This window comes from Pteropus medius, unplaced genomic scaffold (genome assembly GCF_902729225.1).
Source record: "Pteropus medius unplaced genomic scaffold, Ma_sr-lr_union100, whole genome shotgun sequence".
NCBI lineage: Eukaryota > Metazoa > Chordata > Mammalia > Chiroptera > Pteropodidae > Pteropus > Pteropus medius.
The window spans coordinates 17,919,862-17,980,809 of NW_024349802.1; the positions used below are offsets into that span (position 1 = coordinate 17,919,862).

Sequence of the window (60,948 nt, forward strand, 5' to 3'; positions counted from 1 at the left end):
CTCCGAGAAGGCAGCCAGCTCCAGGCCTGGGAGTATGTGGGGGCAAGAGGCATCTGGAGCCAGAGATTGAGTCCTCCCTCCGGCAGCTGGGAGAGTACGGGAGTGAGGGCAGCACAGGCTGGATGTAGTAGAGAGCGTGGCCACTGTGGCCTTATCCCAAGCGGGCTGAGATGTAGGTGGGATCTCGCATCACGGGAGCGAGGCAAGAAAGCAGAGTCCGTTGGGCAGGGAGATGGTTATAGGTGAGGTACAAACCTGGGAAGAGGTTGAGGATATGAGGCTCCTACCTGCCCCCCTCAATCCTGTGCCCCACACTTCTATCTGTTGGGAAAGGCTCAGCATTCCACCGTGACGAAATGAATCTCCCCACAAGCCTCAGGATCACACTGAGGCCAGAGAGGGAAGTGGGTGAGGAACTTGGTCCAAAGAGATACAGCTTGATCGCCCGAGCTTGACTCTCTGCTGTGCTGCCTCTAGAAGCAGAGGACCTTCATGTTTTCAAGGTATCTGTGAGCACCCCCCCCACCCCCAAACAAAATAACAGAAATTGACTAAGTTAGGGCCTGGCACAGGCTCTGGCTGTTCTAGAAGTCCAAATGGGTAGGAGAACAGTGCCACTTCCATGGACCATCATTCTGATCCACCCACCTCTGCCACTCCCGCACAAGCTCGGTCACCTCTAGCTGCCCCTCTGTACCCTTCCTCACATCGCCTCACCAATGGTCTGTCCTCCCAGCTGTTCTCATACCCCAAACTCTCTGAAATACCTGTCTGACAACGCTCTTCTGCGGCTCTTCATCCACCATCCCTAGGTACAGTAGTCCCCCCTCGTCTCAGTTTTGCTTTTGCTTTCCATGGTTTGTTACCCCCAGTCTGAAAATATTAAATGGAAAATTCCAGCAATAAACAATTCATAAGTTTTAAATTGTGCACTGTTCTAAATAGCGTGATAAAATCTTGCAAAATCCCCCTCCATCCCACCCAAGACATGAATCACCCCTCTGTCCAGTGTATCTACTACTAGTCCGTTAGTCACTTAGTAGTTGTCTCAGTTATCAGATCTGTTATCAGAGAGAGACCACAGTCACATAACTTTTATTAACAGTATATTGTTATAATTGTTCTGTTTTATTATCAGTTATTGTTGCTAATCTCTTATTGTGCCTAATTTATAAATTAAGCTTTATCATAGATACGTATGTATAGGAAAAGATATAGGATATATAGGGTTCGGTACCATCTAAAGTTTCAAGCATCCACTTGAAGGCTTGGAATGCACCTCCCTCAGATGGCAGGGGGAGGCTACTATAGAGACCCGCTTCTTAGCCTGGCCTTTAAGAACCTTCAAGAGCCTTCATGCCCTGGCCCTGCAGACAGCTCATCATAACTGAGGGAGGGAGGTTGCTGCCCTCCCTGATCCCCAGGGCCCGTGTGAGGCCCCCACACTCGTCACTCACTCTGTGCTCCTCTCCCCAGGAGGCCTCCCCAGGGATACAATGGAAAGAAATGACCTATTTTCTGGAAGTTCAAAATAAAACGAAACATCTGTCTGGATCGGAGCCAGGCTGATAAAGAACGAGCTGATCCCCGCTCCTGCCGCACGCCCCCTCACCCGCCAGAGTGTGAGCACTTGGGGGTAGGGGGCCCTGCAGGCCTAGCTACTTGGAACGATTCGTGGGAAAGCACTCAGTGTGTGCCTCAGGCCGCTGGGGGCCCAGAGGAGGGGACCCGGGTCCCCGCACAGGCTGGGAACCGGCCTGAGAAGGAGGTCAGTGAGGGAGGGAGGCCAGCTGCATGCCCTTGTTCACCCGCCTGTGGAGCAAGCACTTCCTGCCTCCTCAGGCACCTCGCTGGCCTCCCTGCTCGTCCCCACATCACCTTCCAGGCCATATGGCCTGTCAGTGGATTCCCAGACCAGAGTCCTCTGAATCCCATCTGGGCCCCTAACAGCCCCTTCCAAAAAGAACAAGGACTTAAAAGGCCTTGAAAATGACCACAAGAATGATAATAGCTACCTGTGATTTAGTTCATATCGCCCACCGCCTGGGCTAAGCTCTTTATGTGCATGATCTCAGAGCAATCCATGAGGTCAGTGTTGCTTCTCCATTTTGCAGTGAAGAAAGCGAGGCATTGAGAGGTTAAATCATTTGTCTAAGGTCATGGAGCTTGCCAGTGATGGAGCCAGTGCTTAAACCTGGGCAGACTGACCCCAGACCTGAGTAGACTGATCCCAAAGCACACAGGCTCAATACTCAGGTGACAGCTTCTCTAAGGCAGGAGGCAAAGATGACAAGTCTGTGCCTGGCACACAATACAAGCTCAATACATAACTCACCAGCCTTGTTCTTTCACTCTGTTGCCTGACCTCCCCTTTTGGTCCATGCTCTCCTTTCAGCTGGATGAACCTGACTTTCATAGAGCCCTACAGTCTTAGGAGATATTCTCTATTCATATTTCCCCCACCTTCTCTGCAAACAAAAGCTACAATTGCACACCTCCCATGACAGAGATCTCACCACCTCACCAGCGGCCCATCCCATTCTTGGCCAGCTCGGGGTCCTCAGAGGTTAGGCTATTTGAAAACTTTTATTACATTGAGTGTAATCTGTCCCAATGTATCCTCTACTCATTGGTCCTGCTTCTTTCCACCAACCATCCCCCATCCCAGGACATTCTTCTTCTCATTCATTGCTCTGATGCCCCATAATCTGAAAACAAACAAAAGCCCCTCCTAATTTGGAACCAGGCACTCTGCTAAATGAGATGACCTGGGGGGTTTGTTTTATCTTCACCACAATCCTGTGAGGTGGGTATAATCATTATTCTCATTTCACAGAAAAGGAAACTGAGTCTCAGAGAGGTTTGGTAACTTGTCCAAGCTCACACAACTAATAAGCAATGAAGCTGGGATGCAAACTCAAGCCTGTCTGACTCCAAATTTGTATTCTTAACCTCCATGCCAGACTGCTTATCTCCTGCCCAGAAGTAGGTCTGTTCAGAGAAACACTCCCACATGGGTTCACCCTACTGGGGTCCATGCAGAATCCAGGCTCTCAGGGATAGAAGGATCCTCAGAAGTCAGAGTCCTGTCCCTCCCCTCACTGAGGTGCAGAGTGACCAAGGGGCCACCTAGTAATTTGAAAATCAAGCTAGGGTTAGAACTCAAAACCATTCTGCAACTTTGCTGTAGAACCTGAAGGTTGGCACACAGTTTGAGGAGAGAAGTCCTTACAGAGGACAACCTGTGTCTGGTAGGGGCAGTGTCCAAGCAGGGGCTCTGGCCTGCCTGGAGGCCTGTCCCAGGGCCTCTGAGATGGAGAATCCAGGCAGTTGGGCTAGCCGTGTGACCAGCTCTGCCATAGGTCTACTGTGCTCAGGGTCCAGGCCAGCCCCTGATGGGGCCCCAGCACCCCCTTCCACTGTTCACAGAGGGCCTGGGCCTCTGCAGCTACAGAGTTCCAGGCCTCCACCATCCCTCTACTGCCCTGCCTCACACCCCACCCCCCAGAGCCTCATCTCCGGCGGTGCCATGGCAACGAAGAACACCAGGCCCTGGCAGCCAAAGGAGCCCCCGAGAGGGGTCCCGGGCTGAGGCTGGGGAGGTGGGGGTGCAATAGGCGTAGACAAGCAAACCTTCTGTTCCCCAGGCTGCTGCCAGCCCCAGATCAGCCCTGGGCTGGTCCACAAATAGAATGGGTTCTCAGAGCCAAGTGGGCAGGGGCAGGCAGGCCTCAGGCCGTTGGTACTGACCCACCAGCACACGGCCTTCCCCCACCAGGCCAGAGCAGGCGAACCAAGCTGGGGTTGCTAGCTATTAATTGGTGCCAATTACGGAGCATTGAGATTCCCCTCAGAGCCCTCCTGGGCAGCAGAGCAGAAGGGGAGAAAGCTCCCGTGTTTCGTTTCTCTCTCGCTCTCTCATCATCTGCTCCTGCACCCAGTTCTTCAGCCATCCACCTCCTCCCTCAACCCCCGATTGTCCCATATATTATAACTCACCTTCTCTGTGGCTTGGTTTTCCCATTTGTAAGTCAGGGTTCATCAAGGCCTTCAAATGAGTTAATACAAGTAAAATGCTTAGAGCAGGGGCTGGCACACAGCCCTCTGCTAAGTCAGTAGTCACGTTATTATTATTCTTCATTCACTCATGGGAGAGTAAGTCACTCACTCACTCACTCACTTGGCTTGGAGTACACAGCTGAGACCCTGCTAGGCTCGGCTTGTCAGCAAAGGGATGCGTGTGATAAATGAGATGGCGGGAAAGCCCCTCCCCAGAAGGGCTCCTCAGGAAGGGGTGCTGCTATTGTCATTGGTGTTATCATCAGGCTCAGCTGGGGTGGGGGCAGGGTGTCTCCCTCTAGCATATTAAGGGAGATAGAGGCCCACCCAGGACCAGAACCTAAGTCTAATGACCCTCGGTCCACTCTGTCAACGAACTCTTTCCTGTACTTTTGTCTTAATCTCTTAATTTCATTTCCCACAAATGAGGAAACCCACCTAACAATTTTTTGGGATATCTCCAAGTGCCTAATAGGAGATTAGGTTTACAGTAGGTGCTCAATAGATGCTTACACAGCATGAGGGGTCAAACGGTATGTAGGGTCAGCTCTCCTGGTCCTCAGCCCTGGGGCATCCACTGCCCCCTAATAACTCACCAGGCTGGGGAACTGGGATGGATAGGCAATGGTGACCCTTCCCTTCCAGGGAGGTGATGGGACAGGCTGATGAGGGGGCAAAATGGACAAATAAAATCCTGATGCCAGCACATTGTGCCTAATGCCGCCCAGGGCACTAAAAGTGCATAGGATCCCAGCCAGGTCTGGGGCAGCAGTGCCAGCTTGAAGCCACTTAATCCAGGTCCAAGTACCATTTCTTACTCTCTCACAATTGTGTGAGCTCTGAGTTTAATTTCTCTGAGTCTCAGTTTCCCAGAAAATGGCATAAAAAGCCCTTTTCCTTTGCTGCAAAGGTTAGAGATGATGATAAAATGCACCCGACACATAGCAGATGCTCAGTAAATGGTAACTCTTATGATTATGTGATTATTCCAAAGGTGGGGGCGGGTGGCCTTGAGCTAGGCCTTCAGGTTTAGTTGGATCCTCTGGTGGATGGTGCCAAGGAAAGGTATTCCACAGGGGCTCTGTGTGAGCAGTCAGGGAAGCGGGAGATCTCAAGGTGTCTGGGAGAAATGGTAGAGACTTGTTAGTGCTCTAGAAATTAGGGCTCTTCAGCAAATAGGTAGGTGCTGGGCAGGGAAGTGGAGCAGAGGTCACTTTGGGAAAGATTTGGGGTGCTGGGTAAGAATTTGGGCTTGCCTTGAGGCACCAGGAAGCCAATTTCAGGGCACTGATAGTGAAGGTAGGGGCAGTGATAATAGTGCAACTCTAAGCACTTATGCGGTGGGGGGCCTCCACTAAGGAGAGTGACAGGAGCAGGCTGGCATTTTGTGGGAGAGTGTGGATTAGAATGGGGACTGTGGAAGCAGCAAGATCAGTTTTGGGATGAAGCCATCTCAAACCCAGCCTGAACTCCCCGGCAGCCAGCTATACAATTTGTGAAGCCAAGTGCAAAGTGAAAACACAGGGCCCCCTGTTAAAAAATAATTAAGGATTTCAAGCGCAGGGCCCTTCTGAACATGGAGGCCTCTGTGACTGCATGGGTTAAATGTTCATGAAGTCACCCTGGCTCCCTAGACTAAAGGGGAGGCCATCTATCCATCTGTCCATCCATCCGTCCATCTATCCATCCATCCATCCACCAGTATGTTTATCTATCTCTCTGTGCCTGGCAGGGGCTCTCAGAGGCTAAGGACAGAGCATAATGGGACCTCTGGGGTCCCTGGCTCTTCCCTTGTCTGCCCAACTTTACATAAAAGGAAATTATGGCCAGAATGGAGAAGCAACACGACCAAAGGCTCCGTGGTCCATAAAACTACCCAGGAGAGTTCCCATCCCTTAGTGGGATGGCATAGCACCTCTCCAGCCCACCTGTGGCCTCACCTCAGGGAGAGATGGAGCTGAACCCTGGACGACATAGGTGGGTAAAGATGTAGCACACGTGGTGCATACAGGAAAGGCCAGGCCCGTAGGCTGGGTCCCAGGCTCAGTGCCATCGCTGGTGATCTGTACAACCTGAGGTACATCCTCCCCCTCTCTGGGCCGCAATTTCCCACCCACACAATAAGGAAGTTGAACCCAGTGGCCCCCAAAGTCCTTTCGTCTCTGACCTTCGGGAACTGTCTGACCCCCTGACCATGCTGCCCCCACTTCCTAAGGGACAACACTTTCCATCACAGGACGGCGAAGCTGGTCCTTCTGGCAGATGAAAGGTTTTGGGCACCCGAGACATCAAATAGCCCTGATCTGAAGCAAGGAGAAGAGAGGGTATTAATGTAGCTAAAGCGATACACTTTGATTTTCAACCTCCTGCATTATGCTGGGGGCGGGGTGCCCAGAAAGCATCTGAGAACGGGGTGTCCTGGGGCCAGCGGCTTTTGCCTAAGGGCTCTGGGCCTGAAATCTTGGGAGGGGTTTGAGGTGGGCTGCTACCCTGGCAGCAACAGAGTGTGAGTTCCACGCCCCTCCCACTAGAGGAGGGTCTCTGCACCCACTCCCTCACCTCTGGACCACATCTTTCGTCGGTCTACCTTCGACCAAAGCCTTGCTTCCTCTTGAATCAGAGCATATGAGGTTTAAAAAGTCAGCATTGGAAGAGACTTCGAGGATCACAGTATCTACACACACTTCCTGACAGGCACAGCTCCCGACTCTTCTTCCTCAGTATCCCAGGAAAATGGGCACATGGGCTGTGTGGGAACAAGCCCTTGGTGCTTCCTGAGAAACTGGGTGCATTAACAGGCCACTCTAATTGTCAGAAAGTTCCTCCTCGTTATTGCAGGTAAGTTTTCCATTAGTGGTCATCGATCCTGACCGCTTTGTGTAGCATGTAGAAAAAGGGTAAGAAAAAAACCCTTTCGCTGTGAAGTTAAATATGCATGATCCCTGAGTACACAACAGGGCTTGTGCGGCTGCCAATCTGGGCTGGTGTGGCCTGGAATCCTGGAATTGTTTTAGGGCTGGAAGGAGCTCAGAGATGATCTCGTTCAACCTCCCTGTTTTACTAATGGGAAAACTGAGGCCCAGAGACAGACTGACTCACCCACAGGCACACAAGATGGGTTCCAGGGTCTAATGACCACCTCTGGAACTTTGAGGGGACCCCACAGCTGAGGCACATTCTCAGAGCTTATGCTGGATCCCCAGAGGTGGCCCCGGCCCCACCCAGCCTTTCATCAGGGTGCTGGGGTCAGAAACACCCAGGTGCAAGTGTCCGCTCCACCATTTCCTTTCTGTGAGACTTTGGGCAACTGACTTAACCTCTCTGGGCATTTCTTCATCTGTAAAACAGAGACAGTTTATAACTACTGCTGGAGTTTGTTGCGATGATTAAATTAGTTCAGCAAATATTTGAGCGCTTACTGAATGCCAGGCCTGTTCTAAGCGCTGAGGAATACAGCAGTGAACTTTGCAGTAATGGATGTAAAGCACAATGGAAGTGCTGAGAAAGGGCTGGTCCCTGTTATATCATCCCGCATGCACTGCTTTCCAGCTGAGGCGCTACAGCTCTGACCCTGGGGGCGCGGGGGCATGGGGGACTGTGGAAAACAGTGGAAGACGATCTCTCTCCATTCCAAGGGTCCACTGCCTGCAGGGTTCAGAACCATGTGAAAATAAAAAAAATGGGATAGGCAGGGGGCACATTTCAGGGATGTCTGGGGACCCTCTCATTCCTTCCTCCCTCTGTACCACACTCAACAGCCTGTCCTGAGCAAAACGCCCGGGGCATCCTCTTTCAGCCTGAAGGCAGCTGGCCTCAGAGCCAGACTATGTCTAGAGGATGGAAGTGGGCCTTTAGAATACTCATGGTGGCCAGGTCTCTTCCGTGGTCATGGTCCTTTGTGGGATGCAGACCAATTTCACAGCCAAGTCCACCTGTGCAGGAGGCGGGAGAACAGTGGCCCTCTGAGCCAATGGCATTAGTTGCAGCCCAAGAAATGCGGGGACTGTGCTAAGCGTCTTACCTACACTGTTACTTCACGGAGCCCACATCCTACCCTGCCACTCGCAGAATCGGGGACTGACACCCAATAGAAGCAGAGCACTGGCTTAGGGTCACGCAGTCGGCCAGAAGTCAAATTGGGGGTTAATGCACGGCCGACCGATCCCAGACCTGACGTGGTTTACCCATGGTACCCACTGCCTTCCAGATGCTGACACAGTTCTGAAAGATGTGGGGGCCTGAGGTTGGCCACACAGTGGATCTGAGACGAGCCAGGGCAAGAGCCAGGTCTCCTGACTCTGAATCCACGGTGCTTTCCGCTGCCCCACATCTGTGGGCAATTACAAGTCTCGACTCTTCTTCCCACAGAGGAGGCAGGTCTGCCTGAGCACCGCTGAGGGGAGGGTGCTGACCAGGTGGCCTTCTTCTTTACTCAGGACTGACCTGAGCCAGGGCCAGGCAGACCTAGAAGCAAGCAGGTCAGGCCTGGTGCTGAACTTTCTGCTTCAGAAGATGCTGGAGCCAGGCGTAGGCTCTGCAGGACATCTCTCCTCTCTGACCAGGGTTTCCCTGAGTAGCGAGGGGGTTAATTCTTTGGATTCAGGCAGAGCGTGGCCTAAATACCAACTCTGCTAACTGCGTGACCCTAGGAAAGTCACTTAGTTTCTCTGAGCCTCGGTTCTCTTGTCTGCAAAGCAGGGGGAACAAAGACTTGCTGTGGGGTTACAAGGCGCGTGAGGTCCCGTGCTCTGTGCCTGGCACGGGGTCAGCACTCAGTGACGGTGACCGACATGGTCCTCCTGTCCCTGAGCACTGTAGACTCAGGGACCCTCCAGTGTGGAGACAGGAGAGGACCGCATGACTTCAGAAGATCTCACTAGAGACCTCTGTGCACTTTGGGATCGCAGAGACAGAAAGGGGCACTCCTCCCCATTCGACACAGAAAAACACAGTCTGGAAGAACGGGTGATCTTCTGGAAGGAACCCTGAGGGGAGACGGAAGGCCTGGGTTCTGGTCTCACACTTGAAACAGAAGATCTTCAGCGAGTCCCTTCCCCCCTTTCACCAGAACATTTTCTCAGCCCCGCTGCCCACCTGGGGACATTAGGGACAGAATATACGATGGGGAAGCAAACCCGGGGCCCAAATGGTCTCCGATATGCAAACAGAACACAGGAAGAAAGCCAAGCAACAAGGTTCTAGCGAAGGGAATGGCTAGCACTTGAGAGACTGGAAGAACCTGGGGAGGCTGCCTGGAGGAGGTGAGGTAGGGAGGATCCTTGAAGGGAAAGTGGAGGTGCTGAGGAAGGGCACATCCATAGTCAAGCTCTTGCAAATTCTTTCCGGGAATCCTAGGATCTGACCGGAAAGAACGGGAACACAAGTTTGGAGTGACGGGGCAAGGCGCTTACTACTTCCCAGCACTCTGCCACTCGCTAGCTCTGTGGTAGTTTTGTGGCGGCTGTGAGCCTCAGTTTCCCCACATATAAGGTGGGTGTAAAATCAGTCCTGTCCCTGGAGTTGCCGTTGAGCCTTACATGGGAGCAAGCTTACAAAGCTCTCCACACAGCCCTGGCATGCAGGGGCAATCGGCGGCAGCCGGTCAGGAGTCTGGGCTTTCTATAGGCTCTTTCTGTGCGGGATTGTCACAGAAAGAATCACGATCCGATTCATGTTTTAGGATAGAGTGGAGAAGGGGCAGTGTCTGACAGGAGGGAGACAGCCAAGAAGCCTGAGCAGCTGCCGGGGACCAGGGGAAAGGGCCCAGCAGCCGACCCCCCTTCTCCACAGAGGGGCCCCAGATCTGACCAGCCTATTCTCAGACCCCCAGCCCTGGGCCGTGGCCTGCCAAGCCCCAGCCCCCTCGCCTTCGCACTTTCCCAGCCTCTGGGGGTTTGGAAGGACATCTTAGGAATCTGGAAAATTTGCAAATCCATTTAAATCTCCAGAGGTTGCCTGGCGGCAGACTGGCCTAGAGCCAGACAGATTCTTAGGGACAAGGCTTGGGCCCAGGGACAGGGGCTATGGCTCTGAGGGTCCCTGTCCCCTACTAGGTCCCCTTCCCACGTTCCCTGTTTGCCATCTCCCAATTTCCTTCTCACAACCCCCACCGGCACTGCTGTGCTTTGGAGGCCCCCACTCGGCACCCAGAAACCTCTGGGGTTTGTTTGATGAGGGTAGGGGGCAGCCGCGTTGAGGAGGCCGGGGCCACCCTCCCCAGAAGCAGCCCGAGCAGAAGACAGGAAAAAACTAGTTCCTCCAGCCCTGATGTCGCCCATAGACTCCGGCCTCCTCCCATCTGGTTTTGTTAAAAATATTTTCAATTTTTCGACCTACTCGAGAAGGCACAGGCTGGGCCCAGGGGACAGGACAAGGAGTTGGGGTTCCCCCCTCTAAGAGCACTTACCTTGCTGCTAATGCCTTCTGATGTGGGCAAGGTCCCGGGCTCTGGGCTGTCACCCCCTCCAGGAAGTCCTCCTCACTGCCCTCTCCCTTTCTCAGAAAGTCTTTGCTGGCCCGAAATGGGGCAGCAGCTGGGTAGGAGGGTAGAATGGACCGTTGTAAGGCTCCGGGAGTCTCAGGAGAAGGGAGGGAGTTAGGGGATTGCAGTGGTGAGGAGTGGCCTCACACCCAAAGCATCCTTCGGGAGAAGCAGGGTTGCCAGGAGGGGCCGCCCTGGGTCTGGCTGTCTGTGTCTCCGCACAGGCTGCTGCCCGGAGGCGCTGGTCAGAGAGGCCCCAGCTCTCTCCTTGTCCTCCTCCTCTCTCGCTCCAAGTTGCTCACAGAGCGATCCTGGGTCCTAGATGGGGGCGGGTAGGGACTGCGGGCTGCTGGCAGCCCCCAGAGCTCACACCACTGTGGGCTTCCCTGCCCTCTCCTCCCCCCGCCCCCCCCCCACTTTGGGGGAAAGGCTGCAGGGCGGCCTCTGATTGGTCCAGCTGGGAGAAGGCGGTAGGGTGGACGCGTGCGTCTGTTTTCAATTTCAGTTTTTCTTTCCCCCCTTTCTTTCTTTCCCCCCAAGTTTCTTGTTTTTCTTCCTCTGTTCCCTCTGCTTGCTCCCTCCCGTCGCCTGCTCTCTCAGGATGTGAGGGGATGTTTAGAAATTCCACAGCCCACGCCAGCCGCTGAGTCACTTTTATTAAAGAGTGCCCCAGCCCCACTCGCCCGACGCCTGTCTTGGGGGGCAGCCTCCCCTTGCCGTGGCACCTGGGAGCCGTTCTCTTCTCTGTGTCTCAGTTTCTCCATCTGTAAAGGGAGCTCTGATAAGGTATACAGTTGACTCAGTCCACATTCATTCATAGAACAAGCATGTTGAGCACCTACTATGTGCCAGATACTGTGTTGCATGGTGGGGATGCAACAGTGGAGAGGACACAGTCCCTGACCCCAGGGGCACCCAGGCTGGTGGGAGAGACAGACAATGCACAGGTAGGTACTTCGAGGGAGGGCAGGAGTCTGAGAGTATAGAGGGTCACCTAACTGGGGTTGGAAGGAATCAGAGAGGGTTTCTGAGGTGACCTGAAGAGATGGAGAGACTCTCAGAAGAAGAAACCAAGGCCTAGGGGTAAATTGGCACAGAGAGGGAAAGAGACTTTCCCAAGGTCACCTAGCGTACTTCAGATTTTCAGACATATTCCTTTCTATCATCTCAAAGACCCTGGCATCCCAGGAAAGGGTTATTTCCCCGTTGTACAAACGACAAAATACTGAAGCCCAGAGGAGTGAAATGAGCTTCCCAAACTCACACAGCAATGGCAGAACTGGAGCAGAATCAGGTCTCGCGAGTGACACGATGGAACAGACGCAGGTGCTCTGATCCCAGAGGGAGACCCGCGTTGCAGTGTGGACTGACCCTGCTGTCCTGCCTTCTTCCTAGGTCACCCCTTTCCCTGTCTCTCATTCAGTCACCTAACAGGTATTTCCGAGTATCTGTTCTGTTATGTTCTATTTCCATCCTCCTACCCTCCCTCTCCTCCAGGACCCCAACTGGGCCCTCATCGCCTCACTTCTCCCAACATCATTTCCTCAGATCAGAATATGTCTCTAGTCACAGCCTCCTGGCCCTTGGATGCCAAAGGACATCATTTTAAAAGGACTTAGAGGGGTGAGTTACCCCCCCCCGCCCCCACTACTGTACACATGGGAAACCGAGTTCCCGAGAGGGGAGGAAAGGTGTCCCGGGTCACACAGGCTGAGCCTGACTCTCCTCAGGGCTCCTTCCATCTGCCCCCTGTTCCTCTGCTACCTCCTGGGTTTCTCCTGGACCCTGTTCACAGGGCAGGGGGTTGCTTGAGCTGGGATTTCGTGCCAGCCACGGTAACCTATCTTGTGGTCATTCCTTGGTCTTATCCCAGTGGGGACTGCAGAGCACAGCATCTGGGGCTGGACCACACAGAGGGAGAAGGGTTCTCAGACTGGCCCCAGGCCACAGGGTAGAGGCCATAACAGCAAGGGAGGGGGCCTGGCCCAGCTTGGTGGAAGTAGGGTCATAGGGGAATATGGGGGACTCCAAAGACCACAGAGTCAGGTCGTACAGGGATTTCTTGTGCCCAAAACTCCATCAGTCTTTACCACTCCTTTCCTAGCATTTTCCTTGGCCATTCACCTCCAAAGTCTCGACCCCACTGCTGGGACCAGGATAGCTTGGTGGCAGCGAGGAGGAGTTTCAATCTCAATCCCCCTCCCCCCAAAAGCTAGTCTGGGAGTCAGGAGATCCAGCTGCGGACTTTTTGTGTGGCCTTGGAGAGGTACCTTGTTCTTCCTGAGCTTTGGTTGCCATGCATACATAATGGGGGACTCACTGTGCTGGAAGGCTCTTGGGATGCTCTATCTGCAAGTTCCTTAGAATTGGATTCTGGCTATGGAGAGGAGGCTAGTGGGCCCCAGGGCAAGGGGACAGCTGGGGGCCAGAGATGCAGCACAGAGGGGAGGGGGCGGCTGGTGGTGGCTCCCCCGGGAAGCTGGCAGCCGCCAGTTTCCGGCCAGCCCAGCCGTCCGGCTGGCCCATCTGGAATCACTTAGCCCCTACTCCCATTAACCCTTGGCAGACACCAGGGCTGTTACACCTCCTTTCAGCTGAAATGGGGGTGGGAAATGCAGAGCCACATAGAACACCACAGGGCACTCTCCGAGGGCTGGACAGTTGAGGCAGAAGGGTCATGATTTGATGGGGGAGGTTCTGGAACCAGAGACAGAGCTGGATTCAAACCCCAGCTTATGCAGTTCCCAGCTGCATGATCTTGAGCAAGTCATTCAAGCACCTGAGCCTCAGTTTCCTCTTCTAGAAAATGGAGATAATTTGAGGAATGATGCATAAGACTATCGTGACATGTAATTCACTTAAAGGGCTTAGTATAGTGTCTGGAAGTTACAGTTGAAACAACGGGTTTCTCTCATTCCAGCTGCAGTCCATCACTGTGCCCCTGGGCTAAGCGCTCCTTCTCTGGGCCTCAGTTTCCCCTGTGCACTCTGAACTGGTGGGCAGTGCACATGAGCAGTGCAGCACCACTATTCTGGGGTAGTCAGCATAGCCCCCAGCCCCACTGTGGGCAGGAGCAGTCTCCCACCTGTCTACTCACTCAGCCCAGCCTCAAGTACTGTTTGCTCAGTACTTCCCCTGCCCTCAGCATGGTAGTCGTAAGTTCAAGGTGAGCTCTATCTCTTCCTAGCTGTGGGACCCTGAACACATTGCATGATCTGAGCTCTCTCAGCCTCAGTGTCTTCAGGTGCATGGGGATACATGCACCTACCTCATGGAGTTGTTGAGAGGCCTGAATAAGTGATGCATGGAAGGCATTTTATATAAGGAGTAGAGCAGAGCAAGAAAGATCCACAATAGGTGACAGATTCTCAGGTGTCTCTGGGAGCTGCTGTCATAGAAGTCCTCTGTCAGGATGCCAGGATGGGAGGGAGGCTCGGCCAACCCCTTGTTTTACAGCCAGGATGACCAAGGCCCAGTGATAGAAAGTGACTACGCAAGACCAGGACTGGAACCAAGGTTTTCGTCTAGACTTTCAGGCTCATGCTCTTCCCTGAAGGAGGGAACCAGGCTGAACCGAGCCCCCCTTCCGCAGACCCCCACCCACGCCTGTCAGCCGGAAGCCACAGTTCTCAGTGAGGCCAGAGGGGAGAAGGGATCCAGAAAAAGCGCCTGAGTGGGAAAATTCCCAGGAGGCCGGCTCAGCACTCACTCAGGCAGGACCAGCAGCCACCACATCTGGCTCTCCCACGCTCCCAGGGCTGCCCCCTCCCAGGCTCTCCAGGCTTGGGCCGAGGAAGCAGCACACATGTCCCAGGCATCAACAGTCATCTCAGATGTCTTAGGCTGGAAGCATCCTAAGAGTGAGTTCATTGTACAGGCACAGAAACTGAGGCCCAGAGAATGGAGAAGACTTGCCTGTTGTTAGTTAGCAGAGAAAAAGGGCTTGGAATGTCAGACTCCTGACCCCCATCTCAATGTCTTTCCACCCTGCATACCGTGAGCAGGTAAGTCCATGTACCTGCGGCTGGGGAGCCAAAAGAGGCACCTTCTCCTCCTAGACACTCAGCAAAGTGGCTGTCTAGTTGGGCAGAAGGACCAGTGAAGCTGCAGGACACATTCCCACCCTAGATACCTAGGACTGCTCTTAGTGGGCCAGATAGTAGCCACCAAGTCCTGATAGGTTCCTAGGAGATAAGAGCTTCAAGACCCTGCCTACCTCAGCCTCTCCCCAGCCTCCAGCTAGCCTCAGCCTCAGTGCCCCCAGGGAACAAGGGTGTGTCCTCCTGGTACAGAGATGGCTCAAGGATCATCAAAACAGCAGGACCCTCAGAAAGCCACAAATCTCCTGCCTCTGGACACAGTAGGTCCCAGAGAAGGCCAGAACCTGCTCACGGGCAGACGGCAAGTCTGGAATGGGGCCTCCGACTCAGACTCCCTGTTCCTTGCATCATTTCTCCATGCAACAGAGGTTAATTGAGTACCTACTATGTGCCCTGCCCTCCAAGAGCTGACAAGCAAACACCAAGGAAACCACAAAATAATATCCAATTGTGATGTATGATGAAAAAGAGAGAATAATAGGCTGTGTAGGTGGGGGTTCCTGTTTAGGTAGATTAAGGCTTCTCAGGAGAAGAAATATTTCAAAATTGGGACCTGATGTTAGGAGGCCACACACAATGCAGGGACAGCAACAGTGTTCTAGGTAAAAGAAAGAGCATGTGCCAAAGCCTGGAGGCCAGAAAGAGCTTGGTGTGCTTGGACAGAACGATTGAGGCTCAGAGAGGGGACATGGTATGGTATAGGCTAGAGAGGTACCCAGGGGCCAGGTGTCAGGGCCTTGCGGGTCTGAAAGGAGTCTGGCTTTTATTCTGACAGTCGGGAGGGGCCGCTGCAGCATTTTAAGCAGAGGACTAATGAGATCAGGTCATTGAGGTGCACTGTTGAGAATGGGCTAATGGGGGCCAGAGGTGAGGCTGGGAGGGAGGTGGAGGGGGTTAGAACGGAGGCTGTTGTAGTTGACCATAGGCTGAATGCCTGCTCCTATCCATCTAAGAGGCTGCAGGAATGACAGGAAGTTGGGACTTCTGGGCCCCAGTCCATGCTTGACCACTGACTCATGGTGTGACTTTCCTTTCCTTCTCTGGCTTCTCTATCTTCTCTGAGCAACAGGTCGGAGCAGTGTTTCTTCAGAGGAGGACATTCTGTCCCCTCTAATCCATAAGTGGCATTGTACTGGGGAACTTCCTCCCTCCTCCAGGCCTCTGTTTCCCCACAGAGATGGGGAGGAGAATCAGCACCTTTGAGTGTATAATTGAGATCAGGCAGCCTGTGAGCCCTGCAGTAGTACCTGGCCGCACCAGCAGGTGGTGTCCCCAGCCTCTGGCGGGCCAGGAGGAGAAGAAAGGTGTTTGGAGGGGAGAAGGGCGGGGAGAGAGGTCTGGAAGACAAAGACACCTGACAGGAGCCCCAGCAGCCACCTGAGAGACTCATATCTGCCCCCTGGAGGTAAAAAGGGCAGGAATTACCATCCCTGCTTCTACCTAAGAAACAGCTCAGAGAGTGAGGTTGAGGCTTGGCTGGGACTGGCCCCCAGTCAAAGCCCTTTGGTAATGCTGGTCCTGGAGCCCATCAGCTTCTCTTAAGCAAACCACTTCCAACAGAAAGCTGAGCCCAGAACCTTTTCTCTAGTAGGGCCATAAAACTGATTTTAAAACCAAGTTATCACGAAGATCTTTATGAGGCCATCGTCTCTGCACCCCACCCCAGGAGGCCCTGGTAGGGGTGTGTGAGAGCAGCCCAGAGGGAGGACTTCCAGAGGGAAGAGGGGCCCACCCGAGGAGCCAGAGGGAAAGAGGGATCCAATAAACAGCCGCTCCCAGAGATAAGGGGCTGTCAGAGAGGAAGAGGCTGCGACTGACTTGGGGGGTGGCTGGAAGCGGGTGGTGCTTCTACACCCACACATTGTCACAGAGCCAAGGCTGGACCACTGTCTGAGACACCCAGTCCTTAGTGGTCACATGGGGACACTGAGGCCCAGGGAGGCAAGGGCAAGTCAAAGGCCAAGGTGGGGGAGGACCCGCAATTTCAGACGCCCAGTTTGGGACTTTTAAAGAAGGTTACAGTGACCTCAAAAGGGGGAAGGTCACATCAAGGCTGGCTCAGGTCTCTGATTGCTGGGTGGTCCATCGAGGGGTGAATTTGAGGGGCGAGCTGAGGCTCTTTTGCATGATGAAGCCAAGGGAGGAAGAAGAACCAGGTATTCTGTTTCAGCAAAACCCCGGGGGTGGGGTGGAGGTGAGGGCAGAGGCACTCACAGGCTCACTGCCTTCCTAGGAGGTCTCAGCTGGAAAAGAAAGAACTTCCAGATAGGCCACTGACTTGCTGGGTGGCCTCAGGCAGGTGATTCCACTTCTCTGAGCTCCAGGTGCTTCACCTACAAAATAGAGATAACAATCAACCCTACCTCACTGGGCTATTTGAGGATGAACTGAGATAGTACAGGTCTCCTCACGATCTAAAAGTAGAGCATTCCTATGAAACATTACATAAGCAGAAATGGCATAAAGCAAAGAAGCAATTATCTTGGGACACATCTTGCTAATGGATGCACAAAATAAGTTGAGATGGAGCACAGATGCACATGGACACAGTTCAAAGCTATGGCGGCTTGATGCTGAGATGCTGAGTGTGGTTCCAGAGGAAGGAGCTTGGTGGGGCCACTCACTGAGGTATGCTCTGCTCACTGCAAACAAACTGAATTGCTATTTTTGCCTTTTGCCTTTCTTTGCAAAAGCGAAAATCCTCTTCAGATTTCTTTTGATTAGCAAAAACAGGTACTAATGTAGGTCTATCATAAAAGCCAAGTGGCATAAAGTGAACTTCCAAAAACCCTATATATGCAAATGACTTGGCATGATGCCTGACACTTAGTAAGTGCTCATTAAATAATGATGCTATTATTATTACTCCAGCAGAGGTAAAGAGTCAAACCCTGAAATCTCAGAGAGATGCAGTCAAAGGCCATGGAGCTGGGAGTCAGCAGACCTGGGTCTATTTCCAGTACAGTACTGACCTGCCGTGGGAACTTAGGGGGAAAAAAAATACTTTCTTTAGGCTTCTGGGCCTCAGTTTCCCTATCTGCAAAGTGAGTGGGTTGGCTCTCTAAGTATCTTCCATGGCTAGGATGCTACAAAACCTATGATGCACCTGCTCTCCTACCCTAGGTGGGTTGGAGGATCAGCAGGACTGGGCCGAGTTCCCATAGGGCACTTTGGCTGGACAGAGAGAAAGGCCAGTGGGATCAGGAGACCCAGCTTCTGTGCCCGGTCCTGTTACCTGTGTGACCTTGGCCAGGTACCTGGCCGTCTCTGTGCTTCCTTTCCTCACTCAGCAAATGGGACTAGTTTGCCCCACCCTTCCCAACACCAAGAGCTCAGGGAAGAGCAGGCCCAAGGCGAGGGGTGTGGTGGGATGGGCGTGGAGGAATGGGGGAGGCCCACTCCAGGAAGTGTCTGTGGAGTGGGAGGCACACCCAGCCTCCACCCTAGGAAAAGACAGCACTGAAGGGACCACGGAGCGGCTGGCATGGCTCCCCCAGGCCTCAGGGCTCTCTGGCTCTGCGGTCTCCCTGATCGGGGAAATCGTCCCTGCTTTGCCTGGAAAGTCCCCCATCTCTCGGCCACCACCCAAGTCCTAGACACAGTCTTCCTTGCTCCCGGAGCCCTGCCCAGCTTTTGTGCTGCTCTCCCTGCAGCTGCCCCTCCTCTGGCTCATTCTTCACCAGCCACAGCTATCCTCCCGCTCTAACCTTTGATAACAACTTCCCGCACCCCTCATCAGGCCTGGCCCACTGGGCCTTACTCTGCCCCTCTCCAGACTCACGTCCCTCTCCCCCGCTCATTCCCCCATCACTGAACTCCAAACTAGTCTTTCAGTTCTAGGGGACCACACGTTCCCACAGGCCACTGTTGCTTGGCCCACAATGCCCTTCCCCACTCCCGGGGCCTCGATTCACATGTCATTTCCTCTTGTAAGACTTCCATGTCTCTTCCCTTTGGGTGAAATCTCGGGATTCCTAGGCCTCACCAAGATGCAATATTACCTTTGTGATTATTTGATTCAAATCTGCTTCTCCACCTTCTCATTCTATAAGCATTCTGAGGGCAGGGTCTCACCCAGTACCTAACACAGTATCAGCACAAAAGGGAAATACTAATACATACTTGTCAAATGAACGAAAACACTGAACAAATGAATTCCTATACCTATTCCCAACCTTTAAGCCTTCCATCTACATCTGATTTAGCATATTCTTGGAATAAGAGGTCACCAACCTTCCCACTCCCACTTTCCCCAGGATAAGCATCCTTTCTACAGCAGCCCTGACAGAGGACTTCCAGCGGTCGTTTGCATGCCTCCTGTGATGGTGAGCTCATTCTCTTTCATTTCCTGATAGACGCCCCTTTAGAGAGCTCTTTATTATGAGTGTCTGTGTCTGTGTCTGCAATTTTCTTTCTCTCAGGTTCCACCTCTGCCCTGTCCCCTTCCCCAAACTCAGACATTCAAGCCTCACTCCAGGTCTCCTCTTTCTCCAGTCTGAACAGTCCCAGTTACGTCACTTCAGAGAGTAAAGCCAGGTCTTCCTTTCTCTGTATACCTCCCAGTTTCTCACTGACCCCTTGAAAGCTTGGGTCCTGAGTGGAGCCCAGCACCCTACATAACTTCTGAGTAAAATTTCACCAACACGTCCACTTCCGGACACAGGAAAGGGTGCCTTCCCTGCAGAGGGAGCCACGTGCTCGTCCATGTCAGCCACAACCCAAGCGGCCCCTCTCCCCTCTTCAAGAGCAGCCTTCATATTGCCATACAAACTTTGGCACAGCTTCTTTTCTTTCTGGGCCTCAGAGCTTCCACCTGTACAATAGAAAGAACTCCTCTGAGCAGGAACGAGAGCCCTGGGCTTACTGTCCCTGGCTCTGTATGAGAACAAAATTCATACCAGGGTCAGCTTGATGGGTGGGTCACCTGTACAGTTATACAGGGCCCAGTGTTTAGAAGGGCCCCATGCTTGGTTGAACACTCTGCTGTTGCCACCTTGAAATTCTTAATAATTTTTGGAATCTCACACTGCTATTTTGGGCTGAGTCCTGTAAATCATGTCCTGATCCTGACATATCTGTCTAGCCCTGAGATGATGCTGACCTCTCCGGCCAGTGTGGTGACTCAAGAGAGAGACAGGTTACATAGCTAAGACCCTGATTCTGTCCACCTCTGGGGGCCACATGTCCCTGCACATTGAGGGGCCCCCCAAGACATATCAGAGGCTCAACTCCCTTAAGGGGCTTCTGAGAAGCTCTTTGACACTGAACCCCTTGTAGAGAAAGAACCCTTCTCTTCCAGGCTTTATGCCCCAGATCCCTGACCTTCATGAATTCTTGCCCAAATCCCTCAACCTTGCTCCCCACTCCCAGTTTACTCATGGCCCCTCAACTGTTTACCCCACTCCCCACTTGGGTAGCTGTAGAATGTGTGCTAGTCTTTAATTGAGTTGGGGGAGGGGGGAATGCAGGATGCATTTAAAATACTCAGGGAGCCCCAGCTGTAGTAAATAGACCAGGGCTTTAGGGTCCTAGTTCACACTAACCAGCTGTTAAAAAGGACAGTTTTGAACCAACTGGAGTACTTCGAATATGAACTGGGTGCTAGATAATACCCAGGAATTTGCGTTAATTTTGTTGGATGTGATAATGATATATTATGTAAGAAAAATGTCCTTGTGTTTTAGAGATGCATGCTGAAGTATGTAGGGTAAAATGACATGATGTTTGATATTTGTTTTAAAATACTTAGCCAAAAAAGGACGGGAGGAGATGAAATAAGTGACAAAATCTTCGGTGATACTTCCATAGCAGTTCACTATACAATTCTACTTTTGTGTACATTTGAAAGTTTTTGTTAAAATAAAGAGGAGATGTAAGAAATCGTCAACAGAATTTTGAAAAGTTCCTTAGATTGGCCCCCCCTGCCCCCGCGAATGCCCCTACCCCATCTCCTTCAAACTTTCTCCAGCCAACGCAGGCCAACTCTCCAATTGTATGCAGACTTCGTTAGGCGTATATGTGCATCTTCTCAGTAAAAACATCCACAGCTTTCATCGGAGACTCAGAGGGGTCGTGACCCCTGCCCCAAAAGATTAAGGACCCTGCTACCTTACAGACAGGAACCCTGTTTGAAGTCAAGTTGGCCCCTCACCTCAAGCTGTCACTTTGCGGAGTGTACTACAGGCCTGGTGTGGCTGTGTGACGCTGGCCTGAAGTCCCCCCTGCAGCCCCTGCGATCTCTTTTATCCTGGGGGAAGACGAGGTGTCCAAGCAGCTAGGCCGCCGACCTCGTAGGAGACTCCCATACCTAAAGTGCCTCGACGCTCGCCCAGGATGAGCCCTCCACGCCCCCATCCCTCCAGGCCCCGGCCCGTCCGCCTCCCGCTTGGGGCGGCAATTTGTCTCCTTTTGAACCCCCCGCCCCCGACGGGTTTCCCCCTTTGATTCGAGACCCGGAGGCTCCCCCCGCTTTGAAATGCAAACCCGCCTCGGCTGGGGCCGCAGGCGGCCCGGGGCTATAAAAGGCCTGGGTGGGGCGGCCCGGCGGCAGGGCCGGCGAGTTCAGGTGAGCTGTTGCTCGTCGGGGCGGCCGGCAGCGGCGGCTCCAGGGCCCAGCATGCGCGGGGGGCCCTGCGGCCACCATGTACGTGGGCTATGTGCTGGACAAGGACTCTCCCGTGTACCCTGGCCCCGCCAGGCCCCCGAGTCTCAGCCTGGGCCCTCAAGGCTACGGGCCTCCGCCCCCGCCCCCCGGGCCCCCGCAGTACCCCGACTTCACCAGCTATTCTCACGTGGAGCCGACCCCCGCGCCCCCTACGGCGTGGAGCGCGCCCTTCTCTGCACCCAAGGACGACTGGGCCGCCGCCTACGGCCCGGGCCCCGCGGCCCCCGCTGCCAGCCCAGTCCCGCTGGCATTCGGGCCCCCTCAGGACTTTAGCCCGGTGCCCGCGCCCCCTGGACCTGGCCCGGGCCTCCTGGCGCAGCCCCTTGGCGGCCCGGGCGCGCCATCCTCGCCAGGAGTGCAAAGGCGGACTCCCTACGAGTGGATGCGGCGGAGCGTGGCGGCCGGAGGCGGCGGTGGCAGCGGTAAGGACCCCTCCCTGGCTCTGCGCCTCCGGACGGTTCCCCTGGGCACCGGCAGGTGCTAGGACAAGGCCCTGGCCGCCCCGTGTCTGACCTCTGCCCTGGCCCTGCTTGGATTCTCCGGAGTGCGGCCTCCCTGACCACTCTCGCCCTAGGGGTCTGTTCTCTTGGCTTCCCCTTCGGAATCCCAGCCCGAGTAAGCACAACCTGTCTTTCTGTCTAGATAGGGCAAGTCGGAGACCCGGAGAAGTGAAGATACCTTGCTCTGTGGTTGCGTGGCAAGGCCGGAACCAGAGCTCCAGGTTTCAGGCTTTTAACCCAGGGCTCTTTTAGCGACACTGGCCCTAATCATCATCCGTTTTTTCCACTCCTACTCCAACTCCAAGCAGAGGCTGCAAACCCGCCCCAGAAGGGATGGTGCACTGATTGTGAGAATGTGGTCAGGTCACTTTCCAGGTCTCAGTTTCCCCATCCATACGGTGAAGATATTGGTGGGTCATATCTTTTGGACTAAATAAGAGCCTTTTTTGGTTAAATTAGCGGGTGGGGGGCTCCCTACCTTTTCATTCCAGGGCCCTTCCTGAACTCTTGACCCTGGGGGAGGGGAAAGCAGGAGCAGTTGGGAAGGTGGCTGCTGTTTGGCTCCTAAGCCTGTGAACCTCCTGCCCCCAGGCAGGCCTCTCTGATCCACCCTCTTCAAAGGCAGGGAAGGGGGCAGGACAAAGGCCCAGCTTTAATGAGGGGCGGCCTGACCTCCTTTATAGATCCCCCCTTTGTCATGTAACAGGCTGAGTCTTGGCTCGGTAGTGACTCCTGTTGGCCGGAAAGTGAACATGATACCCTATTGTCCTGACTGTGTCCGGCTTGTCCTGACAAAGGCCACCTGGCCTGGGGGGCGGGAAGTCGGCCTGCCCACCCTTTGATGTCCAGCCCCTCCTCCCCTTTCCCCAGCTGGGAGTGAGCCTGGGACTTCCCCACCTCCTCTCTCTCTTCACCCCCACGTCTCCACACATGCCCAGCTCACCCAGGGGACAGATGCTGAGGAGGACTTCGTCAGCAGCTACAGGTCTGGCTGTAATCGTACCACCTTCTGAGGAGTCCTGTCTGCCTCCAGAGGCCGCAGAGAACTGGGGCTTATGCCCCTGCTCTGCCCCTCGTTTCTGTGACCTTGGCTAAATTATGACAGCTAACCTTTATATTACACTTATTAGTGGACCAGGCACTGACCTAAAATCTTGCCTGTATTAACTCATTTAATTCTTATAACATCATAGGTACTATTATCATCCCCAGTTATAAGATGAAGAAACTGTGGCATGGAGAAGTTAAATACTTTAGCAAAGCCATATAACCAGTAAATGGTGAGGCTGGGGCTTGAACCCCTTGGCAGATTGACCAGCAAGCCTGTGCACTAATCTCCTAAACAACAGCTTTTCTTAAATCATTTATCTTTCCTGAGTCTCAGTTTTACCAACTGTGACATTAAAAGGGAGAGTCTTATACCTTTGTTTGAAAAATCTGGTAGAAAATACAAATATTCTCCCTAGAAAAGAGTGTTGCCTAATATGACAGACAATTTCAGGGGTTCTAGAGGCTCCCAGAAGCTTTATCCATAAACTCCTGTTGAAAACCCTACATGAGAGATGTCTGGGGCCACTGACCCTCAGCGTTTTGCAATTCTGCGTCTGTTCCCTGGAGCAGGAAGCCCACTTTCCTGCTCCCCTGTTCCAGTTGTTGCTTCCTGCTGATCAGGCGACTTTGGAAATGGATGGGGAGGTTCCACACGGGCAAGACTTGGAGAGAGGCCATCACTGTGTGAGAGGGAGACAGTGGGCACACGGGGGTCAGAGGACTGGCCGAGACCTGGAAGAGCTTCCAGGCCATATGATGTCAGGCAAATCACCTCTTTTCTCTGGGCACAGAAGCTGCCAGCCCAACTCAGCATCTGGTCTCAAAAGTTATTTGGAACCTGTTGTCCCCAGGTAGGTAAAGGGACTGGGAGTAACTCTGCCCAAAGGCAAAAGGCCTTTCCCCACTTTACTCCCAGACAGTGGAAGGAAGGGCCAAGAGGAGGTATGTGGGGTCCCGAGGGAAATGGCTGCCCAGGAGCCAAGTTAGACCCATTCTGCCAAGGAGGCAGGAGCCTTGGCCTTCTGGAAGGTAGAAGCTGCTACCTGTCTGCACAGGGGGCATCTGACTCTGACCAGTGCTTCTGAGGTGAGGGCAGAATTGGGATGGGGTCACAGACCCTACCTGAGAGAGAGGCCAAGCGCCCCTCCTCTTTGGCTTCAGTTCCTCCTTCTGGGCCATGAAGATACAGGGTTTCTCAGGGGTGTTTCCTGTGTCAGTGCTGTCTCGGATGGCAGAGAGGTCAGTCCCTTCCTTCTTGGCCAGCCCATTCTTCCTCTCTTCTGAGCCTCTAGCATTCTACAATATCTGATCTAGATAGTTAGAGACCAGACATACAGATGGGGAACTGAAGCCCAGAGACTATAAAGAATGTTCTAGTTTTACCCAAGTGGAGGCTGGACTAGAATAGATGTTGGATGAGTCAGTTAAAAAATTTCCAAAGGTTTCCCATCATATTTAGAGAAAAATCTACACTCCTTCCTGAGGTCTACAAGACTGTAGAACATCAGTATCTGGCCCCTGCCTGCCTCCCTGACCTCACCCCAGGCCACTCTCCCCTTGGTCACCAAGCTCTAGCCATTCCAGCCTCCTTTTAGTTTCTCAGACATGCTATGTTCTACTGCAAGTCTTGTGTATATATTGTTTCCTCTTCCCGGAAACCACTTTCCCTTGATTCTTTGCAGGCCTCAATCTTTTTACCCTCAGGTCTCAGCTTTATGTCACCTCCTCAGAGATGTCCTCCATGATTTCACAAGGAAGGCTTCCCCCTATATCCACTGATAATCTTTGCCATGTTTCCTTCGGAGCACTAATCCCGATTTCAATTACTCACTTATTGGTATGTTTGTATGTTGTCTGTTCCCCCACCCACCCACTAAGGTAAATGCCCGTGAGGTCCAGAGCCACTATATTTCAAGCACCTAGCTCAGTGCATGGCATTTAGTAGGTGCTCAATACATTTTGTTGAATGAATAAACAGGGCAAGTATGATGAATAGTAAGACGACTCTGAGAGAACAGGGGAGAGATGAGATCTTGGCTTTGACACAAGTTTCCGTGGTCCCAACCCTGGAGAAGGGACCCTGGAGATGGGACTATTCAATTGGGCAGTTCATGCCAATGGTAGAAGCCTGGTTGCTCCCCTCTCCCCACTGGGACAACAAGGTGCCATCTTCACCTAGGGAACTGGTATAGCTGAGGCTGGGACTAAGACCCCCAGCTTTATTCTAAGGATGGGGCGTGAAAATGAGTAAGATGAAGGAGAGGCTCTCGGCCTTCATCCCACGATCAAAATATTAACCAATTTCAAGTGATCACTGTCATTTGAGGCCAGGCTTGGAAATGACTACAAGGGGTTCTATCTTTTTGCCTTCCCCCTTTGCATCTATAAATACCAGCATTTTCCTTAAGAGGGTTCTACATCATCCTTTTATCAAAGGCTCAGAAGCCATTCCTTGTGAATAAACAGTGCTTTACAGGTTAATGGTCCACTGAGGTAGCTGAGGCCCCACACACCTAGGGAGATGTTTGCTCAGGTGACGACACTGTTACAACAGGGTTTACGTCTTCAGCTTTCAGATGGAGAAACTGAAGCCCATGGAACCCTGCTGCATCCCAGATGCTCTCCCTTGGCCCATTGCCACAGCCACCAACCTGGCCTCTCACCTTCAGCCTCTCTGATGCTCTAGCTGTCTCCTAAACGCTTACCAGATTTACCTGTTCAAGGCACATTTCCCTGCTCGAGAGCATTCCATGGCTCCCCACTGTCATGGAAATGCCCTTTCATTTTATGCCATTTTATTGCTGTAAAATCCAGCACCATTTCTATGGTGCTTAGAGCCCTCTTGAGAACTAACCCCCAACCCACTTTTGAATCCACTCTCCCACTAGTTTGCCTAGATATACAGAGATCCTTACTGGGGACAGTTAAGAGCCGGGCCTTAACTAGGATTGCATTTCTGTTAGAACCAGGCAAGTTAACTTGGATCATTTCTCTGAGCCTCAGCTTCTTCCACTGTAACTTTAGGTTAATAATAGGATTCCACCTTGAAGCAATGGTACCTATGAAGCACAGCCTTGAGCCTGGCACAGAGTAGGTGGTCAGTGCATTGGCGCCTATGACCATCACTGCCAGTCTTTGGCAGGTGCACTCAAGCATACACCTTACACTCCCTGCCTCTCTAGTCTGGGTCCCTCAGCCTGAACTACTCTCCTTTCCTCTTCTCCATCTTCATCAGTTCAAATGCCGCTCCTTCTCCAAGATCACCTCCTCTTGGAAGTCCCCCATGGTTCCTCCATCCCCAGCACTGTATCAGGCCCTTGTTTTAACAACATTTGCCACTGACTTGCCATCTACCATCTGTTATCCCCTCAAGTCCCAGTCTTAATCAGTTCCATCTTTCTCGTCATGCCTTGCCCATAGGAGGAGCTCATGGTAAAGCTGATAACTGAGGCCTTGGCTATGTCCTTACTGTGTGCCTGGCACTGTGTCAAGAACTTTGCATGGGTGATCTCACTTAAGCCTTATAACAACCCTAAGAGGTGTGAGCATCTATTAGTAGCCTTGTTTTACAAATAAAGAATGTTAATAAGGCTCAGAGAGGGTAAGGTAGCTTGCCCAAGGCAGCACATGGTTCAAACCCGGACACTACAGCCTAAGGAGCATCTATCAAATAAAGCAACCCCCTTGGCATGGGAACCCACGCCCCCTCCCCGTGTGTGTCCCAGCCCTGGTAGGGGGAAAGGAGGCCAGTCGGAGAAGAGCTGTAAGGGGCTGAAGGGGTGAGGAGCACAGCAGGGGCCAGGCTGTTTAAAAGTGGTTCTCAAGGCAGAAGCTCCATGTGACACCTCGTCTCTCACATGTAGCCGGGAAGGGGAATGACCCAGATAGAAGGTGGCAGAAGGCTGTTTTGGGTTGAGTATTCTCTCCCTCTGCTTTGGCAGATATCGCTGCTGAGAGCCGAGGGAGTCTTTCCAAAACGGCTTTGTTGGCGGCGGTGTCTGGCTTCTCAGGAGGGAGCTAGCTCAGTGGACGGACCCTCACGTTTCTGTCCTGGAACTCCTGGGATTTGAAAACAACAATTGTGTCAGGGCCATCCTCACGTTAACGTGCTAAACCCTCCCCACGCCACGCTCACTCCTCGAGTTTGTAAGGGATCCCCATGAGTCCCTCTGCACCAACAGACAGGGAGCAGGCATGAGTGAAAGCCGAGACCGATGCTCTAGGCTTCACATCCTCCCATGACTTCCTGTTGCTCTTGAACTCAAATCCAAACCCCTTACCCAGGGCTCAGAGCTCTGCTAGCCTCTCCAGCCTCATTATGTGCCTCTATCATTCATTCAGGCAGGCAGGCAGGCAGTAATATTTCAAGTGTCTCTTCTGTACCAAACATTTCTCTGGGTGCTGGGGATTTCAGCCAGAATAGGCAGATAGGGTCCCCTCAGGGAGCTGGCACTGTCTGCCCCTGCCTCTGCTAGCTCTGCCTTAGGGCCTTTGCATGTGCTGTTCTCTCTTCCTAGAATACTTTTCCCCACTGGCGGCAAGGAAACCTTCTCAACCTTAAGTCTTAGCTTAAATGCCGCCTCCTCCAGACCCTCCCCCAAGCTAAATAAAGTAGGCCTCTCCACCCTCTACCTTCTGCCACTTAATTTAGCTCTCAGCTCTATGTTGCTTTCCTTCATAATAATCACAGTTTGTAACTATTTCATTTGTTCCTTTGTTTGTTTTTAATCTGCCCCCCCCCATCAAAGAGGGAATGAACTGTTTAACAAATAAGTTAGTAGTATGTAATTGTTAATAGTAATCATAATATGAACAAGCATCTATTGAGTACTCAGCATTTTTTCAAATGTAGACATTTCTGACTAGAGCAGCACATTTCTGTATTAAATGAATGGCTTTGACTAAGGCTGTGGGAGCAGTGGGGCTAGACAGAACGATTTCCTTTGGAGGCTGAGCTGACCACCTGATGGATTGGATGTGGGGAGCCAGGAGGTGCCACCGAGGGTTTTGGCCTGAGTGGATGTAAGATGGAGGCCATTGATTGGAGTCAGGAAGACCAGGAAGGAGTTGGTTTGTGTTATGTATTTAACAAGATCCGTCCCTGTGTGCCAGACACTATTGTAGAATGGGGTGAGCAAAGTGGCATGGTGCCTACCCTCACAAAGCATACAGAGAGCCAGGCACCGAGGGGAGGGGATTTGCCAAGGTCACACAGTGAGCTAGGAAAGGGCTGGAGTCCAGAGCCTCTCCCCACACCTCCACCCAGAATGGGAGGCTTCAGGACCTGACACCTGCAGACCGCTGGGCGGGTACTTGACTTCCCGACCAGGGGAGGATGGCCAAGGCAGGGCAGAGCCCTGGAAACTCCACCAGGAAACAGCTCAGAGAGGCCTCAAGTCGTACCGCCTGGGAGAAGACTTGATAGGACAAAGCTGCTGTTTGCAAATTTTTGAAGGGCTGTTCTGGACCAAGAATGTCCCTTATTTTTGATGCTTCTGTGGAAAAACCTAGGAAGAATAAATGGATGCAAAAATAGGCTGCTTTGCAGACAGTATAATCACGGACTGGGTTAGGTGTGCTATGCAGACATGGACATCTGGCCCTTGGTAGGAGTTTGGTCTAGCAAAGTCATCCAATAGAACTTCTTGTGATAATGGAAATGTTCTATATCTGTGCTGTCTAGTATGCTAGCTACTAGCTGCATATATCTTTCGGGTACTTGAACTATGGTTAGTGTGACTAAAGGCCTGAATTTTAATTCTATGTAATTAATTTAATGTTAAGTAGCCACATGTGGCTCGTAGCTGTCATATAGGACAGTGCAGGAAAGTCCTTTTCAGAAGGGCCAGACATCCCTCACCCACTCCCTGTCTACCACCTGGGCAGCACCCACAAGGAGGGCATCCTCTAGCCAAGTCCCTCAGACATGTGTGGGGCAGGAGGCGCCGGGGAGCTCACCCACCCACATCTGTAGTGCCGGTCTGGGGAGGGCTAAGAGAAGTGCAAGCTCTGGGGCCTTTTAGCAGGAGGGAGCACAGGGGAGTGGGAGGGAACGTGGGAAAGGAAAAAGATATATACTTGAGTGAAAGGATGTTGGGCATGTTTCAGTATATCGATGAAGAGGAAAGAATTGGTTCTAACTATGATGAACATGCAAATAACTTTAATATAAAACGTGTGACATTATCTAGATAACATATATAAGAAGGCTGCAAAGGTGGCAGGGCGTCGGGCAGCCCTGAGGTGGTGGTGCTTCTGGAGAGGGGCCTTATCCTAGCAGCTTTCCACTGAACTGAGATTTGAGGAAGTCCCTATGCATGGGGGAGGGGAAAGTCCCAGACCTTGCTGGAGTCAGAGACCTGGCCTAGGTCTGATTATACTTAGCTGAAGGAGTTGACAAGTGACTGAATTTTTTGGGCTTTCCTTCCCCTAGGGGACAGAACAGACGTGAAAGGTCCTATAGTGTGTGTGTGTGTGTGTGTGTGTGTGTGTGTGTAAGGGAATTTTGATGGATAGCCAGCTAGAGCTAGACCACACAGTGAGGGATTACAGAAGATCTGGGGCTGGATTTGTGTTCCAGGTTGAAGCTGGCAGTGTCATCCCCTGGGCCACAAAAGCAGGAAGAGGGCGAAGGAGGTGCTAACCCAGTGTCCACTTGATTTTCCTAGAGCACCGACCCGCGCCCTGGAGGCAGAGGCTGAACTCTGTCCTTGCCTGGCCCAGGCGAGATGGGGAGGCCCCACTGAAGGCTGCCCTGGCTCCTGGCCCCTGTCCTACAGCTGGGCAGGCCCCATATCTGGACTCTCAGACAGGGGAATCAGTCTTAGCATTCTTTTAGCAACAATAACAAACACGATCAGAGAATCAATAAACATTGGGAGCTTTGCGTTTCCAAGTTGGAAGGGACCTTATAAATAAACAGTCTCGTCCAACACACCACCACCCATTGCACAGATCATTTCCCAGCATTCCTGCCATATGGTTATCCTGTCACTATTGGAAATGAATGAGATCGGCCTTTTCCCACGCACCTACTACATGCCAGGTCCTGTGCTAAGTGTCGTCCATCCCTCTCAAGTGATCCCTGTGCACCCCAGGGGTAGAGATAATTACTGGAGACCTTACACTGTGAGATAGGTTCTAATGCTGTTTCTGAGGCTGGACAGACCTGGGTTAAATCTCACCTGCCAGATGTGTGGGCCTCTCTGAGCCTCAGTTTCCCCACCTTTAAAATAGGGATAACAGTTGCACAACTTCACAGGTTGTTGAGAGGTGTACACAGAGTGCCTGATACATGGCCATGGCCATTATTAGAGTAATAATTATCCCCATTTCATAGATACAGAAATGAGGCTCAGAGGTGATTGTCCTGGATCACTCAGCCAGTGAGAAGTTGTACTGCACAACCCCAGAGGTCCGCTTGCCCAAACAACCACATGCAGTGTCGCCTGAGAGTTATTCAGATATCAAATCCCTGAGCCCCATTTCAGCCACACTGAATCTGAATTTCTGGGCTAGAATCTGTTCTTTTAAAAAGCTCCCCCGGGCAGTTGTGAGGCTGCTGGAACCATTAGACTGTAACTTCCCAGGACCTCCACTGTGTACACTTTCGGGGACCGGGAACTCACTACCTCCACGGCAGTCTGGTGCACATGGATGAAACATTCCTGAAGTCTCAATGCCAGAGCAGAGAGAACCCCTCTCATTCGGGTCACTCATCCAAGGCTCTCCCCCCTATGCTCACTCTTAAAAAGCCGGGGCTCCCCACCCTCCCACCACCGACTGGCACTAGCATCTAGCCCAGAGAGTTATTCATTAGGTAGCTGGGGGCGGTGGCCCCCATCAGACACCTGTTACAGGAGCCTGGACTTCCCCTTTAGCTCCAGAGTCCCAGGGGCCTGTAAATCATTGATCCCAGGCTCTCTCCCTGCCCAGACACTCTCACCGCCTCCCTGCTTCCTCCCTCCTAGGCTCCTGGTTGGCACAGGTGCTCCCAGGAGGGGGAAGGGAGGGTGGCTTGGGCATTCAGGAGTTCTGGCCCAGAGCTGGGACTGGAGCCCAGGGCTCCTGACTGTCATCAAAAATACAGATCCACATCTGCACATGGTAAAAATTAAAACATTTCTAAGACTCCCTTCTATCTGTGCGCGCCTCCCCCGCCCCGCCTCCAGTCCCCTCCTCAGAAGCAGCCCCTGCTTGCTGATGGTTTCTTGTACATCCTTTCAGAAAGAACTCTGTAGGTTCCCATATGGTTGTGTGTGTGTGGATCCCCCCATTTTATACTACTCTAACATTCAATGTCTTGCTTTCTTTTTCCTTAACAACATATCTTAGAAATTGCTCCGTACTGGTACATGCGGAGCTTTCTAATCGCTTTTGAATGACTGCATAACGCTCCTCTCCATGGATGTACAGCTCTTATTTAACACATTCCCTGCTCGTAGGCGTGTCCAGTGTTTTTATTTCTGTGTTATTCCAAACAGCTACAGCTTTGGGCATTTATCTGTGGGATCGATTTCAGGAAATGGGATCAATGGATAAGGGGTATATGCATGTTAAACAAGGCTGGACATCACCAATTATCACTCCCTGGACAATATATAGGATTCCTTGGTTCCTGGACTACAAGGTATGATAGCAAACATTGTGTTCTTTAGCAGAGTGATTTTCTTGCGGGGGGCGGCGGGGGCGGGCAGGAACTATGATTTTGAGCAGTTCCGTCAGATAGATGTTAGCCAGTAGGTTCCTGAGTCCACCAGCCCCTCTCCTGGGTCCAGAGTTGGGGGCGGAGGTCAGGGCCTTTGGGCTGAGTCTTCACTGGCAGCTTTGCTAGAACAGAGAGAGTGATTATGCATCTAGAGCCTTATCTCCATTCTAGTGCCACCCTACCCCCTTGCCCCCACTCTGGGAAGAGCTGGGCTGGAGGTCAGGATACCTGAGCCCAGATTCATACCATTACCAGGCAGGATGGCTTTCAGCAAGGGCCGCTTTCGGAGCCTCAATTTCCCCCATTTATGACATGGGTGTGACGGATCCCCACGTGCTCATGAGAAAGGATGGGAGTAAGAGCTGGGTGCCTGAGGGAACAGGTGACTTCATAATCACTGCTTGTCATCTCTCAGGCTGAGCTTTGGGTAGACAGGAAGCCTCATCCCCCACCTCAGGCTGTGAGTCTTCTGGACAATGTCAAGGGCCCCCAGCCTGCAGACCCTCTATCCACAGCCCAGGGCTCCCGGGGGCCTGCTCTCACCATGGGCTGCCCCTCACCCGCCGCTTCCTCAGAAATACGAGCAGATGGGTGGTCTGCTTTGTGAACTTCTGCTGCCAATGCTTAGCAGGCTTCATGGCAGACTCTGCAGACCCTAAACCTGATGGGTGAGGAGTCTTGAAGGGAGAGTGGGAAAGGAGAGCTCTAGGCCAGGTGACATGGCCTCGAGCAAGTCCAGGCCTGCCTGGGGCATCGGTGACCTTGAGTGCACAGAGAGGCTAGACTAGAAGGACTCACCAGGCCTCTCTTATTTGATTCTCTGGCAGCTTTGTAACCATCCTGAGTCTCGGTCTCTTCATCTATAAAATAGGAAGAGACTAAACTCTCACGACCATTTCTGGCTCTAGTCCAGTGAACCCGGAAGGGCTGTGGATTCAGAGCTCTGCTGGGCTCTGGTGCTGGTGGCGTTAAGCAGAACTGTTTTTGAGCTGGCGTAGAATTTTCTAGGCCAAGGAGGGGCTCCATCTGGACCCAGGCCTTAGCAGCCACTCCCTTGTCCCCTTCCTGGGCCAGGCCTGGCTGAAGGCCGAGGTTGTCCCGTGCTGCATTGGGCAGTAGATGTGGAAGTGTCCAGTATGGTTCCGCTGCTCTGGCAGGAAACCCAAGGAACATCTGCTGTCTCCCATTCTCCACAAAACCATTTGGCTCTTGAGAAGCCCAGTGCTGTCCTGCCAAGCTACGTGGGTTTGGTGGAGTAGGCGGAGTTGGGGGGGAGGGGATGGCCTGGAACTGGTGGGGAGGGGGAGTTAGGACACAAGTGCTGAGGGATAGGCAAGGCCAAAGCTCTGACCCAGAGGTGACAGCCCGGCTGTTGTGGGGGCACTTGGATGAGGTGGGAAGGAATCAGTGGTTATCCAGAGACCCACCATGCCCTGGTGGGATGCATGTGTGGGTCCAAAAGTGCTTGCGTGTGCCTCCTATTTATAGCCATGTGCTCAGCTTCTTGCAGAGGAAACTGGTGTTTAGTCAGGCCCCCACACCGACCAGGCCAAGCATGACTCTTAATATTCTCTCCAGACGGACCTCTGATCCCAGACCCAAAGAAGCCCTGACATTAACCCCAGTTGGTCCTTGAATCCAGTTTCTGGTCCCAGGCTGAGCCCCATGTAGAAGCCAAGATACCACCTTCTCTCTCTCGGGTTAGCGCAGGTCTCTCTGCGCTTCCCACTTCCTCTCGTCAATCTGTTCTTCATGCAACAACCGGAGTCATATTAAAACCTACATCAGACCTCATGTCTCCTCTGCTCAGAGCCCTGCAGTGGCTCCCATCCCAGACACAGTAAAACCCAGAGTCCTTTCCATGGCCTGCAAGGCCCTGGGTAACCTGCCCTGCTCCCTTTTCTCACTGCACCCCGCTGCACCTCACTGCTTCTCACACATGCCAGATGTCAGGCACACTTCCGCCTCAGGGCCTTACTTGCTGTTCCCTCTACCCTGAGCCCTGGATTTTTTTCGTTTTGCTCACCTGTGTACCCCAGTGCTTGGCTCAGAGCAGGAGCTCAGTAAATATTTGTGGACTAAGCAAAGTCACCCCTTCTCTGTGCCCAGGCACAGGCAGGAATGTGGATGGCTCCAGGCAGGCCAATCCCCAGCCCCTGGTGCAATCCCGTAGCTCAGGGCTTGGTGTCCAGGGCTAGGACCTCTCGAGGTACCTGCCGGGTCCTCGAAGGCCACCAGCAGCTGCATTCGACAGGAATCGCGGTGCCATATACCCCAGGATTGTCCAGCAAGCTTCTGCCTCTGCTGCAATGGCTCGCCTCTGCAACCTTCTGCGGAGGAGAAAGGAGCAGTTACCATTTCATTCATCTCAACCTGCCCTTACCTACCATGTCATAGTGTTCATACTTGTGGCCTAAGGACCCTGAATCAGAACCACCTGGGGAACTTATTAAAAATGCAGATTCTACCCCCAGGCTTTCTGACTCACATGGTCAGGAATGCCCTGGAAGCAGTGTTTTCCACAAGCTCCCAGAGTGTCTGTTGTGCAGCCACATCCGGAAGCTGCTGGGTTAAAGCTGGAGGAGCGGGCGATCAGAGTAAAGCTCTGGGTCAGGAGACCGGCGTGAAACCCCAACTCCACCAGCAGCTGACTGTGCAACCCTGAGCAGGTTGCATCCCCTCTCTGAGCCTCAGCACCTCCCATGTGGGCCTGAAGTAGTGCTTGCCTCTCAGGTTGGGAGCCTGTGTGCCCGAGCCTGGGGGAATGGTTGTCACCCCCAGGACTGGGGTAGACCTCCCTCCTCATCACAGGTCCTCCTTGGGGGTGCTGGGGGGGCCCTGCCTGGCTCTTTTGCAGACTCCTCCTCGCTACTCACCTCCCCTCCTGGCCCCTCTGATTCTCAGGGAAGACCCGGACCAAGGACAAGTACCGCGTGGTCTACACAGACCACCAGCGCCTGGAGCTAGAGAAGGAGTTCCACTACAGCCGTTATATCACCATCCGGCGGAAGTCAGAGCTGGCTGCCAATCTGGGGCTCACTGAACGGCAGGTGTGTGGGGAGTCCCTCAACCTTAGCCACAGGAGCAGTACTGGGAGTCTGGCTTCCAGGCTGAGGATAAATTATGCAGCTCAGTCAAGGGAGGAGAACAGAGAGATTGAATCTCCTTGCCATGGTCACATAGCACAGGAAAAACTGAGCTACTGCCAAATCCTCTTCCTTCCCAACAAAATCCAATATCCCTGACCCCCAGTGGGAAAATAGGGTATCTAATTAGCTATAGGCTACAGCAAGCTATAATTAGTACAGTTTAAATCCAGAGGAGGGAGCAGTCAGAGGGAGAACGTGGAAGGCTTCCTGGAGGAGGGGTGTTAGAGCGTGGCTTTGGAAAATGGGGAGGAAGAAGGTTACGGAGGAAGTCGTCTTTAGAGCAAGGGAACAAGTTCTAGAGGGGGAGAATGTGTTCGGGGTTCATGAATGGTCTGGGTGGCTGGTGCAGGAGGGAGGCCACAGAGGCCACATCAAGAAATAAGAGCTCAGCTCTCCTCCTGCCCTGCCTCTCATTCTGTCATTGGGTCTCTCTCTGCACCACCCATCTCTATTCTCCGAAACCACAGGTTAAGATCTGGTTCCAAAACCGGCGGGCGAAGGAGCGCAAAGTGAACAAGAAGAAGCAGCAGCAGCAGCAGCAGCAGCCCCCACAGCCACCACCGCCAGCCCACGAAGTCACCCCAACTCCAGCTGGACCACCCCTGGGGGCTCTATGCCCCAGCTCTGCCAGCCTCCTGGGCACTGCCTCCCCAGTGCCTGTCAAGGAGGAGTATCTGCCATAGCCCCCTGCCCAGCCTTGTGGGCTGGGAACCTGGGACTCAGATGCTAGGAATGTGGCTCCTGTTGGGGGCCCAGGAGCCCTGATCTGAGTCCCAACCCTGACACTGATCTTCTGGGTAACCCTGGACAAGTCACCCACTCAGCCCCTTGGCCCATCTGAGCCCATTGGATAAGGACCTTTTCTAGCCCTTGTGTTCTAGACCTCAGGGGCATACGGGAGCCCAGGGTGGGAGGTGTCAATCCCCAGAGCGCTGGGCAAGGGGGCCAAGATAAATCCCCAGGTCCCACCTCCTTCTCCACGTGTTTAAGGATGGAAGGCTGCTGTAGGGATTAGACTGACCTGGAGAAAGGAGATGGAGCTGAGGGAAGATTGAATGTTTGCAGACCATGACCTGTGGGGAGGCATGTGGTCTGCTCATACGTGCCTCTTCCTGCAGCCTCACCTCTACCCACCCCCATCTCAACAGGCCCTGAATCCCTCCCTTCCTGGCTGATGCAGAATACGAAGCCCAGAGGCCTGGGCCTGAAGGAGAGGCTCTGATGACCGTCCCCTCTGGGTTAAAGAGCCATATCCCCTCACTAGCATTGTCAGTGGGGCCTCCAGATGGGAGGGAGGCCCCTGGAGGGGGACAGAGGGGCAGAGTCCACGTGCCAAGTTCCATGCCACCAGACTGTCCCTCAGGGCCCAGGGAGGACTTCCACTGGACCAAGCAGAGTTCACAGCTGGGCAAGTGTTGTACATAGAGTGGAATCTCTTGGATGCAGCTTCAAGAATAAATTTTTTTCTCTTTTTAAAGATGTATAAAACTCATTATACATAGAATTAAAGAAAATGTTAAGTGTAAACCATCCTTACCCTTCCCTAACAATTGCATAATCGCTTCCAGCCTCTGTCAGCCTACAACAAGGTCACCTTTAAAATGCATTTGGATGATCAAAACAGGACATTGTTAGAGTAAGTCAATGAGACTGTAAAATTTTACATCCATTCTGAAAGCAGAACCATCAGACTCAATGTATCAGTCTTTTGAATTTTTCAAATACTTTTGGCTTAGATTTTTTAACAGATAACATTCGTTGGGCACCCCTATGTGTCGGGCATGGCTAGGTCCAAGGAATGCACAGTCTTTGCCGCTCAAAAGTTCTCAGTCCATTTGCATCGGGGAGCAAAGCATCCAAGGAGTCCAGAGCGGACTCCCAGCTTATCCAGGAGGGTCTGGAAGACTTCCTGGAGGAGGCGGGGTTTGAACTGAGGCCTAAAAGACTAGTGAGTGCTGTCAGGCCAATAAGGGAGGAATGGTAAAAAAGAATATGAGCCGTATGAACTTAAAGTATAGATTTCTAAAACTCCTGGGAAAAGCTGCTGTTCTCAGCCTCCTTTCAGAAGTGGGCAGGAGTCTGCTATGGGGGGCCTTCATTCCCGAGAGAGCTCCGGTGCCAGCTGCCTGCCCCCTCTGTTTACTGTTCTGGGAGGTGGCCCAGCCATAAAAAGTGTGCAGGGCCTGCCTGCCTGCCTGCCCTTTGCTCCTGGGGCACATGACAACAAGGCAGAGGTGGATCCCTTCCGCACACGAGCCCCTGAAGAGCCTCAGGCAATTCCTCTCTCCTCCCGCTGGTGGCCTGGGAGCTGCTGTGGCTTCACTGCGGCTAGTGGACATCTCAGGCGTGGGAACCAGGTGGTACCAAGGGAAGAACCCAGGGTTCCAGGAGCAGAGGAAGAGGGTTGGTGGAAGGGTAGCTGGCCGCGAGTGAATATAGTTTCCACAATGTATGTTCGAACACATTTGCTGAGAGACCCTGGGTTGACTGCTTCCCCTGTCTAGGCCTTGTTTACCCATCTGAACAACTGGGGAGCTAATTTACCAAAAGAAATGGCCCTGGTCAAGTGAGTTTGGGAAGTCCTGGTGACAGAAGAGTGTGGACCTCCAAGGAAAAAAGGAAACCAGCCTGGCTCTGGGGTAGATGAGATGCAAAGCCTGGGAGCACAGCGGGCCCAGGACAGGGCGGCTTAGGAGGGGGATCCTGTCCCAACATGGCTGCTCCGGAACCACTTTCTCTGAATCATGCCAGATGGACTAGCAGTCTGGAGCCTCATTTTTCACAGTCGCCACTCACCGGTGTAACAAAACACATGCTCTACAGTGATAAAGTCTGAACATTAAAGCAAATTAAAAATGTTTATTTATATACATTTAAAAATATCTCCCTATGTAATAAAAGGAAGTACATTTTCATCTAACACTTTCCTTAAATTAGCACACAGCTCCATTTCGCTTTTGATGTGAGACCAGGAAAGAGAGAGAGAGAGAGAGGAGGGAAGAGGGAAAGGGAGATAGATTAAGTATTCACGGGTTTAGATTCTTAAGTAGTAATTTTGACAAGTAGCACCCAGACTTCCTCGGGGATGGGGGAGAGGGGACGGTGGTAGCAATTGTCTAACGCGCCTGGTAGCTGAACTCGTGGTCAGTTGTATGATCGTAAAACTGGAGCCTCATGGGTAAATGATGTCTTCTAATGTTAGGGTTTTGTTTGTTTTATAAAGTACAGACTTTTCCAACAAAGGCTGTGGTGATGGGGAGAAGATGGCAGAAAGGTATGATGTGAGGGCAAAGCCTGGGTGGGGTCAGACTCCTAGTTCCAGGCCTGACCCTGCCTCTACTCCACAGAGTGATTTTGCGAAGTCCTACCTCTTCCGGCCTCAGTTTCTCCATTTGAAAGGTGTGGGCCTAGACCCATTTGCACTCGCAGCCCTAGTGAATGTTACTGATATTCAGTGGTCACCCCATGATGTGTTTGCTTGAGGAAGGCTACAGTCCCAGCCCTGTTCTTTCCCCCTCCCTCAGGTCTGGCTCCTCCCAGGGTTAGATTTGGGGGGAGCAGGTGCTGCTGGGAAGGGGCCATAAAGAGGCCAGTCTTCAGGGCTCCTGAGCCAATGTCTTGCCTCTAATCACTGTTCCTGTGGTTCTCTGTGCCTTCCATAGGGTCTAATGAAACTCCAGCATGATGGGAGGGGGATGGTTCAGCAAAACTGCCTCCTGTCCTGTGAGAGATGTGACAAAGGCCCTGGAGGAGAGTGGGGGTGCATCCTGCCTGGGCCTCCTTGGATTTAGGAGCCCCTGGCTTTTGCCTCTCCCCAGGCATGGCCCATGGCCCTCCAAAACCCAAGATTTGGTGCTCTGACACAGTTTCCTCAGATGCCAAATAGGGATGCACAAACCTGGAAAGAATTAAAAATTAAGTATTGGATATGAGTTCGTCTAATGTACACAGGAGAGCTCAATGAATGCTCCTTCCCTTCACCTTCATGGCCAAAGGGCTCCTTCCTCCTGTGTCTGGAGAGGCCCTGGCCTGCCCTGTGAGGCGAGGCTTCAAGGAACAAACAGCTGGGTGGGACCTGGGGAGGCAAGGTGGACCAGGGATTGGCCAGGTCTTTTACCCAAGCCCGTGCTTTGATTTAAACCCTTCCCACCTCTTTCCAGGCTCCAGCGATGGGAATGGCAGCACCTATTCTTACTCTCTCCAAAGACCTCCCCGTGTTGGCTGATGGTGACCCTATGGAATAGTGTGAGCTGGTACACTTTCAAGAGTGAAAGGGGCGCAATTCGTAATGTATTTTGTAGTGCATGTGCCAGGTCCACTGGCAGGTACTGGTTCAGTCCCACAAACCAATGCATATAATCACTCTAGCTAATATTTCCCATCCTGGCCACAGGCTCACCGGACCCTCACAGCACTCTGAAAAGTCAGCCAGGCTCGCGAGGGCTGGTCGATGGCCCGTTTTGCAGATATGCAATCATAACATTCCCAAGGTCATACCGCTGGTGGACAAGAACCCAGGTGTTCTTACTCTAAGTCATAAACCATCACAACAACACGGTGGCACTTGTCCTGTCTGTCCCTTCTTCTTGCTCAAACATCCCTGTTTCACTTTCATCCCAAGGAGAAGAGGATTATTCAGAACCACCGCTAGCCCAGAAGGTCTATGAGACCTGACTCTGTCACAGGTGTCATTCACCACCTCTGTGACCTTCAGCGAGTATCTTAACCTCTCTGTGCTTCGGTTTCCTCACCCGTAAAATAGGGATAATACCATCTGCCTCTCGAGATCACTGTTGAGAAAATAAGACCTCGTCCAGATTTGGCACACTTTAGGTGCCTAATAAATATTGGATTGGATGATTGGATAAATATCTGACTAATGGCTGGTCTTTTGTAAGCGGGAGTGGACAACTCACAGTCAGTCAATAAATGTTAACTGAGCCCTTACTATGTGCCCAGTCCCGGGCTAAGTATTTTGTATGCACTATCTCCCTGAATCCTCGCATTCTTATAAATGATACTTATCCCGTTTTCCAGATGAAGAGGTGGCAGTGCTCGGAGCTTAAGCAAAGTGGGCAAGTCACACAGCCGAGAAGAGGAGGCACTGGGATGCTGGAACCTACAACCAGCTGTTAGTGTCCACGTGCATGCCCTGCCTCCTTCATTGCCCAGCTGGGGAGAGGGAGGCCCAGAGAGGGCAGGTTACTTGGCCAAGGTCACGCAGGAGACTGACTGAAGCCTCCAGACCTCCAAGGGTTTGGGTTGCGGACCCCACCTCCTTATACGCTTGGCCTCTCCAATCGCAGCTCAGCGCGCAGGGGCGCGCATACCACCCCCCACCCCCTTAGCTGTCTGTCAGTCAGCTGTCTGTCTAGGTGTCTACGCGGGCGCAGCCTTGCACCCCTCCCCAATCTCTGGCCCTGCGCAGGGAGAGGAAGGCGTTCGCAGAGCCCGGCTCGCGCTCCACACCCGCAGCCGACAGACGGCAGCGCCTGCGCCCGCGCATCCCCCAGCCCGTGCATCCCCCAGCCCGTGCGCCGGAGCCACCGGGGCAAAGGCGCGGCGCTGGTCGCGGCACATCTCCTGCTCAGTCGCTTGCTCTCTGCGCTGAAAGGAAGCCAAGCCGGAAGCCCCAGCAACCGGCCCTCCAAGATGAAGAAGCTCCAGGGAGCTCAACTCCGCAAGGTAGGGCACGAGGGCAGGCTGGGGGAGCATTTGAGGGAGGGGTGCAGAGGCCCTCCTCCATCCAGGCCCGGGAGGGTTGAGGAGGGCATCTGGACCCAACTGAGAGCTCTGGGGCTGGCCGAGCTGAACTGGATTGCAGGGAGGTGCAGGGTCGCGGTCTGTGTCACCCCACACCACCCCACACCTCTCTGGGGGTCGAGATGTAGTGCGTTGGGGGCTGGGTTCATTGGGCTACGTCCTGTGAACAGGTGTCTGCAGCCCCAGGAGGTGCAAGGTAGGGGTGGCTGGGGCTAGGCGGCGGCCCCTCAGCAGTCCCCCACCCACTTTCCCCAGGGGCTTCCTGGGGGTGGGGGTGTCAGAATAACTGAGCACCAGACTTTAGCTGGGCTCGTTTCAGAGTAGGTGGGTGGGGGCCTCGGTCGGGTCCTCATCCGTGCACTGCACACTGAAGCAGCCTTTGAGAGCACCAGGGACACGATCTTTCCTGCTCATGTTCCTGCCCGTGGGCCCCCCCGCTTATTTCCTCCCCCACTCCCTTCCTCCTCCTGGCAGCTCAGACCCAGGCAGGCCCTCAGCAGGGCAAAGGGAGCCAAAGCCAAGAAGGGCGGAATTTGGAGAGCCGAGGGATATGGGGGTGGGAGCTGGCATGAGAGAGGCAGCCAAATCTATGTGTTGCTGGGGCCCTGGGCCCAAACCTCAGCCCCTCCCCACCTTGTCTTGTGGGGTCGGACTTCCCAGTCAATGCGTGTGTGGTTGGGGGAAGTAGAGTATTAGGGCAAGTTTTCTGGCTTTTGGCTTAAAAGTACCACTCCCAGCAAAGGAGTCAGAATTCTAGGGTACTGTTTCTGCAGATGCCACTTACCCTGTGGCTTTGGGCAAGTCCATTCTCTCACCTGGACCATTGCCGGTTCATCCCCAGTGTCAGACAACCAAAGCAGGCCCCACTGTCCTGGGTTGAGGTGGGGGTGTGGGTCAGGGTGGGGTGTGTGCAGGGAACTCACAGGGCTCATAGATGTGAGAGAACATCTCACGGGGGCGGGTGCCGTTGCCCACTCCCGCCCCACCCCATCATTCATTCAAGCTCTCTGTGATAAGAGGTTCCTTTTTATTCCTGAATTGAGTGACTTCTCGGGGCCATTTGTGGGTCTCTTGGGTCTTGAGTCCTGCCCAGTGCTTTTCCATTCTCCTCTCTCCCCTTTCTTCTCGCTCCCCACAAGAGCCCCTGCCCCTCACCGCCAGAGGGCCATGCAGTATGTAAATATAGCCATGTTTTGTGAAGTCATATCTCATGTAACCCCCTAAAATTCTGGGGGCTAAGTCTTATTATCTCTACTTTATCAACAAGGAAACCGAAGCACAGACGGGTGCAGCTTACTGCTTCCCTGAAGGTGGGCTGAGCACCAAAGTCCAAAAGGGCAGGGGTGGAGCTGCCTGGCCTCAGGGTCCTCCTCTCCCTTGACCTGAAGGGGAAGGTGGTAGGGAGGCAGGAAATGCCAGATATCAGCAACGGAGCAGAGTTGCTCAGAGATGAGCACTGGGCTGAGAGCCAAGGGTCTGAGTCCTGGTCTTGCTCTGCCCTTAACTTGCCGTTTGACCTTGGGCTCATCCTGTCCCTTCCCTGAAACTTAGTTTCCTCATCTGCATGATGATGAAGGCTGACTCTAGATCCCTACTGTCTCTCTCATCCTGGAGAAGGTATGAGGGCCTTGGCTCCAGCAGTCCTATCTCTCTCAGCCCCTGGTGCTGCTGGCGACTTACATCTACTGGTCCCTAAAAGAGGGGACGCAGGTCTGCCAAACTCAGGTATGTTCCTGTGTGATCCTGGGTGGGGAGTAGGGGTATCGGGTGGGAGCCTCTCACCCAGGCAGAACTGTGAAGTGACTCATTGAGCTTCCAGCCTTGTCCCATTGATTTGGTTGCTTTCCTCTGTCTCCTGACTAGTTCCATCCTCTCTGTGCCAACGTCCTGGGATTCACCCCATGGTGGGGTTGGGGCTCCAGGTAGGCTTCTGATTGGCTCAGATTTGGAGAACCTGATCCCCTGCCCCTGGAGCAGGAGCAGGCTTCCCTCTGATTGGGGGAGGAGGGGGACAGAGAGCTGGCAGCATCCTGCTCTTAGAACTCTTGTCACCATGGAAACAGAGAGCCTGGACTGCTCTGTGAACATAGAAAGGGCAGCGGCTTCTCAGAAGGGATCAGAGGAACCTCATTACTGGCCCCTCCTGGACTGGATGGGACAGGGAGGGAGGTCACAAGGTGACAGGCCTGCCTCACCACCCAATACCAGTGTCAACTGGCTTCTACCCTCTCCCTCCTGGAGCTCACCTGAGAGGGAGTGGTTCCGGAGGGCTCATGCTCACTCGGCTGGAGAAGAAGCCATGGAAGAAAGGGCCTCAGGGAGCAGGAGTGGGTTTCAGATAGGTCTGGGGGTTGCCGCGACCCTTGCCCCAGCATGTCTGAGATCATAGCTCAAAAACTGCCAGGCACATGTTCGTTTCAGCTCTGGGAGCTCAGTTACTTGAGAAGCAGCTTTTTATGCCCTTCATTATTGTCACTGTCACAATAATCATGCCAGGCTGCCCTGTCACCACTGCCCCTCTGCCCAATAGCCAGCCTTAGGCAGGATCGCCCCCATGGCCGTCAGTATCACTGAGAGTCATCCAACACTGTTACCCCATTTCTGCCACCTGAGCCCATGGCACCGACCTTGTCACCGCAGACAGACACCTTTGGTCCTGTGACACTTGTAGTCTCCTCTCACCATCTTCATCCCAGCAATGCTCATATGACAAATCCCCAGCAAAGCCTTCTCTGCCACCACCTGATTTGTGTGTGGACACCTACTTGGGCTAGTGCCAGGAAGGTCAATTTTAGGGGAGAACACAAACCTGGGCAGTAGATATTTCCTGAGTCCCTGTGCTCAAATCCGATCTGATCCTTGACCACTGCAAGTGTCCCAGGGAAGTCTCTTTGGTGAATCTCTTCTTATAGACCATCAGAGCCAGAAAACTATTAGAAATGGTCTAGACCTGCATTTCCCCAAGTATATCCTAGCAGGCCAGCTCCTTGAAACACTTTTCTTAAACAATATTGGAGAATACTGTCTGGTCCAGTTCCTATTTGGATAGTCATAGTACATGCTGGTCCATTAAAGTATCTGACAAGTCCTGTAGGAAGAAACCTTTTTCACTTTGTGCTAACCCAGCTTTTCCCAAACTTCTTTGAATCAAGAATCCCTTGTTCCGCTGAACACCTATAAATATCCCAAAGGATGTGTTTTTGTAAACACTGATCTCGCCAATCTCCTCAGTGTCCAGATGGAGAAGTGAGGCTCAGAAGACTCTTTCCAAAAGTTGTACAGTGAATTGACAAGACCTGGGACTCAAATCGTGGTCTCCTGACTCCCAGTCCAGTGGAATCACTGTTTCCCCACAACCATTTATTAGCGGGACGCTCAGGGTCCTTTCTCCTCCCTGAAAACCAAGGGCGTTAGTTGATAATCAGCCTTCTTTACAATTCCGTCCTTCTCTGTCATAGGGTGAGACTTTCAGAAGCAAGCAGGAAAGATGTGGCTCCCCCTTTTTCCTGACCCTTTCCTGCCTCACTTCTGGGAACTGCTCTCTGAGTTTTAGGTAGTCTGCCTGATATCTTTGGGGCCCCTTCAAGCCCCTAAGTCCAGGCAGCTTATGGATATGCTAACTTACATCCCTCAGGACCAAGATGACAAACAGTTGGAGGAGAGTCTTTATCCACCCGAAGGGAGAGCGCCCAGTGGAACAGCTGGCCTCCATTCCCATCCATGCATGCGTCTCTCCTCCAGTGACAGGAAGATTACGACTCTCTGAGACAGATCAGCACTTAAGCAGCTTCTTCCTGTTCATGGCCTAAAATTCACAGTCCTCTGTAGGCCCCCTTGAATATAAATCTACTCCTTCCTTCGGCAGAGCCCAAGGTCCTTCCAAGTCCTCTCCTTTCTATGCTAAGGGTCCCTAGCTCCTTCCTCTTGTCCTCATGTAACCACTTTTCCTGAACAACCTCCAGTCTGGCCACCTGCCCTTTGGACACACTCCAAACTGTCGGTGTCTTTCTTAAAATTTGGTGCCAGAACGGAGTATCGAAACTTCAGCATTGATGATTAAAGACATGGTCTTCAGCATCAGGAAACCCTGGGCTCGAGGCCTAGTTCTCTCACTAGCCAGCCTTGTGAAAACCTTGGGTATGTCAGGATTCCTCTTGGACCCTCAGTTTTCCCCGTAATTAAAATGGAGGTTAGACGTACTTAGCTCATAGGGTTGTTCTGAGAATGAAGTCAGATCATGTGAGTAAAATGTTTAGTGTGGTGAGCACTAGTACGTGCTCCACGCATGGTAACTGTTGTTAAGATCATTATCATTATCATCGTCATTGTCATCATCGAAATAGGACCATCCCTTGATTCTACCTCTGTGTTAGCCAAACTAAGATTGAGGTGGCTTTTTTAGTGCCTGAGCCATCCTGCTGGTATCATGAGTTGGCAGTCACCTAAAACCCCGAGGAGCTCCTGCATATGGGCCCCATCGGCCCAGATGAGAGAAGTCGATCGTCTGAACAAGTGTGTTTCCTCCAGCCCCATTCAAATCCATATCCTTGTTTGAGAGTTCTAGTTCTGACCCAGCCTCACCTTTGGTCTCTCTTACTGGCAGCCCATCACCCCAGACCTGCTGATGACTCCCAGTGACCAAGGTGATATAGACCTGGACGTGGACTTTGCTGCAGACCGGGGCAATTGGACAGGCAAGCTGGACTTTCTGCTGTCCTGCATTGGCTACTGCGTGGGCCTGGGGAATGTCTGGCGTTTCCCCTACCGAGCCTACACCAACGGAGGAGGTATGGGCCTGAGGTTTTGCCTGATGGGTGACAAGGTGATGGGCCAAGGCTCAGGGTGGACTGAGGTTTGAAGTGGCTTCAGCCACCTTCTCCTATGTGACCTTGGCAGGAATTAATTGAAAGTGATTTATAGCAACCTGGACCTGGGAGGAGGGAGCTCACCTGCCTTGTCCCTCTCTCTCTCCCTCATCCTCGGCATGGATACCCGCACGCTTCTCTCCCTGAGCCTTGGTGCTTCCTGAGCTCTGTGTGATGGGCAGAGGAGTGCCTCTGCTTCACGATAAAGAGCTGTATCTGCCTCTCCGTGATCACTGTGCTCTCAATATTCTCCCCATCACCGCCCCCCCACCTCCTCCAGAGCCTTACTCCATCAATCATTCCTGTTTGTGAATCTTTAATCTGTCCTCCTCTTCTGATTCCTTCTAGTCTGACTGCAAACACAGAGTCTCTTCCATCTTAAACAAACTCTGTTGTGCTTGCTTCTCCATCAAGTAACTATTCTAAGTCTCATTAACAATAGCTGGGGTTGAACACTCACCATCTGCCAGCCCCAGGCTTGGTGCTCTCCATGCCTGTCTCATTTAAGTCTCATGGCAGCCCTCCTGAGTGGGCACCATTGTCATAAGGCAGCTGGGGCTTGGAGAGGCCAGGTTCCTAGCCCAAGGTTACACGGTGGCCAACCCAGCATTCCAGCCCAGGATCATCCTCTGCAGATGCAGCCCTCTGTGTCTCCTCCCATCTCTACCAAACTCACTAAAGAAGCACATATGGCAGGACGACAGAAATCTAAGTGAAACTAGATGAAGCAAGGACCAGATGAATTGAAACAACTAGGAAGTGTGGGACTGGAGCTGGCCCCTGAAACTCCGAGAACTTCATAATGCCCATAGTTCTCTCTCACCCCCCACCTCCACCCCCAGTTCTTTTTTGTCCATGGGCTGACCTCATTTTTTCCTGAGACAGGCTTCCTCTTTGCATTTGGGGTTAGGGGTGGCCAGAGACGACTCTGGAATGACTTCATCCTCAGATCTGCTCTCTCTGAATGAATCCATATAGAAATCAGGAAGGGTTTCTAACTGGCCTGGCTCAGGATATGTGCCCACGAGAGGGCGGGCAGGATTTGGCTGATATGACCTACAGCCCCTTCGGAGCCATATGGCGGTGGACAGTTCTTTAAAGGAGCTGGCTGCCAATATGTAAAGAAAAGGGGGAGAAATGCTGGGCACACGAGACCACAGGTGACAGCCACAAGCATCTGAGGTGGTGTGGCGGGGAGGGGACAGGCAGGTAAATTGGAGGGTTCTACACTGAGGAGTTTGCACTTTCTTCAGCAGGGAATTCACTCATTCACTCACTCATTTATTCATTCATTCACTCAGGCTGCTCTGAGCCCAGCCCTGGTCTGGGCACTGGGACTACAGAGGTGAGTGAATCTCCACCTGCCCCTTGGCCCTCAGTGACGGATGGTATAAACGAAGACAGTCTCGACCCACCGTGAAGTGCCCCATCAGACTGCAGGAGGTGTCTGCTGGCCAGGGGAGGGGCAGGGCCGGAGCTGGGCTTTAGGGGCAGCTAACCCACCTGAGACCGTACTCGCCCTTCCTCTCCCTCTCAGGTGCCTTCCTCGTGCCCTATTTCCTCATGCTGGCCATCTGCGGCATCCCCCTCTTCTTCCTTGAGCTCTCTCTGGGCCAGTTTTCCAGCCTAGGACCCCTGGCCGTCTGGAAAATCAGCCCCCTCTTCAAAGGTGAGGCCCCAGTGGTCTGGGGGTGGTCGTCCCCTACTCCCCAACCTCCAGGCAGAGAGGAAAGTGAAGCCCAGAAAGGGATGGCTTCCCAGAGGCCACACAGCCTGGGCCACAGGAGGGCGTGGCCTAAGGGCAGCCCCTGTCCCCCACGCCAGGTGCTGGCGCGGCCATGCTGCTCATCGTGGGCCTGGTGGCCATCTACTACAACATGATCATCGCCTACGTCCTCTTCTACCTCTTCGCCTCCCTCACCAGCGACCTGCCCTGGGAGCACTGTGGCAACTGGTGGAACACGGACCTCTGCCTTGAGCACAGAGGCTCCAAGGACGGCAATGGGGCCCTGCCCCTCAACCTCACCAGCACCGTCAGCCCCAGTGAGGAGTACTGGAGGTCAGGCGGCCTGGGCGGCGGCTGTCTGGGGGGGGCCCACGCCACTGGAGGGGCAGGGGACAGGAAGAAGCCTGTGACCCTAAGGGACCCAGCAGGCACCTCGAAGGTGCTAGGATTAGGTAGACTCTGGGTTCTAATCCCAGCTCTTCACCTGATCAGCTGTGTGACCTTGAACAATTTATTTGGCTTCTGATGCTTTATGTTCAAAGTGGGTATGATAATAGTATTTCAGAGGGTTGTCATGAGGATTAAAGGAAAGAAGACATATAAACTGCGCTATCCAGCCTGGTGGATAGTACATGCTCAATAAATACTAGCTGATGATAATAATGATGATGCTGCTGATAACAGTCATAGGAAAATTTTAGAGCCTCAGTTTCCTCCACTATAAAAAGAAATGATAATAGCCCTTACTTCATAGGATGTTATTCATTCATTCATTCATTCATTCACTCTTTGAATTAATATTTATTGAGCACCGACTGTATCAGTAGGTAAAGCACTTAGCATAGGCCAGGACTGTATGTAGTAAGGACCATCTCTGGTTAGTCTAATAGGAGAGATAAGACTATAGTAGAGTAAGGGGTTATTGTAAGAATTACATAAGGTAATTCAGGTAAAACCCTTGTCACAGTGGTGGGCACACTGCGAGCCCATGAGTGTTGAGTGTTAGGATGTCTTCATCAGCCTGTCCCAAAGCCCAACTTTATATCTGGGAAGACAAGGCCCAGAGGCTTGTTCAGTAGTTGATGGGAGAGACAGTACTGGAACCAAGTACTCCTGATTCCTGATCCTGTACTGGAACATTCCAGAGTAGGCTGGTCCTTAAGTAGGGGACATAGACTGACCAGAGGACACAGATCAGATACCCCCAACTCTTCACCTGCAAAGGGCTCCCCTTAGAAATTTTCCTCCAAATGGGCCCTACGTCTTGAAATATTTTGGTCTCCAACCTGCATTTACTACACAGTTCATTCGTTTGTCCATTTAAAGTCCATCCAAAGTGTGTGCACCTGCAGAAGAGTATGTCTGACCAGTGGGAAGGGATGGGCTTGGGTCTGCAGCTTAAAGCCAAAGAACATGACATGGGGTCCAGCAGCTGCCAGGGGTCTCCATGGAAACACCACGGTCTACTGCATCGTTTGGGGAGCAGGCAGGAAGCAGATGGTACTCTCACAAGTCTTCGCCAAAGTGAGTTTAGTGGAGGGACTTTACAGAGGTGAGGGAATCCACACGGAGAGGTGAGGCACCAGGAACTAGCAAGAGATTCGGTCATAACACCCCTGAGCCAAGGAGGCAAGCGGAGGGACTGGTGGTACTGGAACCAGGGAGATTTAGAGCCTCAGAGGAAAGGCTGCCCAATGAGAGCTGTGCTGTGGAAAAAGGCAGTCACAGCCAGGCCTTCTGATGGTGTGTGTGTATACATGCATGTTTGCATGCGTATGCGTGCGTGTGTGTTTGCAAATGCCCCGACCCCTCATTCCTCCAATCCTGCAGTCTCCTGCTACCACATCCAACTAGCCAAACCCAACTGGAAACTGAGGAGGAAGGCAGCGTAGGTGATGGGTCTGTAGAGGCCAGCCTCCTGGGTGCAGAGCTGGGCAAAGGTTGGAGAGGAATCAAATGGAGAGACTAGCCAGGATCACCTTGCAGGCTGGCCATGGCTTTCCTCCATGTCAGTGGGGCATGGCAGCATGACTGGAGTACACTCAGACCTTTGTCTCTCACAGCCGCTACGTCCTCCACATCCAAGGCAGCCGGGGCATTGGCAGTCCCGGGGAGATCCGCTGGAACCTCTGCCTCTGCTTGCTGCTCGCCTGGGTCATCGTGTTCCTCTGTATCCTCAAAGGTGTGAAGTCCTCGGGCAAGGTGAGGCAGGGCGTGAACTGAGCTTGAGAGGATGAATAGACTTCAACTGGGAAGAGGGGAAGGGAGAGGACGTGGAGTTGGTAGGGCAGGGGTGACTGAAGAAAGATGTGGAGGTGTGGATGGATAGTGGCTAGGTTAGTTTACTAGCCTAGAAACTTGCTAAGGGCAGACCTCTTATTCAAGTCGGGATCCTTACTCAGTGCTTGGCACTTTTTGAAGAAGCTCAGCAAGTGTTTCTTGAATGCTTGAAGGGTGACTATATGAGTCAGGACTCTTTGACATGCAAGTGACCAGAATCTAGTTGTCATACTCAATTGGAAAGTCGAGAGGGTGTGCTTCAGGCATGGCTGGTTCTAGGGGTTCAATAATGTTAGCAAGAGTGTGGTTCTCAAAGCCTCTCAGTGATGCTTCCCTCCAGACTGGCTTCCCTCTCAGGCTTCATTCTTTATGCAGTTGCCTCAGCAGCTCTAGGCTACACCTTACATGCTAAGTGAAGGGTTCTCACTTTCCCCAGTTTGCAGAATCTTAGAATTGAGTCTCGCTGGGTAAGCTAGGTTGCGCACTTATCCCTGAACCAGTCACTGTGGCCAGGAGGGTGGAGTGCTCTGCTTGGCTAGGCCTGGGTCACCTGCCAACCCGTGGAGCTGGGAATGGAATCAGCCCCAGCCAGGCAAGGTCAGGAGACTGGAATCTGAAGAAGGTCAATGAGATGCTGGGCAGACAAAGCCACAGGCATCTCCTTTAGGTTATGAAGGGTAGGAAGGCCATAAAGTTGTTTTTGGAAGGACTTGGAAACCTGAATGGTTTACTCAATCATTTATATATTAGAATTTGTCCCTTTGCAAAGTGCTCAGAAGTGCTGGCCACCTGGAACAGAATCATTAAAAGAAAGACTAGAAATCCAGGGTAGGAACCATTTCAAAAAAGAGGAGAGACAATCATGGTGCAAGCCAGGGCAGTAAGGAGCCTGAGACTTAATGCTGAAGGGGTGGCTGGAGGTTAGGGAACGGGCAGAGACAGGGCAGAGAGATATTTGGTAACTTCCAATGTCTGATGATCATGATGGCCGAGGACCACGTGGAGTGGGTTCGCCGAAGGAAGTGGCTGGTAGCCTGGACCAGGCTGCAGCGGAGATGGAGAGAGGAGATGGAGTTGGGACAGCCTTGGGAAGCAGCGACAGGACTTGTGCTCGTGGGATCAGTATGTGGAGGGAGAGGAGGAAGGAGAAGCCTCGCGGGTGATGGCTGTATCTGACTTGGGCTACCCAAAAGTTGTGGAGGTGAAGTAGTAAGGTGGGCGTTTCTGGAAGAAGTCAAGGGTGGAGAAAGTTACTGCCGCCTTCTCTTCCCGCTTATCGTCTCTCAGGTGGTGTATTTCACAGCCACGTTCCCCTACCTCATCCTGCTCATGCTGCTGGTCCGAGGAGTCACCCTCCCAGGAGCCTGGAAGGGAATCCAGTTCTATCTCACCCCCCAGTTCCACCACCTGTTGTCTTCCAAGGTGAGGCCTTTGGGCCCGGGGTCTGGAGGGAGAGGTCAGGCCTGAGCTGGGAAGTAGAAAGAAAGTTCCCTGGGGAAAGAGGAGGCAGCGGGTAGGGATCTGCCTCCCACGTGGTGACCCCCCCCAGTACCAGGCACTGTGCTTGGCACTGTTTTTTTCATTTATTATTCTTGATAGTCCTATGAAGTAGACATGATTCTCCCATTTTACAGATGAAAAAACTGAGGTCCCAAAGAGTTAGTGGTCAACTTAAGGTCACATGGCTACAGAGTGGCAGAGCTGGGATTCTACACCCGATCTGTCTGACTTTACACCCCAAGGAGGGCATGAGTGATAATAATAGTAATAATGGTACCGATAGGTAATATTTCTTATTTGTTAATGGATGACTACGGCTGACCCTGCTCTAGCAATTTGCATATATGTAGTCACTGAATACTTACCACCCCCCTATTCCCATCCCCTCGTTACGGATGAGGGGCCTGAGGCCCAGAGTGGTGATTTGGCTCGCCCAGGCTATATAGCTAGAAAGTGGTAGAGCTAGGATCCAAATTCAGGTCTCCTCGACGCCAGAGAGGAAGTACAGGGGCTCATCGTCCACATGAATTTACTAAAACATGTACACAAGGCACTGTTTCCTTCAGAACTAGACCAAGTTTAGAGACTACCTTCTAGATCTTGGATGGGGAAACTGAGGCCCAGAGAGGGGAAGAGATTTGCCGAGGTCCCACAGTGTGAATGTTGCAGCTGGGTTTGCTCCAGGCCCACGTCACTGGTCAGCCAGGCCCTCTCCCCAGGCCGTCCCTGGACCTGCTGACTGGCTCTTATGCCACCTCTGTCCTCCTCTGTCCTTGGCCCTCGAAAACCATGGTGCGCCAGCCCCTTCTCTCTGCCCTCCCTCTGCATCCTTCCCGCCACAGGTGTGGATCGAAGCTGCCCTTCAGATCTTCTACTCCCTGGGTGTGGGCTTCGGGGGTCTCCTCACCTTTGCCTCCTACAACACATTTCACCAGAACATCTATCGGTCAGTGCAGCCTCCTGGACCCTGGGGGCTTGAGTGGAGAGGAGAGGGGCTGGCCAGGGAGGGCCTCAGGGGGTGAGGCCGGGCCGGCTCACCTGGCCTGCACCTGGACTTCTCCCGGCAGAGACACCTTCATCGTCACTCTGGGCAACGCCGTCACCAGCATCCTGGCAGGCTTCGCCATCTTCTCTGTTCTGGGCTACATGTCTCAGGAGCTGGGTGTGCCTGTGGACCAAGTCGCCAAAGCGGGTAGGCAGGCTGCCGGGCCCTGGTGGGTGAGGGTATGTGTTGGCACAGCTGGGCCTGGGCAAGTGAGCCTCTCTGTGGACCAGCAAGGTTGTGGATGGGATGTCGAGTGTGTGTGCACGTGCATGCATGCATGCGCGAACGAACGTGTCTTAGCTGGTCTCTGGGCGTCCGTGTGCCAATGAGTGTGTGTTAACCAATGCCTGGAGAGAAACGAATTTCTGTATAAGTTTGTCTTATGTTTTGTCACATCTTAGTAACTCGCCTTGCTTGTCCAGATGAGTCCTCTCCTGTGTTGGGATGACTGTGAACAAGTGAATTGAGGGTGCGAGTGATGTGAGTTGGTGTCTTGTGCCAATGGATGTGTTTCGGTATGTGTGTTAGTAGGATTGTTTGTGCAAATGGTTAAGTACACAAATGTATTCAAATGAGGCGTTATATTTGGGCCTCATGTTTATTCATGTACTTATTATTACTTCGTTTATTTTATCAACATATGTTTATTTAACACTGACGATGTGCTGGCACGTGTCCTAGGAGTAAGAATCAGAAGCGTTCAGTTAGTGTACATCTCTGGGTTGGCCCAAGTGGGTGTAAGCGACCGTGTGTGTTTGAATATGTTTGCGGGGGTCAGCCATGCGCCCCAGGCTGCTGACCCTGTGTGCCCTTGGCCCAGGCCCAGGCCTGGCCTTTGTTGTCTACCCGCAGGCCATGACCATGCTGCCTCTGTCACCCTTCTGGTCCTTCCTCTTCTTCTTCATGCTGCTGACTCTGGGCTTGGACAGCCAGGTGAGCCTCGTCTGTGCCCGTGGGCATCTCATGGTGTGTGTGTGAGATGTGTGACTATGTATCTGTGTGTGTCTATGTGCAATGTCTCTGAGTGTGATATGTGCATTTCTGTGTGTGTGTCTGTGTCTGTGTGTGGAGTCATGTGTCTGTGTGTCTGTGTGTGTCTGTGTGGGTCTGTGTGCAATGACAGAGTCTGTGTGTGTGTCTGTGTGTAGATTCTGTGTCTGTGTGTCTGTGTGTGTCTGTGTGTAGGTCTGTGTCTGTGTGAGTCTGTGTGTGTCTGTGTGTCTGTGCGTGATGCGGGCAGAACTCTGACCCTCCTCCCCGCTTCCTGTAGTTTGCCTTTCTGGAGACCATTGTGACAGCTGTGACAGATGAGTTCCCATACTACCTGCGACCCAAGAAGGCCGTGTTCTCTGGGCTCATCTGCGTGGCCATGTACCTGATGGGGTTGGTCCTCACCACTGACGTGAGTGGCTTTGCGGGGCAGGCAACCAGCGGGCAAGGCTGGGGAGACACCTGTAGCAGTGTCTGCAGCCAGGCTGGACACTCCCCAAGCCACTTCTTCCTCTTTGGAAGGAACCTAGCCCACCCGAGACCCTCTCTCCCAAGGGGAAGCTTGGCCTATGATCCAGAGTCCCAGCTTTGGAGTCCGAAAGACTCCAAAACTCGCTTCAAGACTTGCTTCTGCACTTGATGAGCGAGCTCAGGACAAGTGGTTTCTCCTCCCTGAGCCTGTTTTCTCATCGATAACATGAGGATCTCCATCTACAGTCGTTTTGAGACTCAAATAAGATGATGTGTATAAAGGGCTTGGCAGATAGACAGTGGTACTGTCATCAGCTTGCTCTCCCTGCTGGCCTGGCTGCTTCCTGCCTGGAGAAGGAGCTGCAGCAGGGAGCCAGGCCTTGGCGAGGAGACCCCAAAGCTGTGATTTGTTTTCCAGGGGGGCATGTACTGGCTGGTCCTTCTAGATGACTACAGCGCCAGCTTCGGGCTAATGGTGGTGGTGATAACTACATGCCTTGCTGTCACCCGGGTATATGGTGAGAGGGGCCAAGGGAGGTGGAGTTGAGGCTCCCCACAGTGGGAGATGAGAGTCTACCCTGGGGCCCCTCTGCAACTGGGTCCCTAGTCCTAAGGGCCAGGGTTTCCGGAGGGGGCCATTGGGGTTAAGGAGGGGCTGCTAGCACTTGCGGGGTCTGTGGGTGGGGCCATCCTCCTCCCCTCCCCTGTTCAGGCATCCAGAGGTTCTGCCGGGACATCCACATGATGCTGGGCTTCAAGCCGGGCCTCTACTTCAGAGCCTGCTGGCTGTTCCTGTCCCCGGCCACACTCCTGGTAACCGGGGCGGGAGGGAGGGTTGCTGGCTGGGGGCCCAGGACTGAGAGCAGGGCCCCCCTGGGCATTCAGTCTGGCAGAGCTGCCCTGGCCCAGAGTGGACCTCTGTCGGGGCTGAGGGGCGGGGCGGCCACCTGGATCCTGGTCTACTCCCCTTCCCCTTGATGCTTCCAGCTTTTGTAGCTGTGTTTGGCCTAGTCCTGAGTTTTGTTTGGCAAAATGAACGGGGCTTTCTCAGGCCTCTGGGCCTTAGCGCTGGAGCCTTGCGGCTTTCCTTTCTCAGCCTTGGGGTTGGAGCAGGTCAGGGATAGGCCATCTCAAGAATTAGGGTGCTTCGGAGCTGGGCTGTCTGAGGCCTGGGCATTGGGTGAGCTTAAAGCAGGACTAACTCAGGTTTGCCAAAGTTCCAAAACAAAGATGGACCAGCTCAGATTCTGGTGCCACTTAGGATGAGGCTATCTCAGGTGTCTCTGGGCTAGGTTATCTCAGGCCTTAAGGTAGCTCGGACCTGGGCTATCCCAAGCCCTGGGCCAACCCAGGCCCACTATGATGCTGGGAGCCCCTTACCTGCAGGCCCTGCTGGTGTATAGCATCGTCAAGTACCAGCCCTCAGAGTACGGCAGCTACCGCTTCCCAGCCTGGGCGGAGTTGCTGGGCATCCTGATGGGCCTGCTGTCCTGCCTCCTGATCCCCGCCGGCATGCTGGTGGCTGTGCTTCGAGAAGAGGGCTCGCTCTGGGAGGTGAGTTGGCTGCACCTCTGCCTACCCTAAGCTTTCCCGACCTGGGGTCCAGCTCTGGGCCCACCTGCTAGAAAAGAAAGCACCCACGCCAACACCTTATCCAGGGCCTTGCAAACTTCTTTTAACCTAAAGAGCAGTTTTTCTAACCAATAGCCTGAGTCGTGAATCATTTCAGAACTGCTTAGGTTGTGGCGGGTTCGGAGGGCTAGAGTCTGGCCCTATGGCCCCTCACGCCACACAGGGCATCCGGAGGGGCTCAATCCAAAGACCATCAGTGTCAGTCAATGCCTGTTTGTACTGGAGAGAGGACAGGGACTTGCCCAAGGTCCCACAGTGAGTCAGGCAGAGGGGTCAGGACTTGAACTCTGCTTTCCAGCCCGGAGCTTCCCTGTGGAACTCAGGGTCAGAAGGCAACAGTGACCTACCCCAGAGGGTGGGCTGTCACCCTTCTGTGCCCAGGAGCCCTGCTGTGGTCCATGGGTGACCTAGAAATGGATGATGGTGGGAGCCCTGCCCATGGTCAGGTCTTTGCGGAGAGACCCAGAAAGCAGAGACCACAAGGTCTTTGGCACGGGGATCTGCAAGCCTCGGAAGAGGGGAGCAGTGACCCTTCGTGGGTCCGTGGACATGCTGTGACGCTGTGTGATCCTGCTCTTCCCTGTACACTGAGTCCTCCACTCCTGAGGCTGTGGGCGTGGAGTCCTCTGGTGGCAAGAGGCTGTCATAGTGGGCAGAGCTGAGTGAGCCAGCTGGGCCCCAGAGAGACCCTGGGGACCCCACCCCACATCCCATCGGCAGTGCGCTGGAGCCAGCTGGTACTGCCTCATGAGAGCTTATTGTTAAATATTCAGGAATGTTGTGACCCAGTTGATAAACTATTGATCGCTTGAATTTGGCATTGGTGGGAATATTTATACCACTGAAACTGGCTGCAAATCAAGGCTTCGGCCCCCTTCCATCCCTCTCTTCAGCCTGCACAGTGCTAACCCCACTCCCCGAGCTGTCCCTCACGCCACCTTCATGTCTCCGCCTGGAGAGAGGCTCAGAGTTCTTCCCTGCAATAGTGTGTTGTGGCCACACCAGCCAGACCGTAGGGGGTCCTAGAGTCCAGCTGCTGCTCTGTTTCCCACTGCTGTGTGACTTGGGCAAAACCCGTGCCTTCTCTGAACCTCAAGAACCCCACTTGTGCTTCTACAGGAAACTCGGCTCCTGGCTTGAGAGCCAGGGTGTCTGCGAAGGAAGGAGGAGGCGTGTGGAGGGCTCCGGCCTCCTGGAAGCTTATGTTTCCCAAGCCTTGCTCTGCCTCCCGCCCACCCTGCTGCCCCAGCTGCCCCAGCCCGGCGGGGTGGGGGCGGGGGCAGGGGCATGTTGTTGTGCGGGTAGGGAGCCCCGCAGAGGAGTCAGGAGTCACTGACCGGCTCCAGAGTGCCGACTTCAGAGGCCAGGGCTTCCTGCACCAACAGGGACCTGACCACGTTGACGAGGTGATCAGTACAGAAATCTAAGGGGAGAGCATTCCAGGCAGAAGGACAGTTAGTGCAAAGGCCCTGAGGCAGGAAGGGCTGGCGTGTTTGAGGGCAGCAAGGAGGTCGGCACGACCGGACCCGAGTGGGTGGAGGGAGAGCGGCAGGAGCTGAGGTCAGAGCCAGACAGAGACCGGGACATGGAGGCCGTGGCGAGCACTTCGGATTTCATTCCAAGTCAGATGACAAGTCACTGGCAGGTTTCTGAGCAGTGGGATGACGTACTCTTAGTAGATTTTAACAAGTCTCACCGTGCTTTGGGCTGGGGGGCCATGCTAAGCCCTGGGCTAAGGGCGTTGCTCACGTACTCTCCCTTGAATCTGCACCCCGTGGTCTCCACTTAATGTTGGTTATCTTTCCTCCGAGAAGGATCTGGGGCCCTTCTCCCTGGCAGGGCAGAGGGCTTTGGGAATGTGGTTTGAGGAAGAAGGAGCCCTAGAATGTCCAGGCTTAGTCATCATCTTAGTCAGCTCCCTCCTCGCATGGAAACGGGCTCAGAGAGGGAAAGGTCAGACATCGGAGTCAGAACCAGGCCGACTGTCAGACCCTCGAAGGTCAGCGGCAATCCCCGCCTTAGTTCTCCCGTCCACAGCTGCTTCCCCAAAGCTGCCAGCTCCTTAGGACACAGCATTTAAAGAAAGGGGCCCGGAGTGGGGTCCTGGATTGGCTGCCATGTAATCATAACCACAGCCACCACGGCCTAAACCTGTTCCCAGCACCCTGCATAATAATCCTATGAGAGCATCACGAGTCCTGAGTTACAGATGACAAAGCAGAGCTTAAATTCTGTGCTCAAAGGCCTGTGCATGGCAGAGCAAGAGTCTCATCCAGGCACGTGACTCACTCCCTTGGGGAAGTAACAGTGCCCCAGCCCCCAGGGTGTCACAAGGACTGACCTAGGTGATGTGGGAAAGTCTTTGTGGGTGCCCGGCCCCAGGAAGCATTCCATGAGCGCTGGCTCTTCTCACGGTCTTTGCTCTTCCACAGAGGCTCCAGCAGGCCAGCCGGCCGGCCATGGACTGGGGCCCGTCGCTGGAGGAGAACCGGACGGGCGTGTATGTGGCCACACTGGCCGGGAGCCAGTCGCCCAAGCCGCTGATGGTGCACATGCGCAAGTACGGAGGCCTCACCAGCTTTGAGAACACGGCCGTTGAGGTGGACCGAGAGATGGCAGAGGAGGAGGAGTCTGTGATGTGAGGCAGGAGACAGGCGGACAGGAGGCCCTGCCCCAGGGGCTCTGGGAGGGCTGAGGCTGTGGGAGGTTGCTGGTATCCAATGCAAGTCCCTTTTTGCGGCCTCTGCCTCTCCTGAAACCTTTATCTACCCCCTACACACACACGGACACACACGCAAAGCTGAGAATGATCCAGCTCAGCCCTCACTTGGCAGATGGATAAACTGAGGCCAAGGAGGAAGACTTGCCAGAGGTCTGGTGGCAGAGGGGACTGGACCCCAGGCCTCCTGACCAGCCAGCTCACTTTGTCATGTGGCAGCTGGCACCACCCTCTCATCCCTGTTCAAGGCCCAGACCCCCTCCTTTTTCTCAGAGAGCCTGTTCCACACCCTTCAACACAGCCAGAATCTCCAGCTGGGCTCACGAGCCCCAGGCACGGAGGGTTAGTGAGTCAGGTGGGGGAAAGATCCCTGTGGGCTCATGTGCACAGGCCAGGTGCCCTGAAGGAAGCAGGACCTGAGGGCCTTGGAGGGTGAGCGCGTTTGGAGAGAGGATGAGGGGAAGAGGGCAGAATGCAGGGAAGAGGGCAAGATGGGGGGACGGTCTCTGGGAGAGGGGCTGACACAGCCAAGGTGTGGAGGACAGAATGTAGCCCCCTCCTCTTCCCCTGGGGCCAAGAGGAGGTGCACTGCCTGGGACAAAGTTCAAAGGCATAGGAGCAGGTATTCGCAAGTTAGGACCGGGTGCAGGTGGGAATGAAGAATGATGGGGAGGCGGAGCCAGGGCTGTGAGATGGGCAAGGGATTTGCATGATCTGGTTGTGCTTTAGATAGAATGCCGTTCTCAGTGTGCAAAGTGGAGACAAAATTAAGTAGGGGCAATGGAAGAGACACAGGCAAGGGGGGCTGGTGGCCTGAGCTGGGGGGAGTGGATGGGGATGGAGACAGAGAGGGGACCCTGCACTTCCGAGAATGCAACTAGGAATCTCGGAGATGGTCCACACATAAGGCCGTCCGGTCTTAATGCTGCCCACTCAGCTCCAGGATGAGCGGCCCTGCGCCCGAATATGAGGGTGGGGGCAGAGAGCGGAGGGCAGCTGCAGGCCTGTGACCGGAAGCCTAGTTATCGTCAATCCCCAGGCCCAGGAGGGGCTGCGCTGGGGTCCCTTCTTCCCTGAGAGAGCAGGGTGGGGTGTGAAATGTCTGAGCGGCTCTCCTGCACATGGCGTTCTCCAGTGGGGCAGGGTGCCCTCGTGCAACTGTGCCGGGCTCTGCACCCCATCTCTCTCCTGGCGTCTCACCCACCCATCTGTGTGTTCTGTTGGTTTACCGTTAATAAACAACAATGAGGTCATCTTCCTTCCCCTGTCTCCTTACTGCTGAGACCCACGAGGTGGGTAGCACAGGGCTTTCCAGCTCCCGTTGGACAGATGAGCCTCCGCTGCCTCCTGTCGGATCTCCTGGTTTCTGACACTTGGCTCTGCAGTTTCTCTATGGCAATGATGGGTGGCTGGGGCTGAGGAAGGATGACGAAGAGAAGGAAGGAAGGCCCTTAAAGACCTCTTAGTTCCCCGTTACACATATGGACGCACCGAGGCCCAGTGAGGGGAAGGTTACCCAGCCAAGGCAGGCAGAGCTGGGGACAAACTGGGCCCCAAGCATCCCCCTTCCCCTCTCCGGCTGTTCCCCAGCCTTCCCTGCAGGTGAGGATAGGGTTGGAAGGAGTCAAGGGTTTCCCAGGCTGGAAGACTTTCCTGGTTTTCCCCGCCCCATCCTAGTGGGATCTTGTCATATAAAAGAGCCCAGAGCCTTTTAAATGCGAGGCCCAGGTGTTTGCAAAGGCTTTGATTGGGGGTAAAAAGGAAGGGCACTGCATGCCTGCATATTTCAGATATTAATAACTTTCCCCTAACAAAGGGCCAGGCCCCCTCCCACCCCTCTTTGTTTGGGGTTTTAGGTGGGGAAGAGAGATGGGTTTGCTAATTTGCGGAGGAGGATGTGAGAATGGACTTCACAATTCAGAGTGCTTCTTCCCACACCCAGGGGGCAGGCCCCAGCCTTGCTAGCAGAGCCCCCGGTGCCAGCTTTGCAGAGTGGCCCTGTCCCCAGTGCCTCGGTCTCAGGCTGTCCCCTGGAGCTCCTGGACAGACCACAGGCCCAGCTCATGGCCTTGTCCATACTCCTCACCCAGCCTGGTCCTGGAAGCCAGGAATGGGGGAACCCAGGAGTCTACGCTTCTCCCTAGATTCTGAGGCTGCAACTGGAGGGTCCCGGGAGTCCGTGGGCTGCCAGCCCCACAGCTGCGCCTCCCGTGCCTCACCTGCCTTGCCTTGCATCCTCCTGCTTCCCCTTCCCCCTGCTCGCCACCCTGCCTCCGGGCCTGCGGTTGCTGGACTGCCCTCCCTGGCCCAGCCTTCCAGGCTGTCCTGCTTTTCCCATTTCCGCTGCTCCCAGACAGCCTTTCCTGCCACGCCACCCCCTCCGCCTTCTGCCGCCATGCCATCTCCCAACTTCTCCCCTCCCAGTCCTTTTATTCACTTCAGGTCTCCCTGACTCAGAACAGACCCAGCCAGGCCCCAACTGCAGTGGGAGCTGACTGGGGACCAGGGACCCCCAGCTAGAGGACTCCGTGACAGCACAGCAGGCACCTAAAAGGAAACATCAGCCCTGTCTGGAGTAGAGCCCCAGTTAAGAATCTTAGACTGTCCTGGCGAGTGACAAACCTAGCACCTACAGGGCCAGGCAGGGGACCTGGGTGAGCAAAGTTGTAGGTATGAGCAGGAGAATAAGTGGCAACTGACTCTTAGTATTGGAGAGACAGGAGGGAGTGGTGGGGACTGTGGTGAACCAGAGGAGAAAGCGTGTCTCTCTTAATGGGGAGGCTACCCTCAGAATTGCGGGTCCGGGGTGCCCAGACACCTTGCTTTTTAAGAGAAGTTGGAAATCTGAACTTTTATGAGAAATTTCCCACTTTTAAACATGAGCAACTGGGTCAAAAGATGTAAAACAGCGTGGCTCAATTAAGGCCTCCTGTCCACCTCTCTTGCAGGCCAGACTGCTCTGCAGACTAAGGGATTAGCAAGCAGAGGGGCAGGGCTTGCCCAAGGTCCCAGGGGAAAATGTGTTGGAGCTGAGACCAGGCCCAGGGCTTCCCACCCCCCACTCGGTGCTCTGACCTCCTTCTCAGCTAATATCTGTGTCCATGGACCCTTGACCTTGGAAGGCTTGTGGGGGCGCTGCTCTGGGATGCCTGGCTGGAGTGTGGTGGAAGGTGCCCTGGGGCCCTCATTCCTGTTTGGGGACCCATCAGAGAAGGTGTTCCCTTGGGCAGTGTTGAAAAGCACTGAG

At 53.5% G+C, this 60,948-nt stretch overlaps 3 protein-coding genes across 6 annotated transcripts in view; 2 read left to right on the forward strand and 1 right to left on the reverse strand.

Annotated features, from left to right (window-relative positions):
• The window catches only part of PDGFRB (platelet derived growth factor receptor beta), a 36,828-nt gene extending 25,715 nt beyond the window's left edge, over positions 1-11,113 (reverse strand). The window contains exons 1-2 of one of the 3 annotated variants that reach the window (XM_039836533.1): positions 10,466-11,113; positions 768-873 (exon numbers count right to left, since the gene is read on the reverse strand). In XM_039836533.1, the coding sequence (XP_039692467.1) occupies positions 768-806 (39 nt within the window). In that variant the 5' untranslated portion in view covers positions 807-873; positions 10,466-11,113. Of the gene's footprint in view, positions 1-767; positions 874-3,999; positions 4,020-10,465 lie in introns of those variants that run through there. The other 2 variants (XM_039836534.1, XM_039836535.1) reach the window with 2 other exon arrangements.
• A 10,072-nt stretch (positions 11,114-21,185) lies between these two features.
• CDX1 (caudal type homeobox 1) lies at positions 21,186-36,777 on the forward strand. Of its 2 annotated transcripts, none has more exons than XM_039836537.1 (3): positions 21,186-21,726; positions 34,466-34,611; positions 35,178-36,777. In XM_039836537.1, exons 1-3 carry the CDS (start codon positions 21,282-21,284, stop codon positions 35,391-35,393), a joined length of 807 nt encoding a protein of 268 aa, XP_039692471.1. In that variant the 5' UTR covers positions 21,186-21,281; the 3' UTR covers positions 35,394-36,777. The 2 variants fall into 2 exon arrangements, 1 of the variants encoding a protein (XP_039692471.1); XR_005647318.1 differs by lacking the exon at positions 21,186-21,726 and adding an exon at positions 34,130-34,294 and having other exon boundaries at positions 35,178-35,197.
• Positions 36,778-38,695: 1,918 nt separating this feature from the next.
• Positions 38,696-58,460, forward strand: SLC6A7 (solute carrier family 6 member 7). Its single transcript, XM_039835936.1, has 16 exons — positions 38,696-38,746; positions 40,186-40,395; positions 42,130-42,198; positions 45,077-45,260; positions 46,876-47,007; positions 47,163-47,397; positions 49,128-49,266; positions 50,632-50,766; positions 51,687-51,790; positions 51,912-52,036; positions 52,710-52,822; positions 53,160-53,291; positions 53,769-53,868; positions 54,063-54,163; positions 54,737-54,904; positions 57,415-58,460. The coding sequence occupies exons 1-16, from the start codon at positions 38,696-38,698 to the stop codon at positions 57,622-57,624; spliced, it is 2,208 nt and encodes a 735-aa protein (XP_039691870.1). The 3' UTR covers positions 57,625-58,460.
• The last annotated feature ends 2,488 nt before the right edge of the window (positions 58,461-60,948 follow it).

Bases quoted from the DNA above. Each gene is read 5' to 3' on its own strand.
- CDX1 (XM_039836537.1), top strand. From the start codon at position 21,282: ATGTACGTGGGCTATGTGCTGGACAAGGACTCTCCCGTGTACCCTGGC. The intron at 21,727-34,465 runs GTAAGGACCCCT...TCTGATTCTCAG, and splicing joins CGGAGGCGGCGGTGGCAGCG to GGAAGACCCGGACCAAGGAC. The intron at 34,612-35,177 runs GTGTGTGGGGAG...CCGAAACCACAG, and splicing joins TGGGGCTCACTGAACGGCAG to GTTAAGATCTGGTTCCAAAA.
- SLC6A7 (XM_039835936.1), top strand. From the start codon at position 38,696: ATGGCCAAAGGGCTCCTTCCTCCTGTGTCTGGAGAGGCCCTGGCCTGC. The intron at 38,747-40,185 runs GTGAGGCGAGGC...CCACACCCGCAG, and splicing joins GAGAGGCCCTGGCCTGCCCT to CCGACAGACGGCAGCGCCTG. The intron at 50,767-51,686 runs GTGAGGCCTTTG...TTCCCGCCACAG, and splicing joins ACCACCTGTTGTCTTCCAAG to GTGTGGATCGAAGCTGCCCT.